This window comes from Chanos chanos, chromosome 13, assembly GCF_902362185.1.
Source record: "Chanos chanos chromosome 13, fChaCha1.1, whole genome shotgun sequence".
Lineage (NCBI taxonomy): Eukaryota > Metazoa > Chordata > Actinopteri > Gonorynchiformes > Chanidae > Chanos > Chanos chanos.
In genome coordinates, this window is record NC_044507.1 from 10,172,594 (window position 1) to 10,233,541 (window position 60,948).

Sequence of the window (60,948 nt, forward strand, 5' to 3'; positions counted from 1 at the left end):
GTGAGAGAAATAGGCTGAGAACGCTGGACGGGGATAGGAGGGAATGCCCGTTAGATGCGGCTGCCGATAATAGCACACTTCAGCCGTGGAGCTGAGATTGAGAGCACAGGGAGAGAGGAGCAGATCAGAACAGAGAGGAGAGGAGAGGCAGAAGGAGCAACGCAGGGGTCCGGAACAGCTGAGCGCGTTATGAGGTGCTAAAGCAAGCAGAAGAAGACAGAGAGAGAGAGAGAAAGAGAGGATAGAGAGATAGAGAAAAAAGAGAGCGTGTCGGCACGTTGGAGCAGAAGAGGCTTGACAGAAGAGAGGAACGGAGAGAAGACAGGAAGGGAAGTGTGTGAGAGGAGCGGGGGTGAAAAGTTAGGAGCTGTGGGAACTCTTCAGCCCCTTCAGTGAGCACCATGCTGATGTCAGCAGGGGCTTGAGGGAGAGAGGCACAGCAGCTGAGCACGATGTTGACTGGTGGTGGACACACTTGCTGAGGAGCGCAGGGCACCAAAAGAGAGAGAGAGAGAAAGAGAGAGTTAGAGAGAGAAAGAAAGAGAGGAAGAGAACAAGGGCTGCTGCAAATTTTTCATAGAGATCCGGCACTCGTGAGTATCCTGGAATGCTACTCACAAGACATCCCTGAACAGCCGAGTATGATTTCAGACCGTCCCCTCGTCTAAGAACCGCGACTCTCTGCATCTTGCGTCCGCTCGCTCTCTTAACCCACTGGCCGACAAAGTCTTTTCGCATTGTTTGTTAGAAGGAACTTTACCACAGTTCTGGTGGGAAGAGAGTTAGGGTCAAGGGTTTGTCGTGATAATTCCGTAAGACATGGTAGAGTATGAACTAAAGACCCAAGCTGCAGTCCCAGAGCATGGAGAAGTCAAGTAGTGAGGAGTCTGCCATTCACCGTAGCCCTTCCGTGGACAGTCGCGACTCAGACTTTGCCCGCGCGTCCACCTCTGGCCGCCCTTTCGGCGGACGCGGTTTCACCGCCGGTGCTTTCTACGGCTCCACGGGCCCTCGCGCGCAGGCTCAGAGCGGGGGAGCCGGGGAAGGCGCTTCCGGGGACAAGAGCAGCAACAAGTACAGTGCTCCCAAAGGCAGCAAATACGTGGTCTTTTACCTGGATCTATCCTTTGTGTTCCTTCTAGAGTTCAAGAAGTGCAACATGGCTCGGGGCTGCCTGTGCTGTCTGAAATACATGATGTTCCTTTTTAACCTCATCTTCTGGGTAAGTGACATCTTGATCTCTCAGTCTTTTTTCCTCTCTCTCTCTCTCTCTCTCTCTCTCTCTCTCTCTCTCGCTCTCTAACTCTCTCTAACTCAGTCTTGCTCTTGCTCTCTCTTTTTTTTTCTCTCTCTCTTGGTTTCCCTAAAGCGAAATGTGAAATCATATTTGTAATTGTCAAAATACCATGTAACGTATTTTGCAAAAACGCTGGGTAATGGAAAGGCAACGTCATGGTTTCAGTTCACATAATGATGCGAGCTCTAAAAGTGTAACCCTCATGGTGCTTTCCTATCATATGTTTCTCTGCGTTACGTCAGGCTCCCCGGGCCAGCCTGCCTCATTTGCGTACATGCTACTATTTCTGTCTGCCATTGAGTCTCCTAGGGGTCCTGGGAAAGCTCTGCCGCATGGAGAAATTAATTTAGGCTTTGTGTCACAATGTCAGATAGCTGCGTGTCAGACAGCTAGTAACTGGCCCTAATAAACCCTCATATACACGTGTATACGTACGCGTTTTGTTAACTTGGGTTTGTCTTTGGAAATTTTGCATGATAGAAGAGTCTGGCTCTTGGTGCTGAATATAATACATGCTGTACGTACTGTTTGACTGTGGAAGGCATCTTGGTATGGATTTTTATTGTATTTATATTTATGTTTTATTTATGTTTTTATTGTTAAAATTTCATGTCCCTTCATAAGTGCATCCCTACAACATCATGTTGAAATTTGGATTGCATTTGGTGATTTTTTTTATAGTAAAATCCACCCTGAACTGTCCAGGGTCCAGTGTAATAAATGAACATTGTTTTGTGGGGTATTATGGTTTTGTTTGTGAAATGCAAGTGCCCCAGAAATACTAAAGCAGTGGATTAAAAGCTTATAGTTAGTGTTTGGAGGAGGCTATAGTCATATTCCTTTGTGTGAGGGCATTCATGCATTAACTGTAATAACATAACTATGCAGAATTTCACCTCCTGATCATTTCCTCATGCATGGATGCTGTATCTGGGACACATCTGATGCAAATGGCAAAACATCAGAGAGACTAAGCAGAGACTTCAAGCTTCATTCACTGCCCTCTCTCTTTCTTTCTCTCTCTCTCTCTCTCTCTCTCTCTCTCTCTCTCTCTCTCTTTCTCTCTTTCTCTGTCTCTCTCAGTGGGTTAGGTACTAAATTCGCCTATGCCTCTCTGAGGTCTCAGCTCTAGTCCCTCTGTGACACTCCGTGTTAGATTGCAAGCCAGCTGTGCTCTAGAAAGTGTAGCACTTGTCTTGATCTCCGCTCCAAGGCTTTAGGTTGTAAAGGTGTGTGTAAGGGGGGTGGGGGGGTTGGGTGGAGGAAGCAGCATGTGGTAGGACCGTAGGCCAGGCAAGGACCGGAGGCCGCTGGGGTCATCATGTCAACCGTGACCACAGGAGGGGATTAGAGATACAAACATGCCCCAGGAACTGGGAGAGCTCAGTGAGGCTTTAACCCGTTATTGTGTCAAAAAAGCGACACTAATGGCAGGACTGACAGAGAGAGAGAGAGAGAGAGAGAGAGAGAGGGAGGGAGGGAGGGAGGGAGGAGGAGAGGGTAGAAAGAGTTTGGCTGATTGCCAGGAGTCATGTAGTGGCACTACGAACGCTGCAGGAGACAGGAAAAAAAAGTCATAAGGCAGGACCCATGTGCACAGTGTGTGTGTGTGTATGTGTGTGTACAGTTATTCATGTTTGCATATGTTGATCTCTATATGTGATGATCAGGCAAAGGCCTTACGCCCCTAGCCTTTCGATGCTGACTGATCAGACCCTGCTGTGAGGTAATTGAGATCTTCTTGGTGGTAATGTTCACTTAATGATTCCCTCTCTCTTTAGTGCCTTTACTCACTTTAAAGGGTATTTAGGCTCAGCCCCCCATGGGGTTCTCTACACACAAGGGTATCAGAAGTTTATTACAGCTTGTGTGTGAGTGTGTATGTGTGTCGGTGACGGCTTCATGGTTCAGAAAGGCGGTAGGGTAGGATTGAAGTTGGTAGTCTCTGTGAGAGATTGGTTGAAAGAGCGAGGAAAAGCTTGTATCCTGACACCCCTGGGACAGTGCTGCTCTTCCTCAGGCACTCCAGGAATCACAGTGTTACCGAGCTCCTCCGCTCTCTGTCCTGACATTCCATCCCCCAAGGAGAGGTGCGTGCCCTGTAACCGAACGGCAGGTGCGACGGGCCGAACGGCCGAACGCCTTCTCTCTTCTCTGCTGCTTCACGAAGCACACGGTAAATAGCCGCAGGAACTCCAAGCATCTCGGATGTCCTCATCCCCCCCCCCCCCCCCCCACCAAGCAGTTGTTCGCAACCATCTGGCTCTTCTTTCTTATGGGGATTAACCGATGTCTGAGCCAGGGGAGGTTCAGCACAGATTAGAGCATTTAGTGTTGCACTGTGTTGTACTGCGACATGCCTCGGTCAAGACTCAAACGCGGGATGTCTTCGGCACTGCCGCGTCCTGTGAACTTCTCAAAGGTACCAACAGTGAAGTTAATGTCTTAAGGATGGCGTGATTTATTCAACGATCGCAATCAAGATAAATGGGTCATTACAAACAAAGCTCCGGCTGATAGGAGCGTCGATGGAGATGGGGATAATGTGGATAATGGATGCCGTAAAAGGTCTCAAAGAGACGAATTGTATCAATCTAGACACTGTCCGTTTGCTAATTCTCTGTTTGGGCTTTATAACCGTGCTCTCTCCTTAGTCTGTTTGGAATCACAAACGTGCCTTTATCTATCTTCACTACAATTATTCACCCGCAACACATTCACGGTTTGGGCCGGAGTGAGGGTAGCGGGATCTCCCCCCCCCCCCCCGCCCCCCATCTATTATAACATGTCAAAAGCATGTTCTCATTGGAGCTTGTGATGCAGCGGATATTGCAATCTCAGCAACTTTGTTGCAAACAGCACTGGTGCCTCAGCAGCATATCAAAGCAAATATCTTTTGTTCAACGAGAAAAGGGTAGTAGCCTTGTGTCTTAAGCATTTCTGAATTCCTAGCGATTGCTGAGGGGGATTGTTAGAGGATTAAGCTGCCATTTGGTCCTAGGCAACGAAAGATTAGATTCCCCATCGATTTAATCACCTGAGCTGACATTTGGTGTTTCAAACGTAGGTAGCTCTCTGCCCACGGTGCAGGCACACAACATGAGTGACAGTACCATCGTGTTCAGTAGCGATGGTCTCCGCCTGTGCCCTTTTTTTTTTTTTTTTGGCTGGACTAGTACAAAGCTTTTCCCTCTGCGCTTTCTAACCTCTATTTTTTTGCCAAGGGGTTTATATTCAAGGTGGCTAAAAAAAAATTTCTGTCCTCTCTCTATCCTTCACAGAGTGTATGAAAGCTGTCTAATCCCCTTTTGCCATGGGGGATTTAACATTATAGCAAACTTTTACTAGTCCTTTTCATACTGTAAGCAATTTCTTCCCTACTTCGGCCTGATCTAAAAATTGACATTTTGTCCAAAAAAGATGATGAAACGCACAATACACGTCATGATTTTTTTTTTTTTTTGCCTTCTGTTTGACGCCTGGATGATACAAAAAAAGAAAATACCTCATCCAAGATCTAACCCAACAGCTTTTGAATTTTTTGTCAAAGAATATGTTTTTATTGTTCTCTACATATTTTTCATTCTTTACTTTCGCAGCATGAAACACAGGGTAACATGAGGCAGACTTGATCAATAACTTTGATCGATAATGTTGATCAATACTCCCTTTGAACTAGTAATACATACAGCAAAGTCCACTGCAGTTTTTTTTTCCGAGCGTTTCGGCTGTTGCCCATAGAGAACAGTGTTGTTCATACTCTCTCTGCTTTAATATGGTTGTGCTCAGTGTTACTCATGAGATCTCATGTGAGTTTCATGTGATGGAGCGTTGTAATTAGCTTCTATCTGTGAGCTAAACAAAAGGCTTTGTTTAACATTCTGTACCTGTAACATGATTAACTCATCTGGGTTGACTGTGTCTGGGGCATCTGAGGAGGTCACTATAATATACGTGTCTTCACCAAGCATTCGATTTTTCACTTCTGCAGCTCCAGTTTCGTCTATACCTCTGCAGGTCTCATTAGATGTTGGATCAAGTTGGATATAGCCGGGTATGTTTCACTCCAGGGGGTCCCGTTTAAAAGTCTCCGTTGGAAATGTGCGTGCGTGTGTGTGTGTGTGTGTGTGTGTGTGTGTGTGTGTGTGTGCGGAGAAGTTCTCATGAACCATCTGAAACCTCTGTCTATTTTTGTAAAGAATAGAACATAGCCGTCTAAACTAGAGCCGCTTCGCCAAATTGCGTTCTTTTGTTTTTTTTTCTTTTTTCTTTTTTTCTTTTGAAGAAGATCATACAGCCTATGAGACAACTAATCAGGAGGGCTTATAGGGACTGCATGGTAAAAGCTGAGTTCCTGTGGACTGGACCAAAAGCAAGGCTATCTTTATTCTCCCTCAGGCTCTTGATCCGGGTCAGTGTCTCACCAAATGAAGCCTAAGTCCAGCCAGAGGGTTCTTGGCACAGTCCCCGCACACACCTCCACATTTATTTATTTATTTATTTATTTATTTATTTATTTATTTATATTCTTTCCTGCTTACCCTTGCGAAAACCTGCGACCATTAACATGCACATTAGTGCACCTCGTGGATGACAAAGTACAAAGAATGTCATACCACTTGTCAGTATCGAAGAGAAGGCAATTAGTGCAGCACAAATTGCAAAGAAGACTTATGAACTGACTGTTGGCGCATCCTTGCAGACTTGGCATTGTTCCATCTCCACACTTAATGTGCCAGGCTCTTAATTTAGCAACGGTGTCCCAAAAAATTAAATAAATAAATAAATGCTTCAACACATTAATGCTATTAATTGTGTTGAGCATGGCAATTCCTTAACTGCACACAAGATGAAGAGGACTCTCTAATGTGTATTTGTTGCGGCGTTGTCACAGTGTACATATTATGGTCCATGCACTCAGCAGTATCATCCTATGGCTCAAGGGTTTGGTCCCCATAATGCACATAGAATATGCCCATAGGGTAAAACTGTCAGATTCTCTCTCACGTTACTGTAATTCTTCCATGGATGCACATTTGGGATGCGGAAGGCGTTCACTGAAGCGCCAAATGTGTGTCAAAAGGAGAGCAATCCTATTGACTTTAATATGAAGCAGAATAAATAGCTGGATTAGATGCACAAGATAACAGGATGAAGCAAACATTCATTTAGCCTAGTTTTTTTTTTTTTTTTTTTTTCCCCCCATCCCTGGTAAAAACAATTTTCGTTAGGCCAGCAAGCTCCCTTCACTATTACAAACAAGCCAGGATGTAATTTGCTTTGAGGATTCATTCATATGGAAAAGTCATACTTTATTTACCAGCGTTTACCGAGGAGAACATTCCAGTGCCGAGAAAAACCAAACACTCATTTCGGCGTAAGGCGGTGATGTGCATCCGCTGACCAGCATGAGGAGGGTGTGTCTATTCCACTGTCATTAATCACCATTACGCAACTGTTATTTTACCATATATGTCACTATGGGGAGATTTTCTCAACTTAGATGTAAAAATTTGACCAAAACTCTCAATTACTGTCAAACTGATAGCTTCCAATGTGGTTTGGAAACTGTTGCAGTCTTTTTTTCTCTGAGTCAAAAGAGTCATATTGCTGCAGTCTGATGGATTTCTTTAGAAATTATCATGTTTAGGGACGTTGTTTATAATGGGGAGCATAGGCCAAGTAAGTTTTAAAATGTGATGTAACATTGTTCAGAGTTTCATCCCAGAGCCCTGATTGATTCAGGCCCTTTCCGACTCCTTGTAGGAAAGGCGGTAAAGCTGTCGCCACCTTCCACCTCAACTCAACCTTGGCAGACAAATCGATGCTAATCTGCAGCTAACCAGTGAATTAATGTGGTTTGTTAGAATAGCTCACTGGCTTGCGCAGCTCAGCACTTTCACCATCATCCCTAAAGTAAATTATGCAGGAAATCAATGCATCTAGCCAGCTTACCTCCTGACTCCTTACAGCATGGCTTTTTATGTTCCTTCCTCTACTTCTACACAAGGCTATGACAGGATGACTTATCCAGATTACCTTTTCTGGCCAATTAATGAGATGGCAGATCTTAAATGGACCAGTGACAGCACAGAGACAGAGTCTCTTTTGTGTCCCGTCTTTGATGCGGTTGGTTTAAAAAAAAGGGGAGGGGGTGGAGGGGGGTTCGGATCTCGCCCCGTCGATTTAAATGGTGATCATGTGAGGCAGTCGCTGAGACAATCATGGGGGAGCCTGACGCTCTCCAATTTAATTTATCAGGGGATGATCTCCCACCGTCCCCACATTCAGTGACTGCGGTCAGGGTCTTTCAGGGGGGACAGCTCATGCTCTGTCTACGATCCAACATTGACAGAGCCCCCAGGCTATTTCCAGAGGGCACCAACTTCAATTGATTTGATTAATCTTGATTGCACTCCCACCGAAAACCCCATAACCCAGATAAGATTTCTGTGTTTATTCCCAGTTTTTTACTCTTCTTCTCCTTCTCAGAAGATCTTGGGGAATCTACACACGTCAGTCTGTCAGCGGCTGACAGACTACTGTGTATTCAGGGAATGGTATTCTCTTGTTTCTTTTTTTTTCTCTCCCTTTTTTTTTTCTTTTTTTTTGTTGATGGGTCATTTCTGTCATCTTTTTATAGGTCTGGGGAGGGTTAGGGTCACTATCTGAATAAGAATTGGAGCCAGAATGGTCAGTTTCCGGTCATCTTATTCCGTCCCAATTTAGGCAGACTTAAAGAAAGGCATGTCAAAAATGATAAGTAAAGATCGTTTTAATGCACAAAACATTATTGCAGATACTGATTTGTTATTGTTTCCAGTTAAAGTGTCCTCTCCAGTTGGTTATTCACCTCCTGGTATGGATGCATCGTAGGTGGGAGAAAGGATAAATGTGAGGCGAGGCAAAAGTTTTTCAACTGAATCATCATTACATTTTTGTCACTGCCGCTCAAGCTTGGTCATTTAATTTGGCCTGCTCTACAGCTTTGTTAAATCAGCCATCATTTAAATGGATGTCTGTCAATCACGGTTCAAAGGAAAATAACCTCCTTTAGATCGGATGTCCAAGAGCACTGTTGTATGCAGAGGCCGATATCAGATCTTGTGAATATGCAGGAGAATCGACTGACGCAACAAAACTCTTTCTTTTCAGGAACTGGCTGAACGCTTGAATACCAATTTGTCGACCTGACTATAGATCCCCCGCTGACCTTCTATGCTCTATGAAAATATAAACACTTTTTTTTTTTTTTTTAATTTTTCATTTCTGCAATCTGCAAGCACAATCAATATAATAAGTCATAAAAGAACTTTTGCTTTGCTTGTCTCTGCACTTCACAGATCAGTGAGTTTTTATATTGTGTATATAGGGTTGCACAACTGAAAACTGTTTTGATTGCTCCAAGGCAGGTAAGATAGTGAAGTAAAGGAGAGTCTGATGAAACAAAATGCAGTCCGTCACTTTGAGCTAGCGTCCGGAGTCATGGGGAAGGCTGGAAATAATGGATTGGATGGTTTTACCACTGCAAGAAAGGTTGTAATACCTTAAAAACAGTGCCAAGACTAATTGATTGAGGAGGGAGGTCCTATCCACAGATATGTCTCTGTTGTACTTGCTAGACGTAGAAAGCCAGTCCCGCACAGATAAAGCATCTTTCTGATGAAGTTGTGGCGTAGGTTAGAGTCTAATGAATGCATGGAAGAATGCACGAATAATTTGTCTAGTCTAATGTGAGAGCACATTTTCTCTCTCTCTCTCTCACTCACTCTTGAGCGAGTTTGCCCTCACTTTAGTGTGAAACAGCATAACTGAAGCTAAAGGCATTCTGAGAGGGTCATGGAACAGGGGGAACAACAACATAAAGAGTACTGTGAGTTTCTCGTCAGTAACTTTACTCAGTGTCTCCTTTGACACCAGTACTAGATTGCAACAATGACCTCAGTGATTTGAACCTGTGCTCTGTTGAATGCAAAGCCATTCATTACTGTGTTTGACGAATTCAGGTCAAGGTATTTCACTCAATAGCTGAAGCTGCCTGAAGGAGCTCTTTTTTTTTTTCCTTTTTTTTTCTGTTACACTTGAATGGCAAATTTAGAACTTGAACTTAGAAATTTGAGCCTAAACCAGACAGTCAGCTCTTGGTAGGCTGTGCACGTGTGCCTGTGACCCAGAGTGGCATCTCTGACTCCTTGTTGGACAGTCCATCAGCCTTGGATAGCCTGTGATTGATGGCCACCTTCGCTCTAGGTCTTACCTGTTCCGACTGTTTGATGCATACTGACAGCCTGTACTGAGAGTAACTCTCCCAGAGTACAGTTCTTTAACACAGCGAAGCGTTGTGTCCTCTATGTTTGTGCTTGAAGGCTTGCATAGTGACAGGACAACTGTTCCCACTGGGTTTGATTCAACTCATGTCTGACTGTTTTCTCCAGCAAGTTCTAACCAGTCATTTGTTTTGTTTTTTTTGGGGGGGGGGGGGGGGGGGTTCCTTAGGTCTTTCTAACAAAGTATTTCAATCGTTTTCTGCCAGATGTGAAGAAAGCAATCTCATCAGTTGTTTTTAAAGAGTAAACAAGTGGACAAGGAGATCACTCACCATCCCTCCTCCCACTAGCTACAACAGCTAATCAAAATCACTATTGTGACGTTATCACTGCTTTCAATTTGAATAATTTGCTACAGAGGTCTTTTTTGCTCTATGCTGAATTGCACTTTATTAAAAAGCAATTTGCTGAAAACTACAAACGACACATTCTCAACAAGTGAGTGCACACATTTGATTAGACCAGCAAGACATTTCTCTGCATGATATGTGCGTGTAATTTGTACTGAGAGAATGGCACACTCACCATTGCGGTTTAATGATGTTGATCAGAGTGTCAGAAAGGTGGAGTGTCCCAGTGAATTAACAGAGAAAAAGGAACGCGGCTTTTCTGATGTCAGACCCGCGGCTTTGAACATTGCTTAATGGACAGTCATTACTTTATTTATGCTGTAATTATACTTTGCCTTTGTACACTCTCTCTGTGCCCTAATTGCATTTTTTTTTTTGAGTTTGCATTTTCCAGAGATGTTTTCAAGAGTGACCGTACGTCCCCTTTTTCCCGGACATGTCCTCTTTTTCGGACCTAAAAATGCGTCCGGATGGGATTTCTAAATTGCCAATAATGTCCGGGATTTGGCTTTGTCAGGCATCAGCCTTACATGTACATTGACAAAAATCAGGACTGATATACACTTAAAATTCCAACAACTTAGGAGGGGAATGCATCATTCACAAATACAAGTAGAATAACGATACACAAACTGTCACATGAATTGAACATCACAACACAAAGACAACATGATCAACAATACACATACACTTTGACTAGATACAAAAAGGGATACATGAACCAACATTAGTGAACTGGGGCTAATTTACAATTTGTCACCCCAGTGCATGCTGGGACGCTCTGCCCACCTACCCCCCAACACGCTACAGTATTAAAGTTCAATAACATAGTTGCATGGTTGTTGACGCATTTTTCAACTATTTAAGCCCCCCCCCCCACCCGGTCCTCTTTTTTGAAAACCAAAATATGGTCACCCTATGTTCTCAGTTATATCACTATAAATGTAAAAATGCGTACATGAATGTTATCTTTCTGTACACACACACCTTAACCTGGTTTTGGTCAGGTAGGGAAAGGTGTTTGGATAGCCTTATTATATCGGTCCTTTGGATTTTTGAGCTCCAGAGCTAAATACAAATGTTTCATTTCAGACGATCCTCAGTTAATTAATTCATTTCTCATATTATCAGAAATCTATGTCTAACATTTATGTTAAAAGTGCTCATGAGCTTGCTTCTGCTTCCTCTCCTACCACTTGCCTTGCACTCCCATTGCTGAATCAATCACCGAGGATCCAGATGTACCTGGAACACCAGGGGTTTGATCTTTGTACTCCAATGGCAATTTACGATGGCATTCTCCAGAAATATCTGTAGACAGCTGGATAGGAGGTGTAACCGGAGAGCCAGAGAGGGTGAGTGCAGTGAATAGTCGTCGGTGCGGATCACGTGTGGGGATGGATGTGATGGCTTCCAGCCTGGGCACTTTTTTGCCTGTGTGAGTATGACGGAGAAGCATGAACCTCACCACCCCTGCGCCGCTCCCGTGGAGACCAAGCGGTTTCCCGCAAACAGCGTTCAGCGGCGGCGTGTGATGAGACTGCTTCGCTGGCAAGATGAGATGTGAGAAGAAAGCCATAACCCCGGGGCGTGTTCTCTTGAGCTCCAACCAAATCTGGAGTAGAGATGACAGAAATACCTTGAGCAGCTTTTTGAGCTTCTTTCAGCTCCTTTGGGAATATTTCGGGATTGCGCCACACTGGGAGAAAATCTTGAGCTACGCACAACAAAGAAACGAGTTGTCAAATATGTTTTTAAAGAAAATTTTCTTGAGAGACATCAGACATTATTTTTAGGGCAGTCCCAAATCTATCGTTAAAAAGAAACAAGAAGGCTTGCTTTTTTTTTTATTTTGCTTTGTGGTGCTTCCACTTAAGAGTGCTTGATCTTGCTTTGACTACTTACAAACAGACAGAATCCTCCAAGAAAAAAAAAAAAAAAAAGAAGAAGAAGCTTGTTTTATTTACAAGTATCAAGCACAGTAGGCGGAAAAGCTTTATAAGACCGTAATTCCCCAAAGTCGACAGGTTTCCTGCTCTGCCATGCAGACAAGAATAACCTCATTCTGAAACCATAAGGTACTTTCAGTGGGAACACAGCCAAGAGAGAAAAGGAAAAACATCAAAGCACGTCAGTATGATTCCAAACGCCACTTATAATGTTTTCACTGAATCAATACAAGGTTTAAAAAGTCACCATTTTAGGCAGTGATGCTTCTTCATCACATGACTGATGTGATGTTTCGAGGAGCAGCTGAAGAATTTTGGGGGATTTGTGATGAAGCGGTATTTGATACACTATATTCTCACAGTATTCTCCTGCACTACCGAGGATGCGAGATCAGAGAGTGGGGAGAAAGGTTACAGAAGAAATGCTTTGCGTTTATGTACAAGCTCGGGGGGCTGGCTGTCATGTACATTGAGAAGCCATTTTTGTTTTTTTGGGGTTTTTTTTTTTGCTGTGTTTGTTTGTTTTTTTTTCTCTTGTCCTTGGTTTCGCAACATGAAAAGAAGTCATGTGGTAAATGGTTTCACGCAGGGCTGTCACTCACGCTGAGTTTCAGCCTAAGTTTATGGCGCCGATAGCTCCTCAAACCCTCTGACAATGGACGTCGCCGTAGGATCACCGCTGTCCTTTTGTCGTCTCTTTACAGGAGACTGTCTGAGCCACTGTTCTCAGAAAAAAAAAGAGTGTCCCCTAAGAATCACCGCGTGATTGGAGGTGAAGAAATAGATTGGGAAACAAAGAGGCCTTTTCACATAGAGATGCCTGCGGCACTCTGAGCCTTTTGTCTGGCTCGTCAGTGTAAATGTGACCTGTTCAAAAGAAACCACACTTATCACAGACGGTCACAAACCCACTTGTCTGTTCTCCGTTATTTTGAATAATGAGTCTTGCTGTTACGGCCTGGTGGTTCGGTCTAATTGGGTTTTGGGTGTAGTAGCGGTAGGTTACAGTGCTGTAGTCTGAGCTGCATCTTAGTTTTCTCTACGTTTCATACCCCACTTTCCCAAAATACACTGAGAGGCCCAGTGGTCTCTAAAAGTGACAGCGTATGTGGATGTCACCTAGGTTAGGGAGTGATTACAATGCATGCCACTTTATGTAATGGACATTTTTATGAGTGTGAGCAGCCCCAAGGCGTTGTTCTGAGTTGTGACTTATTTATTTGTTTCGAGCATAAGGACACAGCCAGCCATTCATCTGGGATTTTATGCTAAGCGTAACCCCACCCCCCACCCCCCACCCCCCCCCCTCAGCTTGATAAAGGTTGACAAAAACCACTGAGCTTGTAACAGTTAATTAGCCTCTCCTGTCTCTTGAAAGCATGCAAAATGTCTCGCTAACTTATGTCAGGGAACTCTTTGATGGCTATATACATTAGGTACTTGAACAGTACATGATGCTGAGCTAAAATAACAACGGTCTGTTATATACTCTACATGATGGTCCATTTTCTCAAGTTACATGTTTCTTAAATCAGTTACTGTATCTTCTTTACTGATTACAAACCACACGGGGTGATATTAACATTTATACTTCTACATTTCTATATTTTTATAAAAGATTGATATGCTTTTAATTAATGGTTTATTAATGTACCTCTTTGCAATGGGTTGACTTTACTCAACAGTAGTGATGCTGACTATTTATTTCTCTTGTGTTTCTCTTGTTTTTTTGGGGGGGGGGGGGTTGCCTTTTTGTTTTCATATTTGTTTAAAAAGTAAGTCCTCATATATTTGATTTGTACTTATGTAATTCATTATTGTTTTGGATGTTGCACTGTCATCCCCTTTTTCAAAACTATCTGTTATTTCAGAAGAGCTATATGTAGGTTACAGTTGTTCAGAAACGTACTTGCGGTCAAAGTTAACACTCAGAGGTCCTGCGGTTAACAGGAGCCTGATACCTCCCTTCTTTCTCAGAACACGGAACACAATAGAGTGTCTGAGGTTTGACATTTCCTTGGCTCTGAATCCCTGCCAACTTTCACCTCATAAACACCATTCATTACATATAGGCAATCATATACAGGCGAGCTCAAGGGTAACTCAAGCAGCTAAAGCTCACCAAATGGCCATCTCAGCAGCTGCAATAATATGCTCCCCTTCTCCTTTCATAGTAACGAATGGGAATCAAGAGACTTGAATTACAGCACAGAGACATTCCCAGGGCTTTTTAATGGTTGTAGTAGGACAGTGAGCTATTGGCTGAACGTTTTTGTACATGGTGTGTAGACAGACTGATGTGCTAGGGCAACAGAGATTGGTCTGTGTTTGTGCTGGCGTGCCATATTGTTTTTGATGGAGCCAGAATCGATACTGGCTGTTATCTGTCTGTCCCGCTGTGTGTTACTTGGACAACGTACTGTGGGCCCCGTTGAGCACCTGTTCATTAGTGTGTGTTTGCGCGCGCGTGTGTGTGTGTGTGCGCGCGCGCGTGCGTGTGTGTGTGTGCATATATGCAGGTTCTTGCACCTTTGTGTATTTAAGTGCGTACATATGTGTGTGATTCAACCATATACAAGCAGTTTGCCACTGTTTCGGGATTCTTGTGTCTCTCTGATTTTTGCAGTCTGAAGACTTATGCTCTGACTTGACAGTACATTCTAGAATCGTAGCAAAGTCCCAGAAGGCATCAAGGCAGATAGTGGGTGTTCGCCGAAGTCACTTTTCATCCTCATGTACCTGTAATTTTGGTTATGTGGAGAGACTGAAACACATGCTGAACGAGTTTGACTCTCAAATCCTCTGCTCATCTCTCTGAGGAGGTCGGTAATTTCACAGCCGTGGCTCTCAAACCTTTCACTATAAGACTTCTTCTTAGTAGGCCCACTCAAGCCTGAGCATGGGCACTTGTCTAAATGTATAAGTAATCTAAAAGCGTGGCTCTGTAAACAAGGAACTCTTGAGGAAAAGCTATTTGCATAGTAAGAGATCTCCACCTGTAGTGGAAGAGCTCAGAGACCTGATGCAAACTAATTTGATTTATGAAAGAAAGAGCAAAGAGAGAGTCTTTCTGGCAACACACACACACACACACACACACAGGCCTGTGAGAATTGAGTAATTTTTTTTTTTTCTCATCTACGTTCAAAGAAAATATTTGCAGTTTTCCTGAGTCATATTCTCTCTTCCACAGACAGCCCAGAATTCAGACAAAAAGAAATAATGATGAAATAATAATGTGAGACATCTAAGATACCAAATCTTTGGGAGGTATTTTGATATCTAGGACTGAGTCAAGATAACCTGGATCCAACCAGCCCTTTTCCACTATCAGCTTCTAGAAACAGCTTGTCACACTTTACATATTCATTAGCTGTCACCATTAAATGCCCATCATTCAAAATAATGAAACAAATAAGTAACAAGATCATGCTTTGATAATTCTGATGAATTCAGAAGGACACATGGGAAATATTCGATGACACGTTAGGATTTTTTTTTTCCATGTGTTTATTGTTGAGGGTGTCAAAACAGAAGATGTAAATTTTGTAAGTGATTTGATTTGAGATCTAACGCAGCATCCATCAGGCCAGAACGTGTTGATAAAGTTAAGTGGAGCAGTTTTTGGTTTCAATTGAATAATAATAACCTTCGACCCCAGTATTTAAGGTCGCGCTTGTGACATCCTATTTGTGGCATAGACCAGCCCGTTTAATGCTATCTCTCAGTAGGGCATATGGACCTGACAGCCGAGTATTAATAGCAGACCAGCAAACTGATATTTCCTGAAGCCCATGCAGACGTGCGTGTGCCAGAGGTTCGGCTTTCTCCCAATGTCCGTCTTTTTATGTAATTAAATGTCTTCGGTTCGTAAGGATGCTTCATAAAGCACCAATGAAGAATTCAAACGGGGGGGGGGGGGGGGGGGGGGTTGATTGAAACTGTTGAAAGGCACTTCCGTCTGAAAGAACGGCGATTTAACAGCACATGAAACAGTAAGACGGTAGCACATAAAGACAGCATGTTCATACACAGTCTTGTTTTATCCCTCCTTTCTGCCCCATTAGTGCTCTCTTCTCTCCATCGTGCTCATAAAGCGATGAGGAGGTTGAGCGTCTCTGGATCGACCCCCCCCCCCCCCATTCCAGCATGCTCACGTTGTAGTAAGACCTGTTCCCATGGGAGCAGTATGGCCCGAGGAGATAACTCAGTGACCGGAACACAATGGCCTTTCAAGGAAAAAAAAAAGAGAGAGATAGCAAAGACCAAGAAAAGCAGCCGTCATACTGTTAGTGTGTGTACTTTACATACTTCCCACAGGTCTGACATTGCCTTTCAGCAGTGTGATGAAGAGTGTGTCAGTGTGTGTGTGCGTGTGTGTGTGTGTGTGCGTGTGTGTATGTCAGGGTTGTTGTTTTTTTTTTGTTTTGTTTTGTTTTATTTATTTTTTTTTTTGCTTAGCTCTTTTTATATGAATTCTAATCTCTGTGGTCTCTGCAGACCTCCCCATCCAACCCCTTCTGTTTGTGGTGGTGGTATATTTTTGTACGCTGTTCCACTAAGGCTGATAGATCATGCAAGCTCCTCTCAGAAATGCCTGTGTATTGCTTCTTTTTTGCCTAGTGGGTGTTAAAGTCTAAAATCTACAAAACGGGCCGTTTTGGTGTCATGCAAATCTATGCTCGTGCTTTAGTACTCAGGAGAGGTGGGGAGACATCGAAACACTTTTCTTTCCCTGTGTCTGGACTGTCTCTCTCTCTCTCTCCCACTCTCTCTTTCTCTCGTCCTCTCAATATTTTTCAGTGCATTTCAATAACCCTGTTTTAACAGAATTAACAATAGATTAGTATATTAGTAACTGTAACAAAAAGGACTAAATTATCCAAAATTCAATAGTTAATTATGTAAATGATCATGTAATTGTATGTCTCAGTGACTTTCTATCATATGAAACAGTTTTATTATTACCAGTTTTTAATTCGGTGTTAAAGGTTCCTCATAGTCAACATTGCTCTCAGTATTTTGAATACAGAGAATATGCAGTAGCCCGCGTAATGGATATCCACTCCTATCTGAAGACAGATCCCTTCTTGCTTCTGTTGCTACTGCTTTTGTTGTTATTGTTTTCCTTTGTTTTTGTTTACTTTCACTAATGCACGGGCAAGTTTATTTGTGTGTGTGTGTGTGTGTGTGTGTGTGTACATGTTTGGATATGACGAAAGATATAATCTTGTGGCTGTTGGATCGAGGCAGCGGTGGAATGAGGCAGATGACAACACCTCCCTTCACACCGGAGGTGATTTTCGACTGACTGGGGCTGAGAACAGAAAGCTGAGGTAGAGAATGTTCTGTATGGATATGCAGCGAGGAGCTGCAGGAGCACCAAACGGACGGAGGGAGATGCCGTGTTTACAGCACTGAATCTTCCCATTCATTACCCACGCCTCTCTTCTCCTGTTTATTTCTCCTAGCTGGAAGTATCGCTCCAACCAGTTCAGCCTCAGTTTGATGAAATGGTTTGAACCCAGATTGGATTAGCGCCCGGTGGAAATTTTCCCCTTCATAATTGCTGTTTGTTATGGTTATTACCATTAGGCTTTCGTCGACTTCCTCCAGTTCGCAAATTATTTTCTAAACAAACGTGACGATAAGCCGCTAGAGGATTGCATCATGTAGGGCCAGTGAATTTGGGTGGGAATGAAATGTAGCCTGGATGTGATGACGGGGTGTCCACTGATGAAATTGTGTTGGTGTTAGAGACAGACAGAGGGATGCAGCTGTTGAGAAGCGCGTCTGACCCGTTGTGGATGTAAATCCAGCCCTCAGGCTAGAATCCTGCCTCCTCCCTGTCCACCTGCCAGGTCTGCCTCACACTCCACCGTGTGCGAAGAAATCTTTGCTAACTAGGGACCTGATCCATGGCCGGGCCTGGGAATTTCTCTACCGAACTTTCCAATATTATCTCCACGTTCTGATTGTGCTCATTTGTCTTAGGAAGAAGAGTGTTTCCATTTACTGTAATAGAAAATACCAAGCCAATCCCAGTATTTTTGGTCGGAGCTGTAGTGTGTGTGTGTGTGTGTGTGTGTGTGTGTGTGTGTGTGTGTGGGTGTGTGTGTGTGTGTGTTTTAGGGATTTTTAGTCCTGGAGCTATTTGGTTGAATGGATGCCCTCAGAGCTGTCTCAGTTCCATTATCCTCTCCGTGTCACCGTCTCTGTAATTCAGCGGGTGACAGTGTCATGTGTGCATGTGTGCCTAATTAAACTCTGAGATAAAATTAGTATTGAGAAATTTACTGCTCATCTAACTCCCGTGCTTGTCTTTCTCTGAAGTGGCTTTGACAACTTAAAGTGGCCCATGAAAATAGGCATTCATTTTGACTGGAGACTATAGGTTGAGTCAATGAGACTGAGACGGGAAGGGTTTTTTTTTTTTTCTCCTCTCAGAAAAGTTTTCAAATTGTCATTCAGTTTAACGTAATGAGTGTACTATTCCACTTTGTCACTCTGAGACAGAAACAGTGTGACATAGCTGCGTATGCTCTTTTCTTTTTATATCAAGTGTCATACACTACACGCTATCAAAAGAAAGTCAGGCTAATTTAATTGAGCCACCTCCTCTGTATTGGAGGCTACAGATTTATAGGAGGTCTTTGAGGAAAATAGGGGAGATTGCATAGTATTGATCTCCTCCAGCTAAGCTTCACACACCAGTGCCTCTCCTGGGCACTGTACTCCATGGGGAGCCTGACATTGCCAATCAGGTTATCACTGTGTTGACCCAAAACTCCTGATTAGCGGTAAGAATATTAAAGTGTTTTATGGGCTCTCTTTGAATATTCTATATCTCTGCCCAATTATATGGATTCTGTATGTATTCTTTCGTGGATGTTATGAGAATGGGAGTGCTATTTACATAAATAATTGATTACAAATGCGTTCCATAAGAAAAAAAAAAAAACAAAAGCGAGCCATCTCTTTGATTTTGACAGCGCTGTGCTTTTTGAAGCGGGCTCCCTCCAGTTATTCCTCGACTCCAGTTGGAGGAGTTCTAGATTAATTATTGAGAGGTGGAGCCAGTCAGGTGCTCCACAAGATCAAATCAAAGCAGCAGGTTAGAATTTAGGCTTAAGGAACCCACAGCAGGATCAACAAACTTGTGTGCGCAGACATGCAGTGTGCACGGACATGCAGAAACGCTGCTGTCAACAAAGATTCCTCTTGAGATTATCCCAGTCACCATCAGGTATCACTCAAGTTTTATGATGTCGTAAAACCCTGGAGTCTAGTAAAAAAAATTGTTTTGTTGTGCGTATTAACAGTGAGTATGAGCGCTTTTTTTATGCAGTCATTTTTGATATTTCTTTATTTATTTTCACACACTTTCAATTTCCGATCAGGAAAGTCAAGCTCTCCTTGATCTCTCACAGGTTTTTTGTGTTTTAATTAGCAGCCACCTTAATCACAATAAAGGAGGCTGACCACCAGTGAACAGTCAGAGTGACCCTAGCTGACACACCAGCCCACGGCCCACGGTGGCCCCTGGCCACAATCAGGAAGCGCAACAGGATTCGATCAGTACATTCAAGCCATGAATCCCACAGGATACACGTAGGCTACAGTACTTCAGGTCTCCCTTTCTGATGTTGTTCCCTTTGCTTGTGTTCAGCGCTTCAGATTTGAATTAACTTTAAATATATGTTAAGCAATGTGCAACATTTTCATAGCAGAATTGGAACGGCAAGGGAAATTTTGATTATAGGGTCACTAGAATGATTGTAATGCACATCACAGCTTGCTCCATCACAGTTCTTATCCAGGGAGGGGAACCATTACCAATCTCCTCCATTCACTGGTAAATTACAGTGGATTCCTTGAATATGTATTTTAATACATTAACAGGCAGACAGCCTTTTCTCAGGAGAGTCTAGCAATGTGTCAAAGCTGTTTTTGCTTTACCACCCATGGCTAGAGCTTTCAACTTTGTGTGTGTGTGTGTGTGTGTGCAGGGGTGTGTGTATGTTTTTGTTTTTTGGGAACGTGTATGTGAGAGAGAAAGAGTTCTCCCCGGGGAGAGAGAGTGAATATTGCCGGGTGAGAGGTTGTCTGAGGGGGTTTATGTGGTGAATGTTAATTAGTACTGACATATAAGTTTAGAATTGCTCCTGTTGACTAATTATCTGTGAAATTCATCTTCACTAAACTCTAAAGCCCAGCACCTATACCAGATTATTGTACAGAGATTAGTTTACAGTAAATACACACACACACACACACGCTTCAGTAACAACAATATAGTTTAGAAAAACGTTGTTCTTCTACTGGGAACCAGCATTTTAGTCCCCACCAGGCACTCTTTTCAAATTATCTTACTAGGTTCCCAAAAAGATAGCAATACATGGTGCGCACACACACATACATGCACACACGCACACACACACATACACACACACACAAAACAGAGCTTTGCACTCTTCCTCCCAACTAGTTGTTTGCAGCATTGATGGCCAAGTTACTAGCTGTTCTAGTGTAGACAGGCAAATGTTTCTGGCTTTTCGCCGATTTACCAATCACTCTCGATCATAAGTGGCAGCTGCTTCATCATCCCCAAAAACCACCAGAACATCTGCTCTTGCAATCAGAATGTGAAAACAAAGAGATAGGGAAACAGAAGACAGGGCAGACAAATCCCAGCCAACGGCCCTCTGTGGTCTTTGCTGCAGTCGCTTTACTGAGTGCTAGAAAAGAGTAAACAGCTTTGGAAACTTCCTTAGATGTCTCATCAGGGGTAGTTCAGTGCTTGCTTGTGTACGAGCGTGTGTGTGTCTGTGTGTATGTATATGCGTGTGTGAGTGCGTGTGAGTGCGTGTGCGTGCGTGTGTGTGTGTGTGTGTGTGTGTATGTGTGTGTCTGTGTGTGTGTGTGTGTGTGTGCGTGTGTCCTTGTTTGTGTGTGTGAGAGAGAGAGAGAGCACTCTCTGAACAGCGATAGCAGAGGAAAATAAAAGATATAGTCCTTTTGCAAAATCTTGGCCTGCTCTCCTCTTCCAGCACCACATGGTACATCCCATCTTTAACCCATAACCTTAAAATGCTATTACCAGAGCTTGGCCTCCACGTCCCACCCCATTTCAGACTTGTGTTAATTAACATGTAGAGTATACAGTGAATCTCAGTGGAGCAGGATTTATAGCTTTATTGTCAGTTGATTTTAATGACTTTTCACGACCCCCTGGTTGGTATTCACAAAGACAGAGCACATTATTTAAAAGAGCAAGCCAGAGATTATAAAAATTACATTGGGCTCTCTCTCCTACTTTTAGAGACTAAGTAACAGTAAGTGATTGCAAATAGATTTAATAAGGTAAAGAATAAGCTACAATGGACCAGTGCAGCCTGAGAAAGACAGGCAAATGACCACAGTGCTGCCAGTGAATTACTCATGATAGTTTTCTGCTTGAGAAAAATTACGTGACTTAGACTGTGGTGTGAATAGGGCTTTCATTTCATGACTTAGATAATGTGTTATCACAGTGTGAATCACCCAGGAGTAAATATTCATTAAAAACATCATCAACGGGTTTTTCGGCAACACACACACGCGCGCGCACATGCTCGCGCGTGCACACACACACAAAATGGTACAAAAACTTGAAGAAAACCCAGTGAACTTGCAAGGTTGGCCCCTGAGAATTTGGCTGTGCCGTGCAGCTAATTTGTCTGCTGTGCCACTAACAAACAAAGAGGCTGACTGCCCCTTATCTTCTCTCTAAGAATATTAATTACAGCTGCCATGAGCTGCTCACAGTCCTTGCATCAGAGGGAGGTACTGCATTCTAAACTGGATAAATCTAGAAAGGTTCAATTGTTTGCTTCTCTTTGGTACAGTGTGACTTTATCCCTGGGTAGTGTAGGACCAGGTGCATAAAAGTGAACACATGTGCCTGACAAGCAGACTTGGAGAGCAGTATTGCTTGGCAGGAGCTAAAGTGAATTCATAAGAGTGGACTTGGTTCATTTAAGTTAAATTAGATATTATTATGAATGGAAATATACAAGATAATTATCCTCCCAGTACGTTCCCTCTTGGCTCAGGATGGTTCGTGTCACAGTCAAAGCCTGATATCATCTCTGCACAAAGTGGATGACTGAATCCGAGCCCTAGCTTAGCACCCGGTTAATTCTTAATTACGTGAGAGGCCCATAAAACATGGATTGGACACTAAGTCTGAGACCTAACATGACACTTAGACAGTGTGATGCAGAGGGACAGACAGACCTGACTAAAAAAAAAATTCTCTGGTTATTAAGAATCTAAATGGCAATTAAAAAAGAGTCAATGCAAACGTGTCATATTTAATTGAATACTAATTACGAAGATGTGCTTGCTGTAAAATAGATGATAAAGTCAACAATGCACGTGTCTAAACCAACATGAGAGCTCTGACAGCTTTGAAAGGTGCATCAAACACAGAGACATCAAAGTTATTTAATGTGTCAAAGGAAACCATGTCAAATATCATGAGAACATATTGTCAAACAAGCAAATATTGCATCAGGGATAGAGGCTTAATGGTCGCATATCAAAGCTTACAGGGATACACAAACACAAAGAAGATGGCTAAATTAAAAAAAAAAAAAAAAAAGAAAGAAAGAAAAAAAAAATTCACCTCCAAAAGGACCACTACATCTACACCTCTATGACCCAAAACTGTTCTGTGTTCACCAGTCCAAATTCACCCATCAATGCGGTGCCACACATAGCTTCACAGTGAGTACAAAACCTGGAGTTCTGGACAGTAACGGAAAGTAATATGGTCTCATGAATGGTATATTGCTATTTTGTTGTATGGATTTATGCTTGAAGTTGGACACAGCCAAAGGACACTCTCAGTTCACTCTTCTTGTTACCAGCTGGCAAATACAAACATAAATATGCAATTATCTTGGGACTTCTTGGTGGGATTGCTGCAGACTGCTTATCGCCTTGATTATCTGATTACTCTAATATGTGATTATCACTATACAAGGTAGAATTAAGGCTAAGAGAAAACACACTCCAGGCAACCAGATGCAAACACTTTTTATTCAGTGTGTTCCCATATTCAAAGATGAGAACACCCTCATGCACACTCCTGAATGAATTCAAGGAATTTTTATGAACACCGGGATGAAATTAGATGACATCCCTGGAATGTAGACTAGATAGATTTCCACTTCCTGCATCTCTCAAAGAATTAGTTGCTGTCTGGTAGAGTGGTCCAATATCACACCAGAAACCATTCTTGAATCAAAAATATTCGTGGAAAGGCAAAGGGTAGCACAATTCCTCATTAGTTAATATATATTCATAGGTTGTTTGCTGGTGACATTATTGTGTCTGTCACCTGTAGGCCAAGAGCTGTTTTATTTACTGAAAACTCATATAATTTAAAGAAGCAATCTACCATGTATCAGTCCATGACCTACAACACTCTGTGGAGAAAGAGTGCGTCAGCATGTGCAATATCAACAGCAAGGAAGAATTTGCTGTTGTACATTCTGAGTTATATTCTGAGTTATAAATTGTGTTTATTCTACAGGAAAATCTTCAGTAAATATTGCCTTTAAAATTCAAAATGAACTGTAACATTTTTAAAACGCTATATGTGTGTGTGTGTGTGTGAATATATATATATATATATATATATATACACACACACACACATACATACACGCATTCATACATACATACATACATACATATATATATATATATATATATGTATGTATATATATATGTATATATATACATATACATATACATACTTTTTTTTTTTACCATGCTCCAGAAATGACAGTGATTCATATCAAATATACAGTGGAGAATAGAGGAGAATTGGCCTCAGTAATTAAGTTCATTATAATGAACAAATTATCACCATGTTGAGATCGCCAGGTCTCATATGTAATTGTTATGTAACTTAATGAGATGCTTTAATAGTAAGGTGAATTGAAAAGCCTTGAGCCACAGTCAGGGATAAATATTCCAGACCATATTCAGCTTATTTTTCTTACAAGTCAAGGAAATTACACATGAGGAAGATTGGCTCAACTGCCAATCTCATAGTCTCTCCCAGTCTTTTAATTAAAATTACCACATGGATCAACAGACATGCACAAACTAATGAAAACGGAAGCCAATATGAGTGCACAAACAGCATGTGTAGATTGCATCAAAGCAATAACGTCCATCCTCATCTCCATCATGCCATTCGTCTTCTGCACGCGTTTACACTGTGTCTGTTTTATGCTCGAAAATATGAAAAAAACAAAATGGCCCCAACATAACGGCCAAATGTCAAAGCCCGTAAGCGTCGCTTTACACACTGACATGGGGCAGTAACTTCTGAGGTGGTTGGATTTGTGTTGGCGTATCTCCCCTTATCTTACTTGCAAAAGCTGTATCGTATAATGACGCAAGTGATTCTTAAGACATTGCTCCATACGACAAAAATTGATGCTATTGCTAACGTACTGAGACTAATTCATTTTAAGCGCTCAAACAATGGGACTCTTGATGGTTTTGATGCCTAGTGAGCAGGAGCCAATAAAATATTTACAGTCACTTGAAATATCTCTCTTCAAACATAATTTCATTTTAAGCCATCACATGTTTAGATGTTTCGTTCTTACACGGTTGAAGAGGAAATGATCTTATTCGCAACGCTAGTAATGGAACTGTAGAACAATTAGCATACCTTAATGCAACGCAGATAGCTGTAACATTGTGTGAGCAGCTGGTTCAGATTATGGATGCGGGAATTTAAATTTAATTCTTCTATGTAATTTTTACTCTCTTTTGAAACTCAAATGTATTGAAGCATGCACACAGAAGATGCTATTTAGTGTTTTCTTTCCTCTGTGGATGGAAACCCAAGATCCAGGTAACCCATTTCAAATAGCCAGCTGGTATTCCTTCTCAGAACCTATTCAAGCAACAACATGTTAAGATGTTAGAAACCTGGTAAGGTCATCAGTTGTCTATTTGTCAACAGGTCTCACTCTTCAAAGAGTGGTAATGTTCCCAATAAGGCTTTATTTTAGGATCTGTTGGACATTTTGGAGAAATCCAGCAATAAGGGCCCAGTAGTGTCTTCTCTGGAGCATGGGTCAGTTCTGGGAACTTAAGCAGGTCCCTGTAGAGCGGCGGTGGAGAGAGGAGCACGAGGGGATGCTAAAGCCTAATGTCAGCCTGCAAATATAGCTCAGAATTCCACCTGGAAGTGATACACCAGTGTCAGGGTGTGTGTTCCTGGGACTGATGGATGAGGCGCAGGGGCCAGTCAATCAAAAGAGCTCCTATTTCCTGTAATAGATCAGCACTCACCCCGGGATGCCTTCTCTCTGCCAAAACTTGCTGCACCAGTATTCTGGAAACTCTGCGCTCTGTAGGAGCGCAACACATGAACCGAAGACAAAAGATCTGACAAAAACTTTTGACTAGAGATCTTTTCAAACAGCTTTTCACTAAAGATCAACACAACTCTTGAGAGAACCAGCACGGACTTGATATACAACAGGTTGTGCAAGGAAAATTAAACGCTGAAGAGCTGGACAAATTAAATTTAGACTAAAGGTCAACCTCACACCTAAGGGAGAAAGCCAGACTGAGACCAAAGGGAGGCTGCACTTTTACTACACATCACATAAAACATAGGTGGACATGAAAACTGAAGGAGTTACAGTCTCTCTAAAACATTAGCCTTTTTGGTTAAGAGGAGAGACATTTGGGTTTGAGAATCAGAGCTTTCCATATCTCAAAGTAACAGGAGCCTTTTCTAGCACAACCAGAAATTGCTTTGTGATTGGTCTTTACAAGTGAGGCCTCTGCTTCAGCATAGCATATGGTTGAGTACCCAGCTATGGTAAATGCAGTAGTCAAACTTGCTTTTTAAGGATTTGCATAACTTTGCGTAATTCTCCTTGTATAATCTCTAGGTCCTATGCCCCTAGCACTTTCTTTATAAAAGCATCCAGAATGAGCTTTTTTTTTTCTTTTTCTTTTTCTTTTTTTTTTTTGTTCTCCTCTTCCTTCTGCTTCAAATGTTAGAATACTTATGGTGGTTTCCATCGGAAATCTCCAAATGTTCAATAGGGTTGTTTTGTTGAAACATTTCCCCCACAGAGACAAATGAGTCTCAGTTAAACAGATTATAGAAAGGCATTAACACTGATATTCAAAACATTCCCCTCATCTTGCCTGAAGCTGATCAGTGCGTACTTCTCTGTCTTTGCTAACAACATTAAGAGAAATATTCTATTTCTATGCTCTTTGCTGCTTTTTCCCTGCAGAAAACTTGCATTTAATTGCAGTTGGAGAAGTTCAGTAAAGAGTTTTTTTTACAAGTGCTTCCATGCGCTGCAGGTCTGCCCATCTCGTCAGAACAAGTGCATTACTTTTACAGGCTGTCACGCAATCGCAATCAATAATTTTGTTCTATCTACAGAATAGTAATTGCATGTACAAAAAGCCCCCACTGGCCATAATGCATGTCTTCCTCTAAAAGGAGAGAGGGGACCATGTGGGTTCCATGTAGTATTGGGATTAAGCTGTGCTTCAGGACTGACCAAGTGCAATCACACACTGATTGGATTTTAGCTATTATGGAAAAAGTTAAGCCGTCAATTCTACTGTGCTTTGGGGATCTCAGCTCCATCGCAATGCAATTATGATGTTAAATTTGGCTATTATTCTGTGGTTTATTTTCCTTTGCTTACAGCCGTATTGGTTTATTATATATTTGTGTAGGCACAAAACCCCACACAATTTTCCAGTGCTTTGTTCGTTCTGTTCATTTTGGCCCGTATGCTAGTTACAGTTTTGGAGCTTTTATGATTATGCACCAACCATTGTGCTTTAAGATACAATTTATGGACAGCTGAAGTAAAATCTTGACTGTTTTGAATGATACTCTATAAGTCTAAACTGAAAATGACAAGGGGTTCACATAATATCATTTGTTGTTTCCTGCATCTGTGGAAGAGCGGATGGCTAGAGGGAAAATAATAAAAGGGTTTTCTCTTATCTCTCTTATTTCATCACATAAACCACATCAATGATTTATTTGTGGTTTTTGAAAAAAGGGAGTGATTTTGAGGATTTAAGCCCTCTGCAAAAAGAACAATGATGCTTTCTTATGCCAACTGCGCTAAAGTGAAACCGTATATGATCCATTTGTTTAATTTTCACCCTTTGCTCAGGAATTTCTTTTCTTATTTTAGCAATAATCATTAAATGCCCTGTTAATATGAAGAGCCCCTGGTTCAGTTGGATATTAAGCTCTGCCCCAATAGAAAATGGGTTGGCCTCCTTTTGATGAGGGCATCTGTAAGATTGGGGAGGCAGTTAAGACATTAATAGTCTGCACTCCGAAGCTGCCCTTTAAACATCATTTATTCATGTCACTGGCATATTAGACAGCAGATGAGATGGAACTGTGGTGAGAAGCCTAAACACTGCATCGGCACATACGACACCATGCACTTTTCAAAACCCAGAACTCTCAAAGCCAGGAATAAGCTTGTAAGTTTGTCCCCTTTTTGAAGTATCATGTGAAGCTAGACAACCGCCTATAGGACCGAATGCTTTAGATTGAGATTGAGTATAGCATGACTATGAGCTGAACGTCATCAATGTAAAATGAGGTGAGTGGGCCACAGAGTCTGAATTACACTTCACACAAACCCACACACACACACACAGTCATCCATTTCAAGGGACCAATATCCGTATAGCAATTAAAAATAATTGACGTTCATCTTTAGAATCTGGATTGAAAACTTGCGAATCGGTAAAATATGGATTCAGCAGTGTGCGAAAGCTGCTCTCTTAATGTAGTTATCGCTCTAAACCACAGTAGTGGTCTCAGTTTTATTTTGGAATCCTGCCCCACAACCAAGGCCTCAGATTGCCATTTATCCGAGTGAATTTCCTCAGTGTGTTTTAATACTGCGAGGGAACATCCGGCATAAACTCCGCTGGCTTGTGTAATCTCTTCAATGGATGCATCGAACAGCAGCACAGCTTAAATCCCCCTGCAGTGTTTCAGATCCAGATTATAGCACTCTATAGCACTCAGCCCCATACTGAATATACACACACCACACTGGCCCCACAGATGCAACTCCATTGATTTGGCAATTCATTAATGAAGACTGTCGCAGGGATGTGAACCTCCTTCCCTGCCTGGGGGAACATCTCTCTCTCTCTCTCTCTCTCCCCCTCTCCCTCTCTCTCAATTACATACTTGCAGCAGCTGAACTGCAGAGCTGCTCTCTCAGGGCGGCACTGCCATCTGAGAATGGATAGATAGATTTTTTTTTTTTTTCTTTTTCTTCTCACCTTACTCGAGCACCCCTTGTACTCTTAACACATGTCATCTAAGGAGCAACAACACCAAAAAGGCTTGCAGTCTGAGATCTGATACCTGACCACTGTTGATTGCTCTGCCCCAGGACCCTGACGGTGAACTTTTTATATCACAGTCTTGTTTGTTCACTCCTTCACTTGTCTTGCCCACGCCTTTTTTCCCCCCCCCCCCCGTTTATTGTCACGCTAAACGTGGAGCAGCAAATCCGTGTGTGAAAGCAAAAGTTAATGAAAATGTCCTTTGTATTCATTTAACAGAACCTCATTGATCAAAAAAAAAAAAATCTCCCGGGATGTAAAATGGAAACGAGAAGAAAAGACTGGTTGCGCTGACTCTCAAGCGCATGAAAAATGTATTTCCTTTGAGAAAGTCAGAAATAGCACATGCACGAGTCCAAATGCTCTTCATGCAAATACTTGGACTTTGCTGGAATGCTTTCATGCAAATACTTGGATTTTGAATGGAACGCTTTCAAGTGTTTTTATATTACTTTTATACATTGTCTTACATTCACACCCTACACAAATGTGTCTATCATAGGCATACACAGCAAATTTATTCTCTTAATCTTACCAGCTTAAGAGTCACCGTGCCTTCTTTTTCTTTGTTCGTAAGAAATGCAATTTTAGAGATGTTTCTATTATAAATTCAGCCTAAACCAAACTGTATAACCATGAGTTATAAATGCTGACATCAAATTTCTCTTTTAAATTTCTTCGTTTGGACTGCATTGTCTTTCTATTATTACCAAGGACGTAACAGGAGGGAATCTTAGTAATGGACTACACACACACACACACACACACACACACACACACAGGCATATATTAAAAAAAAAGGATCACAGCAACTACCCAGAATTCCATGCTTCCCACAGGGGCCGTGTCTACCATTTTTGCCACGCCAGGCATTTGCTGGGAACAAATGATAAGGGTCATCATTCCCTTGCACAGTCGTGGTACAGATGGTACTAAGCTCAGTTAGGTTGACTGTGGAAAGACCACTCGGACTCCAAACATTTAGTTAATTCCAATGGGTGATGTGATGTTCAGAGATAGCACTCAATATATTGGATATGTTTTGCCTTATCTCACTGACTGTTTTATCTATTTTATCGTATCTACCATAGGACTGCATAGTTTAAGGCTTTTACTGGTTAATAACCATTACTCTCATATCTTGAGGACATTATGAAATACTGGAACATTATCACCTAGCGATATTGAGTTGCTGGGATGCAGGTGTTTTACCATTCACCCTGATACTGGTTTCCCTGTATTGTGGTGGTATCATGTTGGAGAGCTGCCCCATAAAAGGGATCTCCAAGTTCCTCTTGCAGTGCCTGTATACCCCACCCTCCCCCTATACAGGCCTAACACAGCCTCTAAATATAATCAGTCCATCAGCTGAGAGGCTGGCTGGACTTCAGTTGACCTTATTGTGTGATGTGGGTTAGCGAGGCCCCATAACTTTACACTGAGATACTAGCCACCTGACCAACCCTCTGACATAGCAGAAGCTTCGAGAGAGCTGACAGGACACTTGAACCAGTTCTGATCAGAACTCAGTGCAGAATTGCCTTGATTGGTTGACTATTGGCCACCGTTCACAACTGGAAAAACGTAGTTAAGTTTGAAATATCATTACTCTTAGACATCACCCACCCAGGAAGATTTCCTCCATGTCAGTGCAGATACCTGTCAAGTAAAGATTTACATCATAAAGGGCATCCTTTTAGTAAGAGCATGAATTATATCGACGTCACTTTGACATCTGTGTCAAATCACACACGGTATATAACATGAGACCAAAAACGGCAGTGCTGCGAAAAGGGTAAATGTCCAAGAATTTCTTTGGGACTTCCAGGGAAAAGGAAAGCAAGTAGTCGACCCATGGCTACTAAGAAGACATTCCAAGATGAGCTTGACCTGACCTGGTCTGACATGACATGACATGACACTGAAGTGACATGAAATCTACTGCCATATGCGCACTGCCCAATGATGACGTTATCTCCTGACTAATCAGTTAGTGTTCACACTCCTCATCAAAATACCTGAATACATAGACAGCTTGACAAACTTCCTCCCTCCCAATATTTGATCTAGTCCAACAGAGCAAAGCTTCAGTGTGCCTAAGGTCAGCAATGATAGAGTTGAAGGAGGTGAAAAAAAAGAGAACCCAGCAGAAGCATATTTTTTTGAAGAATCTCATGAGAATATTTTAATTTTTCATCCAAGTAATCTGATGGAACTGACCTTCAAGTTCATTTTTAATGATGCCTCCCACAGTAACCGCATGCGGAGACATGCCGCACACACGCACGCAGTTCTTGGTTTGAGCGTTCCCACGGAGCTCACCGTTAACAGAGGCAACCTGAAAGGCTTGTAGCATTTTTTTCCTCCCCCCCCACTCCCCCCCCCCTTCCCAGTCACACAAGCCGCTCTATTCTAAGAACAAGTTAAAAGACAGTAATGCATTCTATGTATGAAATGTGAAGAGAAGGATGTTCCGGGGTCTGGCGGCGCGTGATCATGTGGCTCGGAGCTTTTGAAGATTACACCCACTGACACTAGAGTGTTGGGTCAGGGTTACTGGTGGCCACACGCAGGATCCAATCTAATCTCTCTCTCACCCTCTCTCTGCTAGCGCTCGCTGGACTTCGCATGCGTCCGCCGCAGTGGAAACACACACTCACCATTCACACTGCATCAGAATAGACTGCCAGTATCAGACAGGATAAGACAGTCAAGCCTGTTGTCCCGCATCCCCCTCAGCCGAATACCATTTGGGCACGGACATCTCTGTTAGTGCCAACGTTTCCTGAGTGTGTGATGCTTTCTTCCATCCTGAATGTCAAAGGAAAGCATCGCTGCCTTTTGTGGGACACATGTTGCGGTGTACGGCAGCATACTGTAATATCACTATCATGGAAAGATTGTATTATTCCCCGGCATGCTTATTCATTCTCTTGTTACTGTGTTGTGAATATTAATTATTCATCCACTGTCGTTTATTCACTTGTGGCTAGATTGGCACAACCATGGCAGACGAGAGCCTGTCTGATGTCTTAAGCTATGTGAAATTGTTGGAAAATCCTTATTAAGCTGCAGCCCAGCGATTGGATGCGTATGAATCTGCGTCTTCCCTGTTGTGCGGCCTGAATAAACACACCACTCACTAACCTATTTTCTGAGAGGCATCCAAACTGTAGAGTCAGCTCTCTCCAATTGTGAGAGAAGGTTGAGGTTTCAGCCTTTGATGTTGATCTTTCTGATCGCAAAAAATATTAATTGGCCAAAGAAACTGGAAAATTGGGGCTTACAAACTGTCAAAAAAAAGTCTTCCTTTTTTTTTTTTTTTTTAATGACGGCTAGTTTTTTGGGGGGGAGAAAAATGGGGAGGGTGCCCCAGTTTGAATCAAACCATCTCATCCCACCGAAAATCTATTGCGAACCTTTCCCACTGAAATGCCAGAATGGATTGTACACTGTTTCATATCCCATTACATTATTGCTCCTTGTCTACTGTACTCATATGGTGCAACCATATTCAATCTGGTATATGTCAAGACAGGGGATGGGGGAGGACGAGAGCTTGCGGATTAGTGTAATTTATTGTTACACATTCGCCCTGTGACCCTTAGGTCACATTTCCCCAGTGTTCCAAAGCTCTGGCCAGGAACTAGCATAAGATGTCATCAAACTGGCAGCGCTGTGGTCACGCTTTGAGTCACAGGTGCACACCCACGTTGCCTTGGCGTGTTTATTTCCTATGTCACCATTTGCCCTGAGTGCAGAGTTTCTGATAAGGGCCGTTTGAAGGCAGCCTGTGTCAGTCTGGTCAGTATCTGATCAGAACTGCTGTTAAGGAAGACCACACTGATCTGTGGTCTCTTTGTTAACGCGCGCTGGTTACTAGGAGACTGTATTGTTCTGTGATGTCAGTGTTTCTTTGTCACGGTTGTAGAGATGCAACATTCTGTACCGAAATCAAAAACTGCGGTTCTGTGGTTCTTATAGGTTGATTCACAGCGAATACGAGTTCTTCTTATCGGCAGATATTCCACGTTGTTTGTGTTTTTAATCGTTAATACCAATATTATTTGTCTTTTTCTTTTCATTTCTCACTGTAAGAAAAATACATGCACCATGTTTATCATTCAGGCCTCGTACGCTTGAACCGAGCAGACGATTCCTACAGCTTTAATGACAGTGTTGATCAGACCAACCATTTTAAATAACAGCAAAATACATAGCGTCATTACTCAGACCTAGATAAAATGTTATACTGGAATATTATAGACCACATAAACAAATGAAGTGGATCTAAGCTCTAGGCTTCTCTAAGAAGGAACTTTTTTTTTTAATATCAAAGTAGTCACGCATTGATCTGAAGAAGGTCAGAGAAGTCATTCGTCATTTTGCAGTCATCACTTGTGGCTTTTGCCGTTTAAATGGCATGCTGAGATGACAGTCCCATTGTTCAAGTTTTGTCTTTTTGTACTGATTTTCTAGAGATCTAGAACTTTAAAATATCTGGTGCTTAGCTTTAGTTTTCTTGCAGTTATTTTCTTGAAGAAAGATTCTTAAAGTAAAATTGACTTATGTCTACATTTATATCATTTATACTCTTACACTCATTTTCTAAAAGAGGAACCTAAAATTAAAAAAAAAAGATTAGTTTTCTTTCAATCTCGTTTGTTGCTCATCTGTTGCTCATCAGTTGCATTTTTAAATTAAATTTGTTCTTTTCTATTTAAAATAAGAAGAAGAAGGGGAAAAAACCCTTCAATTCTGATTTGGCTCAATTTTCTTTCAAGCCAAACCATAATACAAACCAAACCATGCTGCAAAAACTGTGGTACATATTAACCCTTGAATAGAGTGAACTGAGTGAATAGAGTGAGCTGTTACGGCTCTGTGTTGTGGGTCTATACTGCTTACTGCTTCCTCTTTTTGAAGGGGAGCTGAGGGGTTCCATGCAATCACTGCAGAATGCTCTGACCGATTTCGGCTATTCCCCTTCCTGACCCCGTGCAATGTTTAACAGCCCTACTCAAATGCCAAAGAAACAGATCCATCTGTATTGTTAAAACAGGTAGGCAGCAACAGTGAAGGGCTAAGGCAGCAGCAGTGAAGGACTCAGTGAACAAAATATAATGAAAAATAATTTAATGTAATATGCTGTTCCCTGCCTCATGTTTAAGTGAAAGTAATGAGTATTGATTTATTCCTCTCTTCGGGGAGGTCAGAGAGCCAAAACTAAATTGCTCCTCTTCTCCGTTCTCATACCGCCCCCCCCCCACCCCCCTCCCCAATCTAACCCTCAAAGCCATAAAAAATAGAAACTGATGCTTTTCAACAAGCTTTAGAAATTTTTCCAGTATTCTTTTGCACCTATTGACTTCATCAGTGCACCCAGAGGAATACTGGTAAAGGCACTGGTGTGTGAATGATGTAGTTCATCTCCCCCTGTCACAGCCTTACCTGAATCTCTTCTCTGAGATATAAGAGAGAGAGGGTGAGGCATGGATGCTAAGAGATCCTACAGTGAAGGTCATGATCCATACTGTGCAGGCATTGCCCAGGCCTCTGTTCCAGTTTACCGCATCTATGTTTGTCCTTACTGCAATGGCCTTCTAACGCTTCACAAATGGAGCGCGATTCAACCGCATGGAACCGACACCTCTACTTTATAATGCACTTTTAATGGATGGTTTCCATGGAGAAAATTAAAGGTAATCAGTCAACATATAATAGACACCTCATCCACACACTCACACCGAAACTAGCCTGTTGGCAGTAAAGATGCCCCACAGTCAGCTATTAAGATCCGTAATGGAGTCCAAGCATTCTGTTTGCATCACTGCACTGCTGTCAGAATTTGACTATTACTCATGTCAGAGGTCACCTGAAGGCTTCATCCAATAACATGTAGTTATGGGGTGTGTGTGTGTGTGTGTCTGAGAGAAAGAGAGGGAGGGAGAGAGAGAGAGAGAGAGAGAGAGAGAGAGAGAGAGAAAGAGAAATGCACTAGGGTTCATTACCTTACACTTTGGTGGGTTGTGTCAAGCAGGTCAGGACTGCAGGGAGGGGAGGATGCCAATAACACAACCAGGCATATGCATTACTCATTTTCCCTGTAGCTTGACCTTGTGTGCGTGTGTGTGTGTGTGTGTGTGTGTGTGTGTGTGTGTGAGAATGGTAGGAATCTTGTCATTAAGATCAGATCCTGTGTTGGATAAGAAAGGGAATTTGATTTCAGATATCAGGCTGCTGGAGGTTTGAATTACCCAGTGACTTATTAGTCGTCTCTTTTGATGGAATCAATTTTATGTGATAGAATAACAGGATGAAATCAGAGTTTCAGTGCGTGTGCACATGTGTATGTGTCTGTGTGTCTGCGTGTCTGCGTGTCTGTGTGTCTGTGTGTGTGTGTGTGTGTGTGTGTGTGTGTGTGTGAGCTCTTTCGTTAGTAAAAAAAATGTGATGATTCAGCTTGCTAACAGAGCACCGCACACACAGAGTACATGATAAGACAGAGCAAAGCAAAGCTCGACAACACATAGTGACAGCACAGTGAGTTCTGGCAGCCTCTGCAGCCATGAGGCCGAGAACAACCACTCTGTTAACTTTTAGGATTCAGCGAAGCCATAACAATTTCTGGTACACTAAGAAGAAAAGAAAGAAAAGAAAAAAAAAAATGAATCGATGAAAAACACCAAGGAAACAAATCTGCTCTGGTCCAGAATGACAATAAGCCAAGCTTATCAGAGGAAAAGCACACAGAATTCTCTCTGTGGTAGAACAGTAAAGAAACTGTTGCATAGAGATGTATCGTACTAGTATATAGTTATGTTGCTCGGAAAGAGATTTAATAAAGTGAACCTCAGCAGTGTGGCAAGCTGAAATAAAGAACAGTGCACTGAGGGTGTGCCTAGGGAACAGGGCCCTGCTATCTCTCCACAAAAACAGAGTGATGGCAGCTTTTTCTCCCTTCAGTTCCACATAACAGCGTTGCCACATTCTTTCTCAACCAATAGCATGGCAAATAATTCACCCCAGGAGGGGGTTCTCTATAGAACCTCCCTTCCATAGCTGTGGACATAGATGTAAGTCCACTTTCATGCAAAGTGACTATTGATTATACGTCCTTGGAAGTGAATTTTCTCTCTATCAGTTGAAGAAATAGCTGCAGTTTGTATTTAAGTGGGTATGCATATTTATTGACTGGGACCCTTAGGGGATTCGGTAGCGTTATGCGTTGCATAACAGAGTGTTTCAGGAGGAGGAAGAACGTGGGTTTCCGAGATAATCATATGCGAGAGAAGGCTCCATGTTTATTTACATCCTACATCTAATCTCAATGAATGCGTTCGCCACACAAAGTGTCCTCCTCTCTAGCTTACATCTGTTTGCGTTGAAGACGACAATGTTAAAAGGCACGTTCCTAAAGCATTCTAAGCTCAACTCCAAGGTAAGTGAAATACCGCACGGCCATGCCGAACGATTGAAGTTTGGCCTCTGCTTCTGGTCCGACGAAATTTAATCGTCAAGTTGGCAACGGACACAGCTGATAGATGTCTGTCTCTGGGCTTGAGAGCGGAGCTGGATTATGGCGGTAACATGAGCTTTTTGCGCAGTCACCTGCCAGGGCCAGCAACCTTTGGTGGGTGGAGCAAGTGGTGGTGCCCCTGGGTTAGATGTGAGTGTTTAAACTCCCTATGGAGAGACCCGCAATACCCCACCAGACGGTCTCTGTATCCGAGGTGAGGGAAGAGGTTTGGGAATGGTGGAGGGGGGGTTTAACCTCGTTGACCTACCAGATTCCATTTCTCGCCGCATGATGCTCTATGCCCTTTCATTGTTTCCGCAGAGGCCTTGGGTCGTTGCTCTGACTGCTTGGCATGACTTGAAAATGATGAAAATAAATCAATAGCAACACGAGAATTGGTATTTCAGCTCATCACGATCTTGACCCCACCTCCCAGCAAGGTCGTATAAGCTCACGGAGCTCATTAATGCAGAATAGAAGGAGGTGTCAGGGTGCACAGTAAGGCTGTGATTGGGCTTTTGGGCAATTGGACAGAGCAATCCCCCCCCCCCCCCCCCCCCCCCCCCCCCACCCCCCGGGGAGGTGGTTCTACATTAAAACTATCCATTCAGGCTCTGCGACCCCTACACACATTGAATATGTCTCTCCTCGGATGAAACAGCGAAACTGAACCACAAGGAACTTTTCTGTACTATGTTCTTATCCTTGCTAGACATTACAAAGATACGTAGAAAGAAAATCCCTTCTCATAGACCCAGACTGGAGCTATGGAGCCGGCTCACTAATCCAGTGATGTTTGGAAGCATATTTTAGGCGGTAAATTAATTACAGTAGCTGGAGGGCCAGAGAAAGACACCTCTGTTGTATGAAATACTATCTCCTCAGTGCCCTTTAACTGTGTCTGTGTTGCCTCTTTACAGCCACCTTTTTTTTTCTTGTTGTGGTTGAAGGGGAAATATTAAGGTGTACACTCAGTTTCCCAGACGTTTCCCCAGCGGAAGCTCTGTAAGTAAACTTTATGGCCAAAGAGCTTCAATCAGTGGAGTGCTGCACCTGCTGAGTGCATACGGCAGGGCAGACGGGCTGAGCTATTACCTCTGCAGTCTGGCTGTGCTTGATTCAGCCTCCATTATCCTCAGTCTTGTGGTCCTCGCATTCTCTAGGTATGTTTTTTTTTTTATTATTTATTTACTTTTTTTTTTTTTGCATAGCCTCAGGGACTGCATCCGACTGTTGCACCGGACCTGGTGTTGGTCCAAGCCCCCTACCTTCGAGCTAGCAGCTGCTCCCCACAGCAGTTTGCCTGGCAGGGGCCTTTGCAGTCTGGTCCTCCTTTTGCCTGGTCTTGAGGCGGTGAGATATGGTACCAGTATCTGTAGCCATAACTGTTTTCTCTTTTAGGACAATAAAAATTGAACAAACGATTCTGTAAAAGTGCCATTTGCCCCCCCCCCCCCCCCCCCCCCCCCCCCCCCCCCCCCCCCCCCCCCCCCCCGCCCGAGCTTTTTCATGAAGGAAAATGTATTCGTGTTTTATTCTTGAGCTGACATTTTATTTCTTATCCGTTTCAATTTATTGAGCTATTTTATCTCTCTTCGTGACAACATCAATACAGGTGAATATGAAGTTCTCACTTACAGCTGCAGTTACTAGTGGTGATGATGGGGCATGTGTGTGTACGTTCAAGTTTGCATATTATTGCGGGGTATGTTTTTTGTGTGTTTGTGAATATTTGTTGGCTGTATCTGACAGACTTTGCATTCGTGGCTAAAGGCACTTGAATGTCCATTTCTGCTGAGACTAGCTCTTATCACTGACTGTACAATTTTTCTGCCTATGTTTTTAATGCATAATTGAAGCACCCACAGCTCCACGGCGTTGACAGAAGAATCCTGTTCGGCTGCTTAATGTAGGATATGTTTTCTGTGTGTTTGTGATTATGTGTGTTGAATGTATCCGACAGACTTTGCATTCGTGGCTAAAGGCACTCGAATGTCCATTTCTGCTGGGACTAGCTCTTATCACTGACTGTCCAAGTCTTCTGTCTATGTTTTTAATATATAATTGAAGCGCCCACAGCATTGATTGAAGAATCCTGTTGGGCTGCCAAAGATCTGCAGAGCGGCAGAATTAGCCAAGGGTGTCTAATAGTGTCCTTCATTCTTTCGTTTCTCTCTCTCTCTCTCTCTCTCTCTCTCTCTCTCTCTTACGTTCCTCTAATTTGTGAAGGAGTCAGGTGGGGTGCCAGGTGACAGCTGAAATAGCTAGTGTCATTTGGCAGGGCTCTTTCAGTTGATTCTGAATGGCTGCTTACTGAGGGGCTCTTTCAGTAACAGCGGGAATGGACGTGCGACCCTGAATGACAGCGAAAACCCGCTTTCAAACCCATTTGCTCTGATAGTTGAGCCCCCTCGTACAAGCTTGATTAAGATTTTCAGCTGTGGATAGTGGCGTGCTAGGTCCACAAATAAAGACCTCTTCTATTTTGAAATGCGTTTTTCAAAAAAAATGACCGCTCCGCTTTGTTGAATTCTAAATATTTGACCCTAAGTTCAATGCTCCATAGACTGTCCTCTTCAAAAAAATGTTATACGTAAATTTGAGAATCACGGTGTCACTCGTTAGGAAGAGACTTTGTCAAGGAGGACATTGGTGCACGAAACACTCCATCACCAACAAAAGCCTTTTTCTCCTCAGCCTGATTCGGAATGTAATCTTACTCAACGCAGGCCTCTCCCCTGTGAGTAGCCATCCTGTATAAAACTTTAAACAGACGCTATTGCTTTTTAATCTTCCACTGCACATCTGTCTCGCTTTTTAAGGATTTCAGCGTTGGTTCTCAACAGGAATGCACTGTTCTCTCATTCACAGAGATCTGCTGAATAATTCACGTTTTGAACCAAGGATAGCAGTGTTGATGAGTTTACTTGAAAAATCTTGGAAGTATCTAATTTCAACAGAGCATTTTCCTATGTTTGTTTATATACCCTTAGGTAAGTGAAGGGTGTTGAACACTGCAGATGACAAGGTACCTATTGAGATAATCACATAAAGACGCTTTTATTGTTTCTCTGCATTAGTTTCACTTCACTAATTGGCCCTTCACTAATTGGCCCTTCTGGAAAGACTCCTTGGTGTAGAAGTATTCAGCAGTCACCTCAATACTTCGAGAGCTTTCATGATCATGGTCATGTAAGCCTCTGACAAAGGGCTAATCTCTGGATTACTCAGGAGTACTTTTGCTGGAGGCAATGGATTATTCTGGATCCCAATAACTGGATCATTAGCTGATTTGACTGATACACATTATAGTTCTTACCCTTTCCATATGAAGCTTTATGCCGTAGTGCCTCTGGCGCTGTAGTGTAGCTTTACGGTAGGAACCATCTGGCTCCACAATACAGTTTTATTGAATTTGCTTATAATTAAATTCATGTAATTAGACACATCTAAGTTATGAAGTTGGTTTAGATTGAGTGTGAGCTTTGTGGTCCTGTCAGTGCCCTTTTGGGTGCAGGCAGTTTATGCTATCAAAGGGCCATTAGAGCAAGCCAATTAATCTGCCCAACATGAGATAGTATGACCTTCTCCAAATCTTTTCAACTTGACACATAATCAAATAAGACGTCCCCTATGACAGAGGTGGGTATGATTTCATTAATGTATGATGAGAGACTCGTGAGAGGCATAACGATTTTTTTCGGAGGCGGGGCAAATTATCCAAATTGCTCGTCTTTTCATGCCAAACGTTTCATTCGATTTGCTCTACTGAATGGATGAACCTTTCTTTTGACGTAAGCATCTATTCACTACGTATTTACCAAAATGGATGCTTCTGCCAAGTCACATAAAGGAATGGTGAAATTGTTCATGGGTAAATAACTTTGAAAGAGAAATGTCTCACCTGGACACCTTAGTTAAGTCAATGGTAATGATTCATTAAGGGTCTAAAAGAGATGTTTTATTCTTTAATCTTTGGCTTCATTTTTTACCGGGTTCATTCAATATCGCATGAAATCTGGTAAAAAATAAATAAATAAATGAAAAGAAATAAATAAATAAAAAAGTTAAATCTGATATGATGTGATCAGCATTCCCCTCCACAGGAATACAATTTCATCTAAGTCTATTCTTAGTACTCTACCCTAGTATTCCATACCTGGGTTTCAGCTGTAAATCCTAGCCATTTTTTTGCGTCTCTCTAATGGAATATCATGTCCCTATTTGCCCAAGCTGCAGTACAAGCTTTATGTCTTCATTACAGCACACTGTTTCATTTTAGTGTAAAATCAATGACAGCTAACTGCACTCCATAAGAGAGTCCCTGATCTCTCGACATAAGTTCTTTTACCTTTCCGCCGACATGACTGGGGATCAATTTGGAACGTGCAGTTTAGTAAGCAAACTTATCCCAAACTGTTAAGTACAGTGCTTTTTGTGCAGTAATCCAGAATGCTTCAATCAGAAGCATGAACTGAAGTGGAAGAAACTAGAGAGATCTTGGGCCCTTTGTTCAACAAATGATTTCAGTGCTGAGCCTGTCTTCGTGTTGTGTGAGAGTCATTTGTTGTTAGCTCTCTTCACCCAGAGGAGAGAAGAGTCGAGAGGGTAAAGGGAAACGACTAGCTTAATTCACCTCATCTCCTACAGGAAGCACAGAACACTGCTCGCTAATAATATACCCTAAAGAGTGAACAGTGTCTTGGACAAAAGCTGCCATTAAGGTTGCTTTTGGCTTTTGCTGAATGTGTATTTGGTGACCCCTTTCTGAGCAGAGGCATAAAAAGCTGAGAAGCTACCCCCCCACACACAACTCTCTCTCTCTCTCTCTCTCTCTCTCTCTCTCTCTCTCTTTCTCCCTTACTCACTCTTTCTCTCTCTGTCTTTCTCATTCCCCCCTAAAATATGCTCATGCTGCATTGTCAGGATTTGTCAGGAAAAGATTTCTCTCCTTGGGACGCCCTAGACAGTTTACTGTAGCCACTGATAAAGTGGCTACCCAGAGTGATGAAGTGAAGTCTCTCTCCATCTCTGTCTTTCTTTTTCTCCTGGTGAACCTGCTCCTCAATTTCTATTACACTGACCTTGAGCCCTTAGTAATAACCTTCAACAAGTTTCATATATCCAGTCGGATGAAGCCGTCCCTCACACCTCTTGCCTCTTATCCATCAGGAGATGTAGTCAGCCACAGGCCAGTGTGCAGACAGTACAATACTGGCCCCCCCAGTCATTTGACATTCAGTTCAACTGAATCTACCCACAGTACAGATTTAAAATACTAACAAATGAGAGAGGCAAAGCATCCTCTTTGTTTTTGCTCTCAGGAACAATCCTCGGACCTCCAGAGGAGACAGTCCTCCCTATCTGCTGTCTATCCTGCTGTGCAATTATGCAGGATAGACAAGTTTATGCTACAGTGGGACCATTGAGTTTCACCCATGCTGTGCTGGACTGCAGGGCCTCTGAACCACTGATCCTTTCATTTCTGTGGTAATATGTCTGGTGTTGAAGATCAAAGCTGCCAGCATTGTTTTGTTTTGTTGTTTTTTTGGGGTTTTTTTTGAAAGAACGCATCCTTACAACATAACTCAGATATCTCTCAACAAACTCTACGAAAGTACAGTAATTTTCTACATATTTCTGCAGCTGCCCTAAAAATGTAGATAACGACAATAAATATGCCCCTGATCCAGCGATGCTTGTTAACACACGCCTAAATTTCACTATTGACGGCAGGAACTGTGACTCTCTCCCACACACCCTCAGCAACAGCTAATGAGCTGTACCGCGAACACGCTTGGGGCAGACAGATAGTCCAGAGATGGGGATTGTGAGAACCGAGAATAAGCCCCCCCCCAAACCTTGGTACTCAGCCCCCCGTGAATGCTTAATTATCATAGACACTTTCCTCAGTGCAGAGCCAAACCTTTGGACACATATTATACAACCCTTGAGAGAAAGAAATAAGGTGTGGCATTTAATCGAGAACTTTCCCTGATAGCCTCAGGAGACAAGCCAAGGTCCCTTTGCTCCAGGCCCTTCTGTCTTATCTAAAATTCATTATGTTAATAACTCAGGAACGGACAAGGCACGGTTTTAGGCCAGGTGAGGAACTCTGTGATTTGTAGAATCAGGAGGAAACTGTAAGAAAATTACACTGCGTTGTTACACTGCTACACATGTGTCAGTGTAAAATTGATAGCTTTTATCCAGGCCTCTCGCAGCCCTCGCTGTTCCACCCTGAGCGCTGTGGGCTGCCTGTAAATTTCTGACGTCAGAAGAATCTGGCCACAGCCAGGCATGAATTTGCCAAGCGTGAGCGCTCGTGTGCGCCTATGCTGATTTACTAGTGGTTCGAAATCCCATTTATCCGTCCAGCTGCTACTTGGGCTGCTACATGGAGGTTGCAAGTTTGAAATCTTTATCAGTGAATAATGGTTTTTTTTTTTTTAAAAGCCACGGGCAGCACCTATAGGAAAAAAAAAAAAACAACAGGCATGATAAGTGAGTAGATCAGTGTCATATACAGTGTCGGGCGTGTACACCGTAAGTTCAGTGTGATTACGCCTCACTGAATCGTTAAACATGTGAGTGTAGTACTTTCCTAGACTCATTATTTGGGCGGAATTTTGCAAACTCTACACCAAACTTTAGTGTCTGCACGTATCTAGTCATTTTCAAATGTGCCAGAGGGCCAAGGAAATAGAGGTTAGGAAACTATTTTGGAATTTCGCCCAAAGAGTATACTTTTGTATTCTCTCTGTTCTTTCACCTCAGAAAGTATGTTTCCTCAGACCGGTGTGAAAACCTCCAAAGCTCTGTGAGTTGAAAATGCCTTAAGGAGATCAGGTTAACAAAGGCTGAATCTTGAACAGAGGTCAGGTGATCATGGGCCAGTGGCTTTATTGTGTTTGACCTCTTAGCTATGGGCCAAAACAAATGTTCATCTGGGTGTAACATAAGGATCGACAGAGCACATGCAGAAAAGGATCAAGCAGACAGACTGCGCTTTGTGTGAACATAGAGAGTGTCCTGCTAATCTTGTAACGTGGACACATTTTGCCCTATCATGGGTGTTAACTGTGACAAACTGAAGGAATTTGCACTCTTTACCTAACCCACTAACCTCTCAAAGCTCCTGCACTCAGACCAGATTCCCATCTCATAAACAGATAAATAAAGAGAGTACATGAATAAATGAGGGTTGCAAAGTATATTTGAAGCAAGAACTTGCATGCAGGTTGGGTTCCTCAGTTCATTAAGCAGTCGGCATCTCACTGTGCAGGGTCGTGTACAAAAAACGAGCTGTTGATTAACTTTACAATTTTATCTCAAGCGTTGCTGGAGGAAGAGGATCTCAGAAACTTTAAAAGAAAAGAGAAATTTCCTAAGGGAAAGACCTCATCAGCTAGGGTCTACTGTGGTGGAAAAAGTGTATATTGCCTGTCCATGTGTGTTGGTTCAAAATGCACAGCAAAAACATAAGAGTTGACTCCAAATACCAACCCAGGGCGTAGGCGGGCAGATTCATCAATAACCACCTGCTGAGAGCTACACAAAGATGAATGGAGTCGCATCCCTCCAATAAAGTTCCAGAATTTTCTTGAATCCATGCCAAGACACTGAGGCTCTTCTGGTGGTTCCTGGTAGCCCAAGGTCTTTTATTTTCACTGTGACAGTTACTTGTGACCCATAACCTACGAGTACTACTGGCACTATTACGAGTCATTTTAAATGTCTGTCTCCGGAATAACTTCCCCAAAATCTATTTGAAACCCAGTCTATGAAAAAGCAGCTGAAGCGGATACTCCTTACCCCCTTCTATTTTTTTTTTTTTTGTTTTTAACAAGATCTTCGGAAACTAGGAGCTGTCTAACAGCTGTCTCTTTGCGGCGAGCTAATGAATTATTAAGCTTGTCCGGAGAATCTCACTCTAAAAACAAGCACATATACACTCATGTGTGACTAGGATGTGTCTCCTCATGCTGGATGCTTTTTTTGTGTGTGTGCTCCTCTTTATTGGAGACCACTGAGACTCATCAGAGGAGAACAAATTCTTCGCTCAGACTCCATTAGAACCTACCATCATGCCACAAATCTATGCACCACCATGCAGCTCTTACATGGATCCTTCCTCCTGCTTTCTCACACTCAGTACAATGCTCTGATGCCTCCTGTGCTGTTCTTTTTACTTTTTCTATCTTCTTCTTCTTCTCTCTCTATCTCTCTCTCTCTGTCTCTCACTCTCTCTCTCTCATGCACTCATACACGCACTCTCTCCCTTTTTCTCTCTTTATCCCCCTTCTCTCTGTGCCCCCCCTCCTTTTTTTTTCCACTGTCTCACACTATATAATGACCTTCAGGAGAACACTACAGAGTTTGTAATGAGGGAAGCTTCTCTTTCAATCATGGTTGAGGCTTTAAGAGGCAAATGAGGTGAAATTGCTGCAAGTTCAAGACGTGGTTTTTGCTCCGAGGGGCTCATAAGTGATGTGGTCGATGAGGCTGAATGCGCTCTGACTTCATAAACGATGGGGCTTGTTTTATGTTTCTTTCTTTCTTTCTTTTTTTTTTAAAGCAGAGTCTAGCTGACCACAATATGGATCTTTTGTCAATAATGTACAAACAGTGATGTGTGTACACATAAATTTCTAATGTGAAAAATTTAAATGGATACTTCGGACTCCACTTCCTGGTTAGATGCATAAGGAACCTTGTAATCAGTAGGTGATTTGTTGTTTTTTAACAGGGGGGATGGCCCTAGTGGTCACTGACACTACTCTATAGAGCATATAGGGGGGTGACAGGTTAATAAGGGGGATGCATTTTGGTCATTTTGCTAACAAGGGGGATGGCATCCCCTCTCATCCCCCTACAAATTGCCTACTGCTTGTAATGAGGACATTATAACAGCGTTTTCTGCTGCCTCTGTGTGTGTGTGTGTGTTTGTGTGTGTGTGTGAATGTGAATATGTGTACGTGTGCGGATTTGTGTATGGTTGGGTGGATGTGTGTGTATGTGTGTGTGTGTGTGTGTTGGTGGGATTGGTGGTTGAATGAGTAGGCAAAAAAACATGGGAATGTCACCCGGCAGTGAAAATATGTCCCTTGCATTAGTGTACAAACCCGGGTTTGAACTCTATAGGGGCTGGAGTGGATGTTGATGCCTCCAGACCCTATGTAACTCATTAAAGCTGGACCATCCTTCACCACTGAGGGCATTAGATGTGTCGGTGGGCCCTCTAGCTAACCTTGCTAAAGTGGTCTCTTTCCAAACAGTGCATCACCACCCACTCTAAAACTGCCAAATGCGAAAAACACAACGTCTCTGTCCGAGGTTACGTCGCTGTTCTCCTTCTTTATCACGGGAAGGAAGGTGCTGATGATATAAACGAGAGGGGGGCTCCTCAAAGTGTTTGTTCCGAGCACAGTAGAGCATAACGGAAGGATCCATGTGTGAAAGTGCTTGACTTGCTGATATGGCAGACACAACCTCTTGTTAGACCAATTAAACACGCTCATATAGCTTGTTTGAGGGCATGATTAATTATTAATGTTGTCTGAAAGTCCTGGAAATCCGAGTCAAGTTCCTTCTGGAAGTGTTTTACTGTTGTTAATCATTATGCTTGTTAGAAATGGGAGCTCCCATTTTTCTGTGACAGACGGTGATGATTCTGGCTACGACAGGGGCGGGAACGGCTGTTATTTATCCAATGGCATCCGGACATATTTCACTCTAATGTGATTTCTTATTCATGAGACTGCATTGGATATTTCAATCCATTAGACATGAGGGAATGTTCAGCAGTCCCCCCTCAGCTAACGTGTCATTCCTCTGTCCACCAGCCTAACACGGCCCACTTTGCCTTTACCGGCCATGGTGATAAAATGCTGTGGGTACATCACTGAAATCTGGCGTTCAGAACCTTCTGTAGACAGTACATACAAACACACATGCACACGCACACACACACACAAGCATGCGCGTACACACACACACACACACACACACACACACACACACATAATATCTCTGTACAGTTCTGATGTTTGTCTCCTATTTTATCCCACTGGGGAATTGATACCAGAGGCAGTGCACCCCCTAGAGGAGTTCATTAGCACATAGTTTAGAACATCATGCTGATTTTGGTGAAAAAAGCTCGATTCATGTTCAGTATCTGGTCCTGCTGTGCACAGTAATGCAGACTGTGCTCAGACCTCTGGCTGAGCACGCATTGCCTGAAGAGTATATGTAAACAGCGAAAGTTTTCTGGTTTCGATGGTGTCATTAATTAATGGTTTAATTATTGAACAGTATAAATTGAATGCCCAGACTGAAAGGCTTCGAAAATGAGGTCATTTTCATACCTCTGTTTGGATCAGAATAATACATGTCTCATTTGTTCAGTAATGACAGACACTAATGCAACATTGTTTTCTAGATGTATTTGTACTGTTTTGTCACTTTGTTTTCTAATCTCTCTCTCACTCTCTCTCTCTCTCTCTCTCTCTCTCTCTCTCTCTCTCGTAGTTGTGTGGCTGTGGACTGCTGGGTGTAGGGATCTGGCTGTCTGTATCCCAAGGTAGTTTTGCCACTTTCTCACCTTCTTTCCCATCACTCTCTGCTGCCAACCTGGTCATCGCCATAGGCGCCATCGTCATGGTTACAGGCTTCCTCGGTTGCCTGGGCGCCATCAAGGAAAACAAGTGCCTGCTCCTGAGTGTGAGTCCAGCCTCACCCACACACACCCCAGCACCACCATGCCACCACACTCTGCCTCATAATGCAGTAGTCCGTGTAAATAAACCTGGGGCAGATGAGAAGGTTCAGCATTGCTGCATACACTCAGTGTCTCCACGATTTAACTATGAATTGTTAAATATTATTATGTGTTAAGTTATTGTTTGGTTCAGACGCTCGAAATGGCTGTTTTGCCCAAGGTTTTGTTAAAAATTGGGCCATGTTTGCCTTTTCTATATACAGGTCTCCAACAGAATAAGCGTTCTAATGAGTTGAGTGGTGTAAATAAAGCTCTCTCCAACACTCAGAGTTTCAAACCACAGGGTTGCTCTCTCTCTCTCTCTCTCTCTCTCTCACACTCTCTCACTCACTCACACATGAACACACAAAGCCATCATCATCTCTTTTTCATTGTGCTTGTCTCAAGACTAATTGAAAGAGCTTGTCATATGCAAGTCTTTTTGTGTCACTTACAAGAGTGAGTTCTGTTATAATGACGTATCGTTTTGTTTGGAGAGGAGAGTACTTAATTGTAAATAAACAAAAGCATGTGTGTTAGTTGCAACATTTGCAGCTCCTCAGGAGCTAACTAAGACCTCATTTTTTGCTTGATTTCATTTAATTATCCAGAGTTTGAAAACATGATTACATAACCCTGATTGCAAGTAAACAAGGAGGACATATATTTTCTGAAATGTTTATGTGGAGGAGCGTTTGAAATAGAAACCAGTGAAAGATACGAATGCTTAGATAGAGGTCATTTTTCATGGAAGGTCCAATTTCGCTGTCAGGGATCCAAGAGGGAACCATACAAGACTTTCCATCAGTTCTAGAAAGAGTCCAGACAGTGCAGCAAACATATCATAACCTTTAAATAAATAATTTCCGATAAATATCCTAAATGATCTTTCAGTTCCAAAGTTCAGTAAATCTCCAAAGGTTACATTGGGTGTCCATAACATATGCAAAGGTCTTTGAAGGTAATTCTTCTGTGTATATGCACTAGAAGATATACCGCCTCAAGACTGGAGTACAGGAGACATCAGAGACCTAATCTCTGAGGACCTCCAGATCTGAGCTATCCGTCTGTCAGTCCAGTTCTGATCTAAGTCTGTGAACTGGTCCCTCTGCAGAGGAGCTTTATTCAAAGACTTCAGAGTAGTGGTCCCTCACATCCAGCCCTGCCAGTGAATGGGACATATAGTGAACAAACAGAACAGAAAAGTATGACTCAGCTGAGATGAAAAACAGCCATGAGGACACATACACACACACACACACACACACACACGCATTTACGTGTTTCAGCCATCAGCGCTACAAGACACACACTCTTTGTGAACGCCAGTATCCCATCTATAGCATCTGATGGGCTGATGAAATAGCCTAAGCTAATCTTGCAAACTGTCCATGTGCAGATTCAATAAACAAAACTGTTAAAGATTTCCGTTAAGTTCATAGGGGCTGTAGCAGAAATGATCGGCAGAAGATGAATGTGAAATGAATCAAGCTCTCTGTGAAATAATGTTTGCCAGTCGACAGTCTCATGCTGTGTGGAGCACTGTGTAAATATTTAACAGAAGGAGGAGGATGGAGTGAGTGAGTCTGTGTGTGTGTGTGTGTGTGTGTGTGTGTGTGTGTGTGTGTGTGTGTGTGTGTGTGTGTGTGTGTGTGAGCGCGTGTGTATGTGTGCGTGTGCGTGTGCGTGTGTAGTGAGGCAACTGATATCACTGAAAAAAAAAAAAGGCTCACCGACCTGCTAAATTTCTTTCTCACTTTCACTCTCTCATAATATATACTTCTTTTGCTTCTTTCTCTTAAACTTTTCTCTCTCTCTCTCTCTCTCTCTCTCTCTTACTCTCTAATCTGCTTTATCATGCACCCACTCCTCTTTTTCTCATTTTCTGTTTTTTTTTTTTGTGTTATATTTTGCAGTTCTTCATCGTTTTGCTGATTATCCTGCTGACGGAGCTCATACTCCTCATCCTGTTTTTCGTGTACTCCGATAAGGTAAGACTGTCTCCAGATAGCTCCTCTCACATTTATGCTACTATGGTTACATAGCGTACCGTCACTTCAACCTCATATAAGGGAAATGGGTTTTCTTTGAAGGATCACCCCCCCCCCCCCACCCTCTCTCTTTCTCTATCTTTCTCTTCTCTCTGTCTCTTTCACACACATACATATATACACATCTCATACACTTCAACACATACTGCAGTTGCTCATGGAGACTGAGCTGTTACAGGGAATGTGCTTAGGGGCAACGCCACTTGTCTGACCTGAGCAAGTTAAGGCCTTTCACACCACAGATACCTCTTAAAGATCAAAGGTCACCCCCCCCCCCAGCCTCCTTTCCACGCCCCCCTTACAATGGCGCTCCATCCAGACCAGTTGTCACTGAGTAATTAGGCCTGAGCCCTCTCTCTTAAGGCAGTTCATCTGTGTGCCTCAGTGGTCCACCCTTGGATCAGCCTTTCTCATGACCCGCGAGTTTCTCCAGGCACACAGGGTTACGGGACTGAGGAGGTGTTGTGGTATGTATGCCAGTATGTATGGGCCAAGGGATATGAACTCTTAGTATCATGCAAAGAACATGGGATTAGTGTCACTCAGGAGAATGAAGGGATAAATTTCTCTTCTGATGAATCCACAAGTGGCTTCAACAGCAGATGCAGACATAAGTCCACTGGTCAAACACAACAAACTCCAATGTGTTGAAATGCTGTAGGCTTTTCAAGGACAGAGAGATGGCTTCTCTCTCTCTCTCTCTCTCTCTCTCTCTCTCTCTCTCTCTCTCTGTGTGCCCCACTCTCTTTTGCTGTGGGATCGTTGCTAGAACCACTAAATCTTTTTTGCTGTCACTGAGGTAATTTCTCATACTCCTAGCCTTTGTCTCCCAGGAAGGCAAAGTAATTCACTTACCACACAATCCATTTAGAGATCTGGATCTGCCCTGTCCCCTGGCACATACCGTAAGGAGTAAATACTGTATGTCTTTGGTCATATCTGGTGATATAAATAATTCAGCACTTGAATCACTACTGACGTTTTTTTGTTTTTGTTGTTTTACATTAGTCCTTAAAATGAAAAAAAAAAACATTTGATCTCACATTAATCGTCACTTGAAATGGGTGCATGCGTGCATGATTTTGTTGTTTATTTTCATGTCAGTCTTAATGTGTGTGTGTGTGTGTGTGTGTGTGTGTGTGTGTGTGTGTGTGTGTGTGTGTGTGTGTGGGCGCTCGTCATGATTTTCACTTATCTGCGTAGTCTACCCTTGTCGTTTCCACGTTAAAACATAAGCTGAAGTAATAACAGGAGCGCTGAATCATATCCCTCATCTTACTGGGCTTTTAATGTCACTGAAGTGTGAACAGAAGCAGAGCTAATAGGAAGCTTATGGATATGACAGCTTTTCTCCTCAAACGAGCCAACTCTCAAGCCTTTTTTCACGGTGTTACGTATGTATTCCACATAAGGACACGTCTGAGTTAGACAGAGATGAGACAGAGACATTTGTATCTATCAGTCAGAAGGATGTACACACCTCTTTCATATCTCCCATCTGAGACAGAGGTCCATCCACACTATGGTTTTCTCCCATCCTCTGAGTCCTGAACGATCAGAGGAATGCCTAATTCACCCATCATTTGATCTTAAAATCACAAGGCATTCATTACCAAGTTTTGTGGGAGGGAAAAAAAAAAAGAAGTTGGCAATGCATAAAAGACCATCAACAGAAAGCCTTGAAGTGATATTTAACTAGTTCAAAAAAAAAAAACAAGCGATAATTTAATCATGAGCGATTTGCTTTATGATCTTACAACACTGTGGGGCAAGGTTTTAAAGATGGCGGATGAATCTTATTTAGATGTTCTATGCTACTGCACCTGTATTTGCAGCCAGGGTCTTCCCCGTGGGTGTGTAGGAGATGATGCAGGTATATCTCTACCTGAGTACACACACACACACACACACACACACACACCTACACACACACTAATGAACACATATGCGGTGTGCTCAGGGTAGATTAGAGCAGCCAATACTCCATGCTGGCCCTAAAGTGACCTGCCATCTGACTGCAGCAGATGGTAAAGGCCCAGGCTTAGATTAGGCTATCCGTCTTTAGCGCTATGACCTCATTCGGACGCACCTCACGCGTCACAGGAGCGCAGCCAAATCAAGCCACATTAGCTTGTTTGGACAGTGAAATTCACAAGTGTGGTGCTCTCTGTTGGGTTCCTGGGGTTTCGGACAGCTGAAGGATATTTCTAGGTTGGCTTGTTTGACTGTTAAAGACTGAAGTAGTAGTAACTTCATGTCTTAATGACTAACACTGTTTAGAAACTGGACTAGCACCCTGATAATGCAATCAATATGCCTGATCTTTATGGAGCCCAAGAGTCTTAGACGATTAAGATGTTATTCACCTGGTTTTGAAAAGCCCTTAATTTTAATTTCTTTTTTTTTTTTTTCTTTTTTTTTTTTTTTTTTTTTTTTAGCTGAGAGAGCAGAACACTTTCAGCTTCCAAAACTACCACTCCTGTGGATTTTATTTTATTTTATTTGCTCATTTGGTGAATTAATGAATGGAAGTACTTTTGCCATCACATGATAATGTGCCTCGATAATGTGTTTTTGAGTCAGTAAAGTTATGTGAAGTATTTCATATTTTACTCAGTATAAACAAATCTATGTCAGCTTTATTGGCACAGCTGACCAGGGATATCATTTTTCATTTGTTCCTTGTTTGCTTAGAGAATTAATTTAAATGAATTTAGTAAACTAGCATGTTTCAGTAAGTGAAATTGTTTGTGTATATAGACAATTTGATGTATTTACATCATTGTCCATGTAAAGGAGCAACTGTTAAGGGTCAGTACTTAACATATCAACATACAAGCTTCCTCTAGGCAGAAAGGGGATTCTTTTGGGTGTGTGTGTGTGTGTGTGTAACTTGTACATTTTGCCCATGCTCTTGTACACCAAGAAGGGATTTTGACAAAGGATATATCAATTTAGATGACTTTGTGTGTACAGAGAGAAGTGGTTTACGACTCTCAGATGCTCTTTCTGTGTTACAACTGACAATAATCTAAATCCTCAGTGACTTATCAAAAGCCATCACTGGACTGGAAATTGCAACTCTTGTCTCTTCCCCAGCTGAACAAGTACTTCAGTTTGAAAACTCATATACATGCAAATCCAAACTATCCTTTGTGGTATCAAAGACAAATGTGGGACAAAATGAAAAGCTGGAAGAGACAGAAATCAAACAGAAATCTTGTGTGTGTGTGTGTGTGTGTGTGTGTGTGTGTGTGTGTTGTAATGTCCACGGCTCAAGTGATTGCTTTTGTACACCTTTTTTTTTTTTTTTTCGTTCCTGTGGAATATGTTAGACAATGTACACACCTCACCCAGAGAACTTGATTTGTTTTTGACCAGGTCTATTCTGTGTTAACACAGATAGACCCTCCTGTGCAGACGCCATCCAGCTTTTTTTTTTCCCCCTTTGCTCTTTCCATCTGTACTGTTACACAGTATCTCAGGACCCTGACAGGGCAGGCACAGCAGCAGACAGTTGACAGCAGCACTGAACAGTCTGTGCACCGACCTCCTGTGTCCCGTGTCATTATTAGACAATGGGCAACTGACCGCCAGTGTCTGCTTGACCACTGGTCACACAGTACCACCTCAGCAAGGGTCTGCACTGACCCACCAGTTAACGCCTGTCTAAGGATGTTCACATTTACAACGTGGTGGTGGCACACACACACACACACACGCATACGCACACACTCACACGCTCATAGACACACAAGAAGATGTCAACATGTCGAGTGACAGTGCTCTGTTTGTGAGGCCACCAACCTCTCACTCTTGATTCAGCCGGCCCGACCTGGACAGCCGCGGTCGTTAATTAAAGATCGCTCCCATAACGCTGATGCAGTCAAATTAGCCTGCAGTTGCCACTAATAAGCATTGCATGCCTGACCTGGAGCAGGGCGTCAAATAATGACTACCGCTGATGTCTCCAGGCACACGCCCCAGCCAAACAAACTTATCTGTACTTTAACAGAAGTCATTCATGACATAAAGAAAGAAAACTTTTAGTTTATGAAGCACCAAGCAGGTCTCTGAATGAATGCCGTAGAGAGCGTATTTACTTATTATCCAGCTAAATAACATCTATATAGGCTATTATCCAAATCCACATCTATTTCAACAAAACAAAACTCAATGGCTAACCAACCCAACTCAGCCAACTGTGCCCACTATTCATATAGCATTTTCTGTTGTTACTTGCTTCACCATTTGTCCTTGAGAAGTTGTAAAGGCGAACTGCATTCAAAGCCTAATGGTGACAGCGGCCTGTCAATTACACCCCAACGTGCGGAGCGAGCGCAGAACTAATGAATTTCACATGTATGTGTTGCCGCCAGACATTGTCTGGTTCTTACCCTTATGATTTAATTAATTATCATAGAGTTTTAGTCAAGTAAGCAGCTCGCAGCGACACTAAGTATGGCTGTTTGATTGATTTGAGGCTTTAACAGCACACATTAGTATGCAGGTGACTCTAGTGGAGCGAGAGTCGGCTAGGTCGTTGTTGACTGTGGTAATTTGTTTATGTGTACACTCGCGAATTGAAAATCATTATGTTAGTGCAACTGAGGCCATCATATTTTTAAAACATTGTGTGAATAGCAGGCAGGCTTGAAGATTAGCAACGTCTCACATTTGGCACTGATTGTGTTGCTATGTTTCAAAAAAAAAAAAAAAAAGGGGAGAGAACAGGACTCTTTCAGGCGTTTCTATCTGAGAGATTTTCCTCCAGCAAAGATTTATGATGCGTCTTCCCTTCATTTTTTATTTTTTATTTTTTTCCCCACCAATTCGCGAAAAGCAGATTTGATATAGCCTGGAGATTGAGGCGGAATTTGCTCATCCGGCGCAGTCAAAGCAAATTCACCCCCGTGATGAGCCCACTGGCTTTGACGACAGACGCGTGTCTTTTCTAACATATCTTGTCTCTTCAATCAGTCTTCCTGCCTGATTAATTTCTCATTATTCTCTCATCATCATCATCATCAACTCTGATTACCTGATTAGACCTTATTTTCTGATATCTGTAAACATTTAAAAGCACACATAACTATGGCAAATTGGAACATAATCAAGGTCTGAGTATATTGGATTACTGTTTTCTTTTGTTAATAGGACACGAGGTGAAAGTAATCAACAAATGCTGATTTTTTTTGTGTGTGTATGTCTGTGTGTTTTTTTTCTGTGGAAAAAAGGTGAAGGTGTCAGAGTGGAATTTTCTGTCAAGGATGTTTTTAGACAGTGTTTTTGTGTTGTTTTATTCAGTCACTTTTTCTTCTGTTTGTGTCCTTCTCTGAGTGAATTTCACTGTATGAAACCAGTCCCAGAACCCCCCCTGCAGTGTCCTGCCATGTCGTCCTTACGTGCACACTTCAAAATGAAGCTTTCTCTCTTCACTTATTTATTTCCATACAACACTATCTCTTTACCTGGCCTTCAGGAAGAAAGACTTTCACAAAATGAATGTGTTTTTTTAGGTAGCAGTCTGAGAATTCTTCATATCCCATGTGCTTACATCACCATTTTTTGTTTTTTTTCCCTTTCATGAGACCGGCACTTTTTTTTTTTTACAATGTCATTTCGAATCGTAATCACTGCCATCTATCGTGTACAAGCCTGGGATCTTGCATGGCAGTTTGATGGCTTTTGGGCACAGAGCATGGAGCCGCTAATGTGTGATTGTACATCTCATTAACATCAGTGATGAAATATTTATCTTGCCTGATCATAGCACAGCAACCAGCCAAGTGGAAAATGATACTAATGTGAGAATGGCACGTATATGCACAATATAATATTCATAGACTTCATACTCTCCCATTACTGGTACTAGTATGCATTATTTTTTCAAAGCTTTCTTCATAATTATTCATCTCCTGCTTGTCTGATAACATTGTCTTTAAAGTAAAGGGAGACATTAGATCAAATGTAAGTGAATATTATTTGTAGAACTTTTACTCAGTAGAATCAATACCTACCAAGTCTTTCCTTCCCCCAAAGATGAATTTTGATTATCTAAACAAGACTCTCATATTTTGTTTTGTTTTGTTTGGTTTGGTTTTTTTGTCCAGGTCAGTGAGAATGCCAAGCAGGATCTGAAGGATGGCCTGGCCCTCTACAACACAGACAACAACATTGGCTTGAGGAACGCTTGGAACATCATCCAGGCTGAGGTATCTATAACACAGCCTTGTATGGTTCATCACCTTAGGAAGAATTCTCTCTCTCTCTCTCTCTCTCACTCTCTCTCTCTCTCTCTCTCTCTCTCTCTCTCTCTCTCACCCTCTTGCTCTCACTCTCTCATTCTCTCACTCTCTGTCAGTCTGTCTGACGCTGAGCTTCCCTTGCAAAGATAAACCTGCTTTACACAGCTCTGTCCTTCTTGTCTGCATACTAACTGAACAAGGACTGGGTAGAAACATTCAGAAAATTAAAAAGGACACTGTGACTTTATTATTTTTTATAAAAAAAAAAGTGGTAACTACTTTTCTTTCAAACGTTTTCTTAGCTTCTTTCCTAATTTATTCAAATGTTGTGTTTATCAGTTCTCTGCGTCAGTTCATAAAAAATAAGGAGGTTGCAGAAATCTGTCTTTGAGTCCTAAAGGAACAATAATATTGTCTTACATTTCAAACACATGACTAATGATCCTGCAGTTTGTGGAGTCTGATGTCATACTGGTCTATTTATAAGTTAGAGAATGCATGAGTGTGGTTTTATATTAAGACACCTGTCTCAATGAATTGTACAGTGAGAGTACGTTTTAAAAGAACATTTATGGCCTGCCATATTATAATTAGTTTCTCTCCATTTATCTGAAGATGCCCTTTATCTAGTGCATTTTCTCCCTAAGCATTTATGTATTCCTCTGTTCATTTAACATTCTCCTACGCAGGGCAAAAGACAGGGTCGTTTAATTATGGAACTAGCACAATACAATGCGTCTTTCGTCACTGGGGATGTGACTTTGTTTACCAGTATGCTACTCTTATCTTAGTCTGATGTTCATCTTTGAAAAGAATTAGAAGGAATAAGGATGAACACAGTCCCCTAGAAAACAGCCTCATCTTCACTGGATTCTCCTCAGCGAGTTTTAACGTGTAGATTCAGATGTCGTCCACACACATGAAGAACTTACAGTACAATCACTCATGAAGGTTTACTAATATCCTGACCTGTCAGCAACTGTTTCGCTGAATTCAGAAGAGTTCAAATCGTTTCCACAATCCGAAGCCTGGAAAAAGTCAGACACTCAAAACTCTCAGCATCTTTTCTGTATTTACGTAATTACATACATTAATGATATAGATCATTAAGAGAGTGTGTGCATTCTTTACATGCAGTAAATAGGTATTTGTAAACCCTACTTAAAACAGCAGACGCAGTATATTCCTCACTACATATGGAATATGTTATGCAATTAAATTACTAATTCAGTAGTATTGTTAACCAGTCTGCCCTGTCTTGTCCTGTTTTCCTCTTGTGCGTGATGCAGTGGAAATGCTGTGGTGTGACAGGGTACACTGACTGGCATGAGGCTCTTAAAGAGAAAATGGTGCCTGACCGCTGTTGCCAGGAACACTATCAGGACTGCGGACGCAACTCCACTAATATGTTCTGGACTCGGGTGAGTGGACATAACACAAATTGACACATCACTGTGATAAGAGCCTGTTTTATGTAACTTTGAAATTTTTTTTTTTTTTAAACCTGGTGAAGTCATGGAGTTTTTAAATTGTGTTTCCAGAACTCTTTCGGCGGTGTCGGTCAGAGATAAAGGCATAAACAGACAGATACAATTCTCATGCCAGCATTACAGCACCAAATGCACTCACCGCTTCTCTCAATTTCATTTTAATCTTGCTAAAAATTAAGTTTGGCGCGGTTACGTTTCCCTTGAGGTTTAAGGCTCGACCGGAGCCAAGCGGCATTAAAAGGAGAGTTTACCTTTGCTTTTGCTTTCACCTCGCTGAAAAGTTGTTATTTATAGATTAAATAAAACAAAAGATTTTGGAGCACGCTCCCTTTGTCTGTGAGTCTCTAAAAGCTCTAGTTTAATCCCTTGCTGCAGGCAGAAAGGCAAAGCCATGTATGTTTCAGTGTGTGTAGAGGACACTTTAGGACAATACGTACTCTCCAGTCACTTGCCTGTGGGAGCTTTTTAACCTGCAGACGAACTCAATACAACATCCAGATGTACGGTTCAACTGCGGTTGAGGTGACCAGCCACTTAAGTTATTGACAACTTTGTCCAAGTACCTCATATCTCGGCTTCATTTTTTATCCGTAAGTTCTCTCCACGGACCTTTTTTGTCCCTTTTTTTATATAAACACTTTCCCTGCAGCAGTATGTTAAAATGGCATTTTTCCAGCCCCTCTTCAGAGTATCTCCCGGTACTTCATTCATAATAAGCATTCACGCACGCTCTTTTCCTTTAGTGCAACTTTCTGCTTATTGCTGCCCCCAAAAGCTGACGAGCAGCGAATGGAAATAACCCAGCTTTTCAAATCTGTGTCTGCACTTCTGAATACTCATAAATGAATGAATATTACTCTGTTTTTCTACAGGGATGTTACGAAAAAGTGGAAGAATGGCTGGAGGACAATAAACACATGCTAGGGACTATTGGCATGTGCATCTTGGTAGTGCAGGTAAGTTGAAGTATGCATGTGAACTTCTACCTGTGTGTATCTGTGCCTTTGTGTCTACCTGTGTGTGTGTGTGAGTGTGTGTGTGTGTGCGTGCGTGTGCGTGTATGTGTATGTGTGCGTGTGTGTGTGTGTGTGTGTGTGTGCGTGTGCGCGTGTGTGTGTGCGTATGTGTGTGTAGGTGTGTGGGTGCATGCGTCCATGTATATGTGTTTGTGTGTGCGTTCATTTCTCATTCCCTGACCAATATCTTTGTGTGGGTGAGAAAGGCATTAACGAGCATTCTGAATACTCATACTCTCAGCCTCACACACTGAAATATTTAAGTTCAGTATCAGATACAGCTGCGCTTAGCCAGTCTGGCAAAAAACGCCTAGCTGGCTGTGAGGAGCTCAGCGTCAGTTTCTCATTAGGAACCAGGGAGAGCAAGAGGTGATGTGAGGACAGGTAGGGAGAAATAAGCCTACAGATTCATAGTACCATGTCTGTGTCACAGCCATCATAACAAACCAAGATCTAATCTGTACACAGTCAGAAACACAGACAGTCCTCTCTCATGCATTATGCAGTTTGCGTGAAGTGGAGAAACAGAAATATATCTATGATAGCTGAGAGGAACGTAAAAGACATCAAGGAATGCCAAGTTATTTATCAGCGACGTGTTGTGTACAAACTAGTCCTGCCATTCCACACTACATCACTTCAAAAATGATTCAGTGGAAAGCCAACCTCCCAGTAAGAATGCATTTAATGTTCTGAGAAGGAGCCAGGTGCTCTTTTGACAGTTCCATTTTTGGAAAACTCCAACCTAATATTCTTCTTCAAAGAAGACCTCCCGTTGTTTACAACTGAAATTCCACTCCAGCTCCACCGGGCTGATGCGTTCATTTATTATTTCGTCCAAAGCATTATGGTAGACGCTGCTTAGCCCGCTTTCATTTCTGTATGTACACAGCGTGGGCCTGGAGTTGAAAAAGAAATAAGGGCTGTATGCGTCGTGCGCTGAAGTCAGATCACATATGTTGATACATGCTGATACCATTTTCTTTTGGAACTCGATACAGGAACAGACTCTCTGAGCTGCAATATGAAACAAAGATCAATTCTTACAAAGTGAGACCCAAACTACAGAAAGCGCCACCAGTCGCCACCTGGTGAATCAGACTCACCTGATTTGAGCAAATAAGGATAATAGCGTAGATGAAGATTTAGCAAGCCTTTTTTTTTTTCTTATAGGGGGTATGAGAACTACCCATTTTACACACAATCAACCTCTTACAAAGTGTCTCAAAAGTTATGTGACACTCTGTCATCGGTTAAAAGGGAAGTGGGAACATAAGCCAATGGAAACTAATCACTGAACATCTGTTTAGTATAGTTTATAGAAAATCAGCTCAGTAAAGAGGAAGGAGATGCTCATTTATCATCTTTGGTTCACCCTGTTCACACAGTACTCATAAAAGTACGTTTTGTTTTATGTTTTTTTTTAGTTGAGTTCGATTGTTTGTCGGGCGGTTCTCTTGGATTGTGTGGCTTTAGCCATTTCAAAATGGCCTGTTGATTGGATTTTCACACAACGCGGCCAAAGCGCAGATAATACACAGCAGCAGTGTGTGACCTCTGCCCCATTTTAGCCACCTTGCCCTTCATAGAGTTTCAAAAAGGTGTGTGTGTGTGTGTGTGTGTGTGTGTGTGTGTGAGTGAGTGTAAGTAAATACTTTCAGCAAAGGGTTTAGCTCCTAAAACCATAAAGTCCTAATCCCGGTCACACATGCAAGTGTTGGAAGTCAGAGGGGATTCGGTTAAACGTCATTCACAGATCGTGAGGAATCATTAGCTGTAAGGAGTAATTATTAATGGAATCAGTCACTACCGAGATTCGTTTATTTTATATCATCGGGGCAAATGAGTCTGGGCGATAGTCGATAAAAAAAAACTGAGAGGTTTGATTTGGTCAGTGCGGTCCAACTCAAGCAAACCGTGATTTAACAATAAAAGTGGATTATTTTGTGTAATCCATTTTACTATGACAAGGGCCACACAATGTCATTGCGCCTGGAGGATGGCCAGATCAAAACCAGCCGCGGCATCGCCGCACCCCACTCAGCCTCACACACTGCAGATAAGAAAAAAAAAAAAAAAGGCGCCTGTCACAATGTGTGAATGACTTCTCACAACACACACGAAAAAAGGACCGGACTGCAGGCGGGACACGCAGGGAAATATAGGGGGACTTAAAGCCAAGCCATTAATATTAACGCTACCTTAAAGACTTCTGAGTGCACGTAAAGGACACGTCACTATTCCTGAAGTGAGAAGAAATTCTACGTAAAATGCTGCTCGCATGTACAAGCAGCTTTCTCCTACCCCACATGTTCCCGAGCACACACACACACGCGCACACACACACACACACACAGATTGTTGTGCATCTTGTGCCTATAATGCAAACTGGGTCTCCCAGTCTGCCTCTTAAATCTAATGGCTCTGAGACACGGCTGCACATTCTGTTTGATGTGAGCATCGGTGTGGTTTGGAACTGTGACTTCAAAGAGTCGGGCATATTTTCACTGCATCTCAATTTATCTCATTCACATGCTCTCGTGTATCAACCATTACTTCATCAGAACATAAAAACCCCACAGACTCTGAAACTGCCAAGAACATAGTTTGCACTTCAAGTTGCATTTCTGCTTTATATTCCTGTCATATGTCAGTTACCCAGTTTCCTACAGTCTATGTTAAAAACACACGCACACAAAAAAAAGAAATTTGGTTAATTGACCCAGTATCTGTCAAGGTCTCTTGAGAATGTTCAGAACGTGAAGTCATTTGGAGTTCAAATATGTATGTTAATTTTGTTTTCTCTGACATATGCAGTTCTGGAGTATACATGGGTGCTTTGGTCAATAGCCATCTTCTCTGCAATATGAGGGGAAAAAAAAAAGAGCCTAAAATTGAGGTCATAAAATTGAGCGATGTCATACACCGAATTGTGGTAACCATAGTACCTAAAAGGACATGCAGTTTCTCTGAGATCGGTGGAGATTGATGTTCAGAAGTTAGTTCCCTAAGAACATCCTCTCTAAGATCAACCTCTTACTCAACTCCTCCCCCTCTAATCACTTTCCTCATGTCATTTCCTGTTTTGCAGCTTCTCGGCATGGCGTTCTCCATGACGCTGTTCCATCAGATCCACAGAACAGGGAAGAAGTACGACGCCTAGCCCGGCCACGACGGAGAGGGTGACGCCCTGCTACGTTTTGGAACAGACTCTGGAGAAACAGACCCTGTATCGCCCCTGTCCTGCCCCTTAAATTGACAGTCTTGCCCTTACCCCTCCCACTCGAAATACACCCTCCCCCCTTCTCTTCTTTTACCCCTCACCACTCATCTGCCAAAGAGAAATGGGGATGGAGAAGAATGAGAGTGTAGTTGTTTTGGTTTTTTTTTTAGTCAGGAACACCAGATGGCTGTTTCTCCTCCTTTCAAAACCTCCACGTCTTTTTCGCTTGGACTAACTCATGTTTGCAGGAAGGAAGATATTTTGAAAACA

General features: G+C 42.3%; 1 protein-coding gene across 1 annotated transcript; it reads left to right on the forward strand.

Moving 5' to 3' along the window:
• The first annotated feature begins 862 nt into the window (after positions 1-862).
• Positions 863-60,667, forward strand: tspan9a (tetraspanin 9a). Its single transcript, XM_030790355.1, has 7 exons — positions 863-1,222; positions 46,422-46,613; positions 48,567-48,641; positions 54,815-54,916; positions 56,239-56,370; positions 57,312-57,395; positions 60,547-60,667. Exons 1-7 carry the CDS (start codon positions 863-865, stop codon positions 60,616-60,618), a joined length of 1,017 nt encoding a protein of 338 aa, XP_030646215.1. The 3' UTR covers positions 60,619-60,667.
• The last annotated feature ends 281 nt before the right edge of the window (positions 60,668-60,948 follow it).

What these genes read in the sequence shown, in the direction of transcription:
- tspan9a (XM_030790355.1), top strand. Translation starts at nt 863, where the DNA reads ATGGAGAAGTCAAGTAGTGAGGAGTCTGCCATTCACCGTAGCCCTTCC. An exon ending in TTTTTAACCTCATCTTCTGG is followed by an intron (nt 1,223 to 46,421) that starts GTAAGTGACATC and finishes TCTCTCTCGTAG; the next exon opens with TTGTGTGGCTGTGGACTGCT. An exon ending in TTTTCGTGTACTCCGATAAG is followed by an intron (nt 48,642 to 54,814) that starts GTAAGACTGTCT and finishes TTTTTTGTCCAG; the next exon opens with GTCAGTGAGAATGCCAAGCA.